Here is a 58,778-nt window from a genome sequence, read left to right as displayed (position 1 = left end):
AATCTTCTCGTACGGGCTCCAGTCGATAACGGGTCCAGACGCCTGCACCTGGCGTGGCGTGTACCGTGGTACCGACTTGACGGCGGCGAGAAGAGACGACAACGTCGCCCTTGCGCTTGTGAGGTGCTGGCGGCAGCCGGCTCAACAAAACTAGACGAGCCATCGCGAACCAGGCCACGAGCCCTTGCACACTCTGAACAAACTTGTTTGCAGCCCATCGCCCCTCGGCTGATGGTCTGCATCGTCGCTCCAGGCCCCGCTACAGACTGCAGATAGACGAAGCCACCATTGGCAATGGCCCAGCGTGCCTTGCCTGGCCCTTTGGCAGCGAGGCGACCTGATGTTTCCGATGCTCCTCTCCTCTCCCCACAGACGTGGAGACGACCTGCGTCCGGATTGTCCTCTTGCAGACCCCGCCTCTGCTAGGCCCTGCGCTTCGAGGGGCTCTCCTGCATTGTTGGCCGGCATCAACTACTCCTCTAGTAGGTACCCTGAGCTATTTTGGAGGGTTGCAGAGTCTTCAATGCTGGTTGCCTGGTCGAGACGTGTTTGGCGGTGCGTGATGCTCTCATGGCACGGGTCATACATGGCTCGGTGGAGAATACCTCGCGGGAATGGTTTCTTCCCGGCGGATCGCTGAATCATGGACCAGTGGACCGACGGTTCGTTGTCACGCCCGTCACCTTTCCGGTGGTTGGCTGCAATCTCCAGCCTACTTAGCACAAGGTGGACCGCGGATTGCTGGTGCAGATACCATTGCGAGGCTTCAGCAGATCTCCCATCCTCTAGCTCGAACACAGATGAGGGGGGCGCCGGGTGCACAGCCCTCAATCCGCCGAACGAACCAGTTGCAAATGACGAAACAAGTCGCAGTACAGGCAGGGTCCAGGCATCCTCACAAAAAGCCGAACTTGACGCGGTGCTGCTGGCTGCAGCCAGCAGCAACTTAACACGACGAACTATTCCCCACCCGCATCACGGATAATGTCTGAAGATAGCGTTGCGATATTGGAGGATTGCTGGCAATCAGGGTACATCCCAACATCGACGGACACACAGTGTCTTTTGCCTCGACGTCACGAGCGGGAGTTTCGTCTAGCCCTTCTTTGCCGCGAACGCACGTCTCCTCAATTGGCTTTGCATGCAAATAAGGCACATGGGATCTGCGCCAGTCGCCCGATCAAAGCCGCCTGTTCCCAGCTGTGGCATTGACGACGATGGCCAGTCCCTGTACACTGTGTTTTTGTGAGCAGTGAAGGCCGGGCGGGCAAAACGATGGTTGATCCGACATGCCCACTTGGAAAGGTGCTGTTCTCGATGGTGATTCGCGCCACCTGCCTTTTCTCGGCTGCCTGCATTTATGGCATAAAAAATGGCACATCATCTTGCATACTCTACTTCCGGCCATCTTGGTTCCTCTGGCCACAAGCTTCGTCGCTGGTTGGCCGCATTATGTGGTGCGACCTGACCCCACGCGTGCCGGACACTTATTGAATACCCAGATAACCAAGATAACGCGTGGTCTGAAGCAGAGACCAGCCGGAGCCGACGTTTTACGAAGCGTAAAATCCGACACCAGAGAGTCATTTGTCTCATTTTAAGGTGCGTGCCTCGTGCTCGAGTGAATCAGTTCCAAAGCCAAACTTGTCCGGCGCCGGGCGGAGCTGCAGAGGGCCAGCGAATCGTCCGGCAAGTCATGCGGGTAACAGTCGTTCTCCCCGCTAGAGTCGCCGGCAAGGGGCTGCTCAGGCACAATCGTGTCTCCCCGCCATTTCCCCCCAGGCCTCTTGGACTGCAAAAGAAACCTGCCGCAAGCCATCCCCTGGATCTAGAATGTGCGGTGTGAGATTCTTGTCTGAAAGAAAACTCCTTGTGTGCCCGCCAACCAATCACATCACCCTTCCACGACTTATTATCGGCCGTTGGCGGGATTCGTCCGAGGATTCTGGCAGTCTACTGTCTTCCTTGCATTACGTGATGCACGTAATGCAACTGGATGTCGTTTGGAAAGACAGGAGGCTAGTTGAGACTGATCGCTGCCAGGCCCAACCAAGCACTGGCTCGGTCGAGCTTGATTGGCTAAGCCCATCCAAGCCATTGATAGCGATCATGCCGAGTGGCAGCTGGAGGACATCAATTCGTCGAGTTGATAGCGAACGACTCGAGCCGCAGGAAAGGCGTATGCAGAAGGAACACGAGCAAACGATTGCTTGTGAGGCAGGTTGGCGGCTCAATGACCCCTCCTTGTGCCCCTCCTTTATGACTGCGGGGCACGGGGCTTTCTCTCAGGCCTCGTTTGACATATAGCCACGTTCATCTTTCTGCCAGTCTTCTGCTGGAGACAGGTGATGCAGCACTAGATGGTTGGGCTGAAAGTGGTTGCCGATGCTCATGGGAGGCGTCAACGGTATTTTATTTTCTATTTTTATTTTATTTTATATTTTGGCTGGCTGGGCTTGAAGCCCAACCACTGGATGGCCTCAAAACCATTACAGAGTCGGCCGGATGTAGCGAGGTACTTGGGGCTTTGAGATCTTGACCGCTTATTCCAACCAAGTGGTGTGGCCCAAGCGACGCAATCACTTTAACATCACTCAGATATGTCACCACTTCTGCCATGATCATACGAACTTGAATCCAAGCTGTTGGGTTTGATGCATTCATAGCTTCTGCGCAGTGCAGCTGAAGATGTTTTGAATGCATTTGAATCCAACGCAGGACTGTCCCTTCCTTGGTCCTGCGGGGGCACATAATGCTGCGCTGGCTCCAATGGTATCCCGAGCGAAACTGACCGCTCTCCCTTCCACCCGATTGCAATAGCGGACGAGCTTGTCTGCCACACATGTCTGCTGGTATTTCCCCGAGTCACGCCACAACTTGGCCGATTTTGATTTGGAGTCATAGGTAATGTGAAGAATTTGCATTTCCCTTTGTACCGGAGTGCGGTAGAGCCGTAGAGGAACTCCAGAAGCGGGTGTTGCGTCATATTGACGGTACCCTTGCGATAAAGCTATCAAACCCAAGGCCCAAACAGTTATCCAGTTGCCGTAGTTAATGCTCATTTGGCTTGGATGAGTTAATTTGCTGCGCAACCGGTCCCTAACTCTTTTGTTTAAATCGATTTTTAACAACTGTCTCTGGTGCGTTGGACCAGATCGGTCTGAACTAGATACGATATCTTGAAAATGAGCTGTAAGATAGACACAATAGGCAATCAAGACACCGTTCTCATAACTGTAAGAAACTCCCAGGTCACATATGTTGATGCGAGAGTAGATGTGGTCCTCGGCATCTTGGACGCTCTTCTGCTCCTGCTCCAGTCGCGTTTCCGAGTGACATTGCCTTTCTAACACAATCGCACATAAGTCTCCTGGTCGCTTGCAGAAGGCTCTATCTGTCTTGGAAAAGACTCATCGTCGCCTCCGATCTGGTGCCGCATCGTTTTCGTGGACCTTTTAGCCGGTCAAATTGACCTCGGAGTTTCCCCCTGGGTTTGACATATGTGGTACTCTGAAATATCAGATCCGGTTGCCATGTTCCTCGGCTTGACTTGCCCGCGCATCTTTTACCTTAATGTTGATTATTTAAATACCCAGCGGTCTTGTTGGTGTTGTCGCCGATCTGATGCCCGTAAAGAGAAGCTGGGAAAATGATACCCCAAATCCAGTGATATGCAGGGCACGTAGACGGAGACGGCCTGCGCGATTAGCACCATCGTCGCAGTCTTTGGCTTGGGAACAAACTTGACCACGGGGCCATTACGGGGTATCGGAGGGAGGCAGGCAGCTGCCGCCCTGTCTGTCTCGCTCCGGTGATCTTGAAATCCAAGATTTTCCCAGGCATAGGCGTGCAACTTCATTCCATTGAGGGTTTTTCTTTCTTTTCTTTCCCGCTCTCTACTGAATGTCGTCTTTGGAGGTGAAGACATATCTGCTGGTGATGTATATCAGTGAGACGTTTTACACGCTGGGTATATGGTTTCGGTAGAGTGGCGTGAAGGTGTCGGGATTGGAGCAGTTTTGGTATACATAGGGGGTGGAACAGTTCTGCGACGAGTACGCAATCGGGTTGTGTTCTCTGCTCCAACAATACTGACAATATGAATATTTATTAGAGCGGACCAGCGGCTTCTCATCTTCAACGACATGCTGCTGCGTCAATGCGTGAGCTTTGTTGGCTGGTGGGAAGTTTCTCGACACCGCCAGGTCAGGGGGAGTCTCCGTTTTGAGGGTAGGCAGTCTTGGGTAAATACATAGCTTGTGACCGTGGTAAGACAGGGTAAACAAGAGCCATTATTCTCTTCGGTTACTTTAATATGACCAGGGAGCATTAGAAGACGGAAATACTGTTGAAGGCTAGGGCCGATATGAACGCTCCTCGTGTGACTCGTATACCCCATAATGGTTTCTCTCCGCCAGAAAACGCAGGTAATTCGATGTTCAGGTTGATAAAAGATTTGCCTGGGGTAGTTGAAGCGATTTACCTGTTCGATGAATTCCGTGTCTCCTATCTTGATTGAGAAGGGCATGCCTGGCCGTGGGCAGACGGGCGTCACAGGACAATGTGATGAGAAGGAAAAGAAGCTATCATGCATACCAGGCGCTAGAAAAGACGATGAGCAGTTTTATCAATTCAACTGTCATATTCAAAATAGCAGCATTAAAAGTAGCCAGATATTTCTGTTCAGCTAGATCCTTGGGCCAAGATCGTGCGTCGTCATGGGTCGCAGTTGTGAGAGCGGTTCTCGCAACTGTCTTTGGAGCCGCTGGGTTCTCTATAGTATAGCGGTCTATCGGAAACTTATTTCGCGTTCTAATCGCCGGAAAAAGACAGTATGCAGACAAGTTTGAGCCTTCCTACATTTGTTCTGGACGACGATGGCGTTCCAGGGGAGAGTGTACACGGCTCTTATTCATGTTATGTAGTCTGTATTTTGCCGACGATGTTTTCAGGCATACATATAGTACTCGGCGCAGGCCAGTATCAATACAAGGAGGAATAATCTCCCTTACGCCACGGATTCGAACACTAACAATTTCGGTCCAACCTTTTCCCACAGATTGTAGACTTCCCAGCGAAAGATACTCGAGTTATTCACTTTCCAGAAACCTTGAGAAGGAGACGGGAAGAAAGAAACGCAAAATAAAGCGGCCTGGTAACTTGAAACATGACAACTACATCCTCGGCGTCTTTCTGCAGAAAAGGTATATAGTTGTATCCCAGGAAAGAAGAGCACCTTTATCTCGTCGCGTAGTGCGCCCACCTGCCAGATCGACGAAAGTTAAAAACCCGGCGGAAGATTTAATAGTTCCATTGACCCAAGAACCCCGATATCTAAATTGGTAATACTACGGTGGTACACAGAGCTACCGTTGTGGGTGGGGGTCTGGCCTCTTTGCGCGAGACCATGCAGTCTTAGAGTACAGCACAGCGATGAGCGAGGAATCTTCAACTACAAGCATGAGCAGCAGATCCGGCAGTGGAGATTCATCAAAAGAAACGTTATCTCTCAGTAACTGTCGAATCAAAAATGCTGCCCCTCTTTGGTTCTTATGAGAAAATGTCAGTAACATGCCCAGGTCCGTGACCAATACCATTTAGGTCTGAGAGATGAGGAATGGGTAATGTTGTGATTAAATTACTACATGTTGACATGTAGCTCTAGATATTCGGCATTAATAATCGAGTTGGAAATCAAACTATATTTCACACCTCCGACCAACTAAATTGTCGTTGTCGTTTGACCGATGCGGCGGGTAAACGCACGTCGTGATGCGTCGTCTTTTGGTGGTGAAGAGCACTGACGCCCAGGCCAAGGTGGGTCCGCATGTGCTAGCGCCGGGTCCCCTTGCAACCAATCAAAGGTGTGATAGCTCCACCTTTATGAACTTCCTTCCACGGGCACAATGGCAGGTGGGAGGGGCACATGCTGATTGACGTCTCGTCACTGCCTACTAAAGCAACAGCACTTGGGTTGGGTTCACTTGCTCGGCCTGGACGGGAATGAGTTTCTAGCAGATTCACAAGATCATGGAAGCTGAAGCCTTCACTGACTCTACAAAAGATTTGCATCGCTCTGCTCTCCCTCGTGTGAGATGAGACCCCGCATCAAACCTCTCAAACGCCGTCCCAAAGTCACCTTCATCAAGCGCGCAGCAAGCATGGCTGCATCGGCCCAGGCCGGGTCGCCGCCACGCCCGGAAAGCGACGTGGACGAAGAGTTCATCGACGAAACGAGTGACATGAGCATCCAGCCGAACGCTGTTGTGCCAGACCTATTTACGGCATCTCCACCTGTACGCGATACGCTTCCGACGGCCACATCCCAGACCCAGGATGAGACTGTGCGGGAGTGTGTCCCGCTGCTGGCCGCTACGGACGGCGATATCGATTACAACGCCCATGGCGTACCTTCGCTTCTCCGCGACAACCACATCAAGTTCCTCCACAAGCAGCTGGGGAGGTTCCCCGCCCCGTACGTGGCCGCTGATGCCAGCCGGCCGTGGTTCCTTTACTGGTCCCTCAACGCCCTAGCCCTTCTTGGATATGACACAGCAGTGTACCGAGAGGATCTGATCAAGACGGTGCAGACCATGCAAAACCCGTCTGGCGGCATCGGAGGTGGCCATGGCCAGAGTTCACACCTCGCCACGACCTATGCTGTCGTCCTCGCCCTTGCCATCGTCGGCGGCGAGGATGCATATGAGGCCGTAGACAGGAAATCCATGTGGAAATGGCTCTGCTCCCTCAAACAGCCCGGCGGAGGCATACAGATGACTCTGGGTGGAGAGGTGGATGTCAGGTGGGTGGACGGGACCAACCTTTTCTCGCCCGGCGTGCGCCATCTTCTGACAGGTCTCTAGGGGCGCCTACTGCGCAGCCGTTATTGTAACCCTCCTGAATCTCCCTCTGGACCTGTCTACCGACTCGCCGGCCTGGACGCCAGAGCGGCCCACGCTCTTCACAGGATTGGCGGATTATGTACGCAAATGTAAGTCATGCCTTAGCCCGGTTGCCTCGTCGCCGCTCACCAATAGGCCAAACATTCGAGGGTGGAATATCGGGAAAGCCGGATGGTGAAGCGCATGGGGCATACGCATTTTGTGCGTTGGGATGCCTCTCGATCCTGGACACTCCGCATCGCATCATTCCCAAGTACGTAGCCCACGAACCGTCCACTTAGGGGTTGACATGAAAGCAGCGCATACTGACTTTTTCGCCTGGTGGCAGATACCTTGACGTGCCACGACTTATCTCTTGGCTCTCGTCACGGCAGTACGCTCCGGAGGGTGGCTTCAGTGGCCGCACAAATAAGCTCGTTGACGGCTGCTACAGCCACTGGGTTGGTGGGTGTTGGCCGCTGATCGACGCCGTACTGAAGGGGGCGAGTGAGCTCGAGGATCAACCGGCCGACGGTCGATTCATTCCCCATAATGGCAGCCTGTACAGTCGAGAAGGTTTGATCCGATACATATTGTGCTGCGGTCAAGACCGGTCCAAGCGTGGCGGCCTCCGCGATAAGCCCAGCAGGTGAGAGCACAATGATGGTAAACTGCTTCCCCAGATGGTTTGTCGCTGACTCGAACTATAGGCCGTCGGATGCATACCATACCTGCTACGTCCTCTCTGGACTGAGCTCGGCGCAGCACCAGTGGGACCTCACATATGTCAACGAAGATGAGATGATCCTACCGGAGCCCAAGTGGGTGGTGTCTCCTTGTGCCGAAGGAACACAGATATTCGACGAGGAGGACCGCGTCGGGACGATCCACCCCGTCTACACCATCCCCCAAGAGAGCGTCGACGACATGAGGGCGTACTTTGCGTCCAAACAGGGATTCTGACCCGCCACCAGGCCGCCTGGAGGCGACCGCCCCCCCCTCTATGTATAAAGAGGAGGACGCGTCGGAGTCCTGTGTCACGTGGGCTGTGTTTGATGGAGGCATTTGGAATGGCTGGAGTCCCTCTGGTGATTGACTCGGTGATTAAGACGCGCCTACTGACGGCCTCGACCAGGAGGAAGGTGGGACTGCGGAACGAACACGACGGACATGCAGCTCAGACCCGGCGGCGCAAGAGATCTCGGACAGGGATCTTATGTGCAATTTTGGACAACTCATCACGGCAATATAGCGGCGCAGGGAACTTGTGGTTGTGCATGTCGAGTTCCATGCTGGGTCTCCCAAAAGGTCGAGTTGCATGCAACTTGTGCGCCCAGTTTGCAACATGCAAATCGACATACGATTACACGGGGAGTGAGAGATGTTATGGCAGGCAATACATTTTCAACAACATTTCTGGCCTTGAGGACCCAACGGGGCAGATTCAGTCGACATGTACCATCCATGGCGGGACAACGTCTCCGTCAGCGCTCAAAAGCCGGGCTGCACGTCGTCTAAACGGGAGTGTCTTTCTGCTACTCGTTCTGGCTCTCGGCGCCACGATGTGGTGGCGGCGAATGCACATCATCCCCAAGCCGGGCCAATCTGGCGGCGTGGGGCCCTGCAACACGCCACCTTGATGCTTTTGCCGTGCGGTTCTCGTGTGCCCGCCCACCCACGCCTGTATGTGCCAGTTGACGATTACGGACGACCTGGATGCTTGTTTTGGGGGCGTCCTGGCAGAGATTCAAGACACAAGGCGGCCCAGCCCAGGCCGCGGAGAGGCCAGAAACCACATGTAGATCGAAGTACCTGTGTGGGCGACAGGCCGAAAAAGATAGGACGTTTCCTGCGAGCGTGGTGGATTATCCCGGCAGACTGACCTAACCCATGACAGCCACGCAAGGTTCGATTGGCGCATCTCGCCTTACAGGAGCGCGCAGGGCCTGGGCGCAGATGACTTTGTTGTCATATATGAACAATACGCAGATGGCCCCTCTTTTTGACTCTTATTGATATCGAAAAAAGACGCGGGTGTCGTATTGTGGCCGCAAAAACCGGCCGCCTGTGTCTTAAGAAGGAATAAGTTTTCCCACTTGTTATTGGCGAGGACGCGTGGTCTTCGGCGGGTGCAGGCGACGGCGAGATGATGCCCGGATTGGATCCGTCGAGGTGGGCTCGAACGGTGGGCGTCATGCCGCTCGCGTCGCGTAGCGGAAGGGAGGCGCTGGCAGAGCATACAAAAGATGATGGCGTGGTATGGCTTCTGCAGGTGGAACGGTGGAACGGCGGTCTGATCTGTGGTGCAACGCGAGCTCCAACGAGGGTCCCAGTTTCGAGGTCCAGCGTTCACTATTCCTCTGACGAACCACCCCCTCCCACCCAAGTCATTTCTCGGGTCATTTGGTATTGTCCAATAGCATTTTGTTCAGATGTGATTCTGGAGGTGAATGACGTTGAAAGAAGGCCATGTGTGTTGTTTCATTGGGGCGGGGTATGGCAGAGGGTTTGGCGAGGAGGGGTCCCTGATGTCTCTTTCTTTTTCTTTTCTTTTTTCCCCCCTTCATTATCTTGACCCTCACACCCTCCATAGAAGCTACCCTGCCAGTGCCAGGTAAGCTCCGAACGGGGTGTAGTAGTACCTGATACACAAAAGGGACACCGGCATGATCACAAATTGGTATTCCCGAGCCACCGGATCCCGCAGGTTGCGAATGACAGAACCCGGCAGCGGAACTTGAGACTCCTTCCACGACGGAGCCCGTACGACGGAGGGGGAGGTAAGGACCGGAGAAGGATGGTGAGAGTGGCAAGAGCGAGGCCTCGGCTTGTCGCGATAAGCAGTGGGTGATAGGCGAGAAGGAGGCCGGTGGAGTTTTCTCACAGACGTTACAGGCGAGGACGAAGGGGCCTAGAAGAGAAAATGTCTCGGGAGAGATTCCGGGCGCGGTGAGGATATCCCCAGTTCAACATTCCAGCGGATGTCCACTATGTGGGCGGCCGTGCGTCTCTCGGAGGGTTTGCTGGATCACCGGGTCTTGGTTGACGGTGTAGGTAATGTACATGGTGTGTGTTGTTCACCGTTAGGTTGAGCTGAATCCATCCCAGTGTTTGTTTTTGTTAAGTTTACTTTTATTTAAGCTTCTGTTCCTTTTGAAAACAAAGGAGTCTGGCGTTGCCAACTTGTAAAATGTTTCCATTCATTTGACATAGGCCTAGCAATGTGTCAAGGTGAAAGAGACGACAATGCTTCTTCATCCGTCAAGTCACGTCACGCCAGCCTCCCCGCTAAGAGAGCCGACGGTGGGGCGGAGACGATGGCAAGGTTGAGGTGGAGGGGGAAGGTGGGGATTTGATTCAGATGGAAGGGACGCGGACAGGGTTCTGGAAAGAATGCAATTGTCGAATCAAACGGCGGGATGGCGTCTAGAGCGTGCGCTAAGGCGGGCTCTGAGGTCAGGACGGGGGAGGGGGAGGGGGGATGTTGACTTGTTCGTGGCCCTCTTTCGTGCTTCTATGGCCCCAAGTTAGTCGCTGGAATGGGAAAGAGGCAGGTAATACAATGCACACAGCGTAATTAGTCGCCCAAAGGTGTATGGGTACGGGCATCCTTATGGATACCTTTGGTCGGCCGCATCCAACACGAATTTCTGGCAGCTTCTGTTCAACCATGAGCCGTGGGCTTGTAGTCCATTCCATCGCCATGTATCCGTACTTGGCCAACCCTACCGCCTACTTGGCCAACTGCCTGCCTTGTTCTGGCCTCTTGTCTTCCTCGTTGGCGCCTTGCACGGGATTTGCTTCCAGGTTCATTGGGGAAGGAAAAGGCACGGGCGATTCGCTGACCCGATCCTTGTCTGCAGCCTGCCACTCTTTTTTTCCAACAACACCTCGAGCTACTCTGTACGGACAGACATATACATACATACGTACATACATGCACATACGTAGGGTTCGCCCGCGGCAATCTTACCTGGCTGTCACCTCGACTCGGCGCGCGCATGACCCTCCCTACCCTGCTACACCACCATACTCTACTACGCACTCAGCCTGCGTCACAGATCGCGGTTGCGAAGGGAGCAGGTACACCACCACATGGGTGAAGGGGCACGAAAGGAAGGGAGGGCACACACACGGGAAGGGAGGGCGAGGAAGAGGAACCAGAGGTCAATAATGGCCAGCCCAGCACGGTTGGTTCGTTAGAGGAGTCAATCAGAGGCAGGCCCAAGAGGAGGAAAGGCAGGCGAAGTACCTTGCCCTTGGACTGAGGTCTCGCCAACATGTTTCTTGGTTTCCATTTCGTTAAAGCAACACCGTCCAGCGGCACTGCCAGCTCATCAGTGCATGGCCTGCGTCCCAAGACCCTGCGCTTCTTTGCCTAGTCCTGCCTTCGCGCGCGCACCAGTCGTCGCGCTGCATCCATTTAGCTGCTGCTGCTGCTGCCGCTAACTAGTGTACTGATGCAGCGGCACCACCTCCCACGTCCGTCCGTCCGTCCTGCCCTGCCTGTCTCGCCTCGCCTCGGAGCCGTGAGGTGAGGTGAGGTATCCGTACCTTTCCTTGGAAGGGACGGGGCACCTACACCTGCACCTGCACCTGCACACCTATACACCTACACACCTGAGGTGGAGAAGGAGAATGGGACTGGGCGACCGAGGTCACGCCCATTGCCGTTTCCCCACGCCCACCAACAGAACAAGCCGCAGCCATTTCTCGACTCTTCCACGCCTCCTACTCATGCTCTTGCTCCTACTCTTCCTCCTTTCCTCTAGGCAGCCTTCCCGTCCTCGCAACACTTACATCTTCCGCAACACAGGTCCACGTCGCCGTCCTGCCCACCCCTCTCGGCCCTGTCGCCGTCGTTGTCCGTTTCCGGCCATCCAACGGCCTGCATTCGCGTGGCTTTTGGCTTCTTATTTTTTTTTTCGGCGCCCTCCACATCACTCGCCTGTCATGTAACCGTCCGGTTGTCACTAAACTTTTGCCTCACCGCGCAGCAGTAAAGAGGGTCCCCCCCCCCCTCCGTCTGACTAGGCACTCCACGGCATAGTGTATGTGCGCTGCTACTGTACATGGACTGCAACTCTCTCATAATATACGTAGAGAGGGGAAATGGAGATGGATATGCTTCTTGCAGATGGAGAACCGGGAGATACAATCTGCAGAGGCGATAACACCGCGCCCCCCAGCCCCAGCGAGCCCCAGCCATCGTCCCATGCCGCTCATTCCATACCAAGCTCTCTCGAATTCCCCTTGTCGATGGATCTCGCCCCCGTCGAACCCACTTCTAGTAGGCTTTCTCTCGGCGCTGGAAGTGTTCATGCACGTCGTCCACGTCCCTCACAGCAACCAGAACTGAGAGATGAGCCCTTCACCGACCTTGCAATCTCGTTCGCGGGGGACTCTGCCGCCCGCCGGGGACCCCCTTGATCCCCAGCCGTGGTTGGCCGCCGGGCGCCCGCCGTTCGTTGTTAATTTATGTGCCACCGAATTCAGTTTCCATGGGGAATGAACCGTTCGATCACCCCCTCATCCATTGTCCCAATGGTGTACGATACTTGGAAAGCGGCGGTAACGGCTGCGACGCGAACCGGCGTCTCGCCTCCATCTCTACAACACTACACCATGCCTCGTCGCTCTTCTCTCCGTTGGCCTCTATTCGACCATGGCCCCGTCGGCACCCTGGCTTACTCTTCGAGCCAACAAACGGCCAACCCCCCTTAGCAGGCGCTGATTCGCTGCTCAGTGTGGTACCCTGCTCCGTCACCACAAGGAATCTATCTTTACCGGTGTATCCGTACAGGTACCTCGCTCACCCACGGGGGCGTCTCTACATGTTCTCTGCAGCTGATTTGTCGAGCTGTCCAACGAGGATTTCGATCTTCGCCGCCTCTGACTGGGTACAGCTGCTACACTGCGCGACGAGAACAGGCCGACATGCCGTTTTGACTTCGATGATGCCGTGCGAATCGCCCGCCATCGCTGCACATCATTAGGAGCCACTGGATGATCCCAAATGTGGTCCTGGCGCCTCGTCGTGTCCCTACCCTGTCCCGGCTAGCATCGAGTGTGGCATGGCCAGGCTCTGCCTGGCATGCAGCAGACGAACCTGGGCTGGCTCCGATTCTTCGGCTTTTCTCTCCTTCTCAGTTGGTATCACAATGTCACCTTCCAAGTTGCCGGCGTTGTCGTTCCAATTCCTCATACTCGGGTCCCGCAACACAAGCGACCAAGCGACAAGCCGACCAGGGGGACTCGATCTCGACCTTGGAAGGATTTCTTCGACTGTGAGTCCGAACCCACCACATGTGTTGAACTGCCCCCACAGCAACGGTCGTCGACCGCAGTCAACAAATGCACGCAGGCCCAGCAACCAATGTACATGGCCTCAGACGTACTTAACGTACCTACTACATGACGATGTTGGCAGAATAAACTGCAAAGTGATACTCGGCCCGCGGCGGACGGAGGAACCGACAATTGGCGGTGGAAGACAACAGCAAAGTCACCGTTGAAAGAAAGGAAAGAGATAAAATTAAATTAAAAGGCGCACTTCTGACAGGCTCCTCATAAGCTGTCCACAATTGCTTACCGGCCCTTTCTTTGCCTGTTGGTGGTTTACAGGTGCATTAGTCGCCGCTAACACAAAGCTCGAAAGTTCAATTCCTCGTTACGTCCCTTTGTCTATCCCCACGCTCTCGCCGGGATAGGAGCTCCCAGCTCTGACCAGGCACATCCCTTCCCAAACAACCCCAAATACTCAAATAAGCATGCTCTGGGGGTTTGACTCGCAGCCAGCCCGAAACAATTCAACCAAAGACCAAGGAAGCCTGGACTTGACTTGAGACCGGCATATCCCGCATGCCATACTCACTTCCTGTCGAGAGTTGCTTGGTAGGCCTTTTCTGGCGAGTACAGATGCCTTGCCTGCCTGTCATCCTTCAGAATGGTCCAATTTTGCCACCGGTTTTGCATACTTGCAGCCCTCGTTAATTAGTTAGTCTTTGCCCTTTCCCACTCACCCTTTGTTGTTTCTATTTTCTTCCTCTTCTCCGTCCCAAAATTTGCCCTCTACTGTAGCCCTAGGCCAGCTAGAGCAGCCCGCTATGCGACCCGGCGGGCCAGATGGCCGGAGAGACTTTGACCCAAGGTTTTGGCCATGTACGTACGCACGCATGTACCTCCTTCACAGAGGCGCGCGCCTTTGCTTGTGACGATGATGTCGTTGGCAAACCACAGGCTGGGGCTAAAGCATGACAAAGTGTAAAGTCGGCCGATGCCCAGCGGCACGACCGGCGGCAGCACGGATTGCATTCTCATTCATGGCCGAAAGCAGAACCGGGGCCAGCAATCGCCACGAGCAAGAGCACGTCCCGAAGCTTCTGAAGCTCCGTAGACCTTGCGGTCGAGTCTCATGCCTGGCAACGCCATCGAGATACCTTTCCGATTCTCTGGTGACGGTCTCAAGGCCCCGTCTGCTGCATACAGTAGTGCACATGGACTCCCACGGACAGCCAGGCCCGACGGCGAGCGACCAGGGGACCGGACGACCAGAGACGAGCAGGGGGGCGGCCTCCTCTCAGCAGAGGCAGATCTTCACCTGGGCTGCCCTGGCCCTGGCCCAGCGATGATGCCGGTACCCCCCCTCCCCTCCTCAATGTGTCGCGGTGGGGTTGTCTAGTCTCCAGCGGTTTTTATCAACTGGCAACGAGGCGAGCCAACGCAGCAGAGCATGGGTCACACTCTTTCGAGAGCCGCATCGCCGCTTGCATCTTGAACCAAAAAAAAAATAAAAAAAAATTAAAGAGAACCACCCCATTGTGCACTTTCCGCAGTGCCCGTTTTTTTCTTCCCTGTCCATACGGCGCCTGTCTTTCCACGTCCCTCCACCAGGCCTATTCCGCGTCCCTGCCCGGACACAGACGCCCTCCTCTCCCTCTCCTCGTCCATCCCCCTCTTTCTCGCCCGGTCCCTCATTTCCTTCCGCAGCAGTTGCCGCCGCAGCTTTTATTACCACATACTGCTCCAGATAGTCTCGTTACTATACTCATGTACCTTGACTTGTTGATGTTGGACCTGGACCTGTTGCTTGACCACCCCCCCTCCCCCCCTCCCCTGCCCCCGCACTAGTTCATCAACGAGCCCAGCACAATAGAAAAAAAGAGAACGCGCCTTTTCTGCAATAAAGCAGACACATGTCTCTCCGTCCATGGCTCAGATGCTTTCCTGCAACCCAAGAAGCGGAAGCCCTGGATACGTAGCTTAACTTACAACACCACCCACCCACACCCACACACTCACACACACGCACACGCACACACACACACATACACAAGTTACAACACATCAACACCCCTTCCACCGACTTTCTTCATCTTGTCCCCCCATACCTTTTCAGGCCTTACCTCCCCAACTTGGGAACCACGAAAACAATTCGAAACTTGACCGATCCCAGATCTCGCTCTCTCTCAGTCTTGCTGAGCAACCTTACATACTTGCTTGCCCTCGACCACACCCCGGATTTCTGCCCTACGCCTTACATACAACCCCCCCCAGACATCTCTGGCGTGTGGCGCGTAGAGTGCGTGCGAACCCCGGCCGTCCTCGACCAAACTTCTCTGCCCGCCTCACTGTTGGGCTCGATTGCATCCCACGGCGTCCGGGTCTTGATCCCGTTGTCTGGCTAGGAGTTGACCCTCATCTGTTGCTTCACTTTTTTTCCCCCTTCCCGCTCTGAGACAAGTTCTCTCCCCTGCCACGGTCAACCCGTATTCGATCTTGACTTGCATTCCTGGACCACCGCCACGTCTCTTCTTGGACCGATTGGGAAATATTATCAACATGGGAGGCTTCTACATGCAGTACCTTGAGAGTAAGTGATCAATTGACTTTCCCAGGCCCCCCGCTGGAACCCCGTGCTGCCCTGGACCTCGTCATGGCCATTGTCCGTATAAGTGGAGCGGGTCGTGATGACCTGGGCAACTGGGTCAGATCGTGTGCCTACCCCTGCATTCCGTCAAGGCGGGAATGACATGCGTTTCTTTGGGGGCCCTGACGTTTCTCGACGAGTCGGGACGTGGCCTTACATCCCGCGATCGACGTAAGCTTCACGTTGCGGCTCCCCGAGGAACGGCTTGCAGGGCTCGGAAGAGGAAACCGTGAGAGTTGGGCTCGCATGCAGATGTCATCGCCTCAGTGAAAGAGGCGTGTGGGCGCTGAGCCCACTCGGCTGCGCCGTGGCCATCGAATCTGGAAGACTTGCAGAAGATCATGGGCTAATCGATCCAATCTAGGTCTTTGCCGACGACGTGGATGGAGTGACCCTTCATACGAGTGTTACCGTGACCACAGTGGCTACACCTGTTTGGTCCTGGTCAACGGACGAGAGTACCAGACAGACCTCGCCTATCAGTCCGACTCGCTGGCCCAGGAGAATGCCGCCATGCGCGCCTTCATGGTCTGCCGCAACTTTTCCGTCAACGGCGGCATGCTCGCGCGCAACGGCATCGTTCAGGGGCTCCCGGCCACTGAGACGGCTCGCCGCTCTAAGAAGAGTCGGCACACGTCGTCCAGTCACAGCTCGCGAGACAGCCACCGTCGATCCGGCCACCATTCGAGCAGCAGCTCTACGGCCTCTTTCGACTAAAGTTGGGCAGGCGGAGCCTGCGTCACTGCCCGACGTCGAGGCAGTGACCCCAAGGTGGCAGATATAAAAAGGGGCCGAACGGCTTCGCAGCTGAACGCATCCGCGGAGGAAGACACGAACATGCCAGGCTTCTGACCTGGAGACGAAGAAAAGGACGAAGAGAGATGAACGACAAAAGTGAACAAAAGCGACGCATACCCTTCATCTGCGACGACTCATCACGACTAATGACCTAGAATCATGGGTTTCGCGCGGCACATCTGAGTTTTTTTTGCGTTTTTATGACCCTCCCGGCCGGTCTCTTTCCGAATTTCAAACAAAACCAGCTATTGGTTTTCACGTTATTTCCGCCCAACCAGCTCCTTTTTTCCTCTTTTTTCCAAAAACCGTTATGATATTCCAAGACTTTTGACGACCTGGCGCTTGGCTGGGATTGTACAGTACCGGCCAAGTGCCGTCCCCTACTTTTCGAGCGGATCACCACCCAGAGGCGACTCTGGTCGACCGACTATCACTTTCTACTCTTGGGGCTTTTTTTCCTCGGTCTTTTCATATTTATTTATTTTTACTTCCGGTGCCCGGAATCGACACCGGATGGAACTGGATCCTGCTACTTCGGGCTCGAACCCTCCACAACAAAAAAGATTGCAACGAAGACGAGGATGGGGCGGCTAGACTCTTACTTGATGAGCCTCGGCATTTTGATATTTTTTATCCAATTTCGGTTCTGCTTTTGAGACTCGACAAAAAGAGGGAGGGAGAGGGGGGACGCGGAGAGGAATGGAGGAAATGATGTCCCATCGGAGAGTCCCCCGTTCATTGCCTCAAAAGCGATGCATATCTCCTTCTTTTATTCGCATTTTTTTCGACGATAGCGAGAGCAGGGTTTACTTGGAGAGGGTTGGGATCTCGCCTTTCAGCCCTGTTCTGTCCGTGGGCTTAACTTCATGAGGGGGTGGGCTGGGTTTATTCTTCCAAGTTGGCGAGATGGAGGCAGACACTTGACGCGAGCCAGATCATGATTGGGAACGGTGTGGGAGAGAGACATGAATGAGCGGGAAGAGAAGAGAAGTAGGGGCTAGGGAAGAGAAGGAACTGACAATGAGATGCGATTCCTCGGGAGAGAACTTGGTTTGGACGTGAAGGGAGGACGGATGGATGAATGGATGGATGGAATTTCACGATGGAGGCTTGTTCGCGACGCCTATGCGGCGCTTATGATGATGATAATGACGACAAAGACTTCATGATATCGATGATGCAAAATCAGAGACGAAAAAGAAATAAAACAAGCGTTCAAGCTGAATTGGGATCAAGCCAGGCGGCGCAGCCAGCTTAGCTTGTATGAGGCGATGAGCGATGAGCAATGAGCGAGCCCTCGTGTAAATATGTCAAAGGAATGTCGGTTTTGATACCACTTACACCCTCCCACCCACGCATGCATATTTCCCCTGAGAGTCAGGAACGAGATGGACTGAAATTGGAGGTGTGTGTGTGTGTGTGTGTGTAAGATGGTGTGGCCCGGGGAGGCGCCGGGTCTGCCGTGGTTCGGAGGTTGCTAGGGGTTTGGCTGTGACGGTGGGAAGGCCGGAGCCGAGTCTCGAAAGGGGGGAGGGGCTAGAAGGATGGAAGGATGGATGGGACTAGAAAGATGGATTGGATGGGACTGGAAGGGATGTGGGATGAGATGTCTCGGGGAGTTCCAGCCTTGACTTGCCGATAACACACGTGTACGTGTGCACATGCAACAGCAGCCACACATGGACACAGACGGACACACTCACACTCACACACACACACACCATTGCGTGGCCCAGGAACGTGGCCATAAGGCGGCCGGGTTTGGGATGATTTCTGGAAGGGCGGGAAAGGGGGGGAAGGAGTATCCGGCACAATCTCCGGGTGGATGAGATGTGATGTGATGTGCTGCTAGGGGGAGATCTCCCGGGTAGCATTTTATTTTTTCCAACGAGTAAAAAATTTCATTTGGAGCTAAGAACGAGTCTAAAATAAAAATTAAAATAGTCAAGATAGAGAACAAGGAGGAAAGTAAGGAAGGCAGAGAAAAAAAAGTTTCCGCGGGCTCCATTCCGGGGGGGTTACTTTGACTTTTGCTAAATTGAACGACCGGAATATTGCCATTCACCCATCTGGGAACCGGGCACGGTGGGTTGTGGGTTGTGGTAGTTGGTCTGAGGTGTTGGTGGTGAGGCTGAATGAGAGTGAGGAGGCTGAAAGTGACTGAAGCTGTTTGCTTGCTTGTTTTCCCGCATCCCACGCCTTTGGGTTCGGCTCTTTCTCCCCCTGTTTATTATTATTGCTTTATTCTTCTTATTCCCTCGTCTTGGTTCTCCGTCTTCCTTGCGGATTGCTGTCTCGGTTTCCCCATGTGCCGCCGAGTTACGTACCTCCATGATGTGCAGAGTCAAGTTCGAGAAGGGGACATTTCAGACGATTTTTTCCCGTTTTTTTTTCTTTTCTTTACTTTTTTCACAAGGGAATGGATGGGATGGGATGGGACGGACGGGAGTCCGTGTGGCGTGCTGGGATTGCGAATCTCACAATTGGGGGAGGGGACGACGACGACCAGGGGGGTCCGTTCCCCCCTTCCCCCTCTGGCGATTTGACCGGGGAGAGCTGGCTAGGCCATTGAAGAGGAAGTCAGAGGGGAGAAGGCAGAAGCCGACGAGTTTCGACTCCCCCGGGCGGTCCCGGGATGTGGACAGTGGGAATCCTTTTTTTTGTGTGGCAACTGGCATGTCACGTTGGTTTCCTTTCCTCGGGGGGGGCTCCACTCTTTCCGTGGCCTACCCTTTTAATACTGCACTAGCATAGGGCCTCCCCCCCTGAATGGGTTTGTTTGAGAGGAGTTGAACACGTACGTCACGTCGCATGTTGAGCGCGACGTTTCCACACACACCCGAACTGGGGCCCGCGGGTTGAGGGCATTCCAGCCTTTTGATACTGGGGACTACTTGACTTTTCTTTGGATACGTACGCACAGCTCACGAGAGGGCTTTGCCATGCATAGTAGCTTGTTGTTTTCCCACTTGTGGGAGTGCCACAAGTGCCCCTCAGTTTGATGGTCACAAGATGTTTTCTGCGGCGATGGGATGGGTTGAGGGGGTTCCACAGGCTGGGGCGTCGAGGGGGCCAAGAGATGGATGGCAAGAGTCAAGATATTTGAATAGAGTGCCATGAACCGTCGCCAATCAGAGGGGGGAAAGAGGCGAAAGTACGGAGAGAGATGGTAATACGGAAAAAAAGGCCCCAAGGAAGGGATGGGGCACAGGCACAGGCACAGCAGGCTCTGGTTTGGAGGATACGACATTGGGCGGCTGTCCCCTCGTAATTGCGACGAGAGGCGCATAATCACGGGCGCACCGAGAAACGCAAACACGAGGCGCGGCTGAAGAATGCCTCGCCTGACAGCAGTTGGGCCTTATGTGCGTCAGCCTTTTTGTTTTCTTTCTCGTTGTCCCTGGGACGAGGAGGGCTTCTGGCCGTCACGTCGCAAATCGTTCCGTCCTCCCCAAGAGGAGGCAAAAGTCGCGAATTTAGTACGGGGCGCGGGTCAGCTGTCGCGGGTCAGTAGGGAGGGCCCTTGCAAAGAGAGGCGGCCCTGCGGTTCTTGGGTGCGGTCGAAAGAGAGACCAGACGGGCGGGTTGCGGAATTACGGCGGTCGATGTTCGGTTCGGGTTGCGGCGGTGCTTCTTGTCCCCTCTTCCTGAGAGACTCGGGGGAGGCACAGACAGACAGTAGGTAGTACATGCTTGGACTATTACTACATGCTGTGTACATAGCACAGCAAGGGGTGGGGGTCAAGGAGGAATTAGCGATTTGCATCAATCTCGCCAGGGGAAATTGGCGGCAAGCAGTTGGCGAGTCTTGCGATGAGTTCCAAAAAGGCGCGCAATCTTGAAATTGGAACACCAGCTTCCCCCCCACCCTTGGGCCAACCTCCATCCACTCGGAGGTCGGAGAAAGGACCGAGACGCAACCGCACCATCGCCAGAGGAGAGAATGTGGCAGGCCTTCCCTCCCCCCTGACAGCTGGGCGTTGAGGCGTAGCGTCCTGGCTTGGCCGTTCCCAGGTTCCCTCTTCGTCGGATTGGATCATTGGACCACATGGGGGGGAGCGGGCCACACGAGGGGGGAGGAGGGAGATCATTGGATGGGATTTCGCATTGGCCATTCTGGGACCGGGCGGGCACAGCATGTCCAACGACTCACCTAAGTAAGACCTTGCCTTCCTTACCTTACCTCACCTCACTTCACCTCACCTCAATCAGACGTATGCGTACTACGCAAGGTATTTACACTAGTATATGTATGTCTATGCATGTATGCACGCAGCCTGGAGATACGTACCTTTGATGCTTTGGTAAGATTTGACAGTTGCAAAAGCATCACTTACTTCTCTCAACTCATTTGAGTCACTGGCAACCAACTCACTCACAGGTGCACACTCAAAGCCGTGAACAAACAACCACTTGACATGACAACCCCCCACCCCCAACCTCAGTCCAGCAGCACCATTTCAGCTCCTTACCTTAGCCATGCCCCGTAATCGCACGCGGGAGAAGGAAAAAACAAAAAAACAAAACAAACGTGGAGCTGCAAACGCCTCTTATTGGAACCAACAAGACAATAGGTCTAGATCAATGTCCTACCTAGTGTGGTCCCTGACATGTCAGACACACTCTGGAAGTCCATAGTGCGGTTAGTGCCAGCAACCCACCGTTTTAGTGTAGCCGCGCTCCTTGAACCGCCTCTCCCCATCACCCCCTTGGACCCCCCTTACCCCCCCTTGGGTGCCCTGTGCTTTGCCGTGTGCTTCCCACTCGCTGTCCCCCCGAATTAATTGCTTGCCTGGCACCTGGCCCGGCCTGGCCTTGCCTCCTTGTCGTCCCGTCCGTCCCAGTCCTGGCCCCCCGTCCCCCGTCCCCGTCGTCCTGATGGACAGCGGCAGCCAGGCCCAGGACCCAGGACAGGCCCGAAAGTGACTTGGGGAGAGAGACCAGGACCTTGGGGGGTAGAGATGTCGTGTCATTTTTGAAGGTGCCTTCTCCCTCACCACACACCCTGCGCCTCGCTCTCTCTTTCTCTCTCCACCTCCCTTTTTCTCATCCTGACTCCCTTCCTCCCTCGTTACTTTATTCACTGCGCTCGCTCCTACTCTTGCTCTTTGCAACCTTCCAGCCTGCCAACTACCCTCGCCCTGAGATTCCCATCCCCCATTGTATATCCTCTCGAGAGCAAGGCACGCCCTCTTTGTAACAAAGCTTTATAATTTTTCTGGTCGAGCAACCGACCCCCTTCAGCCAACCGCCCCTCTCCCAAAAAAGCGAAGCTTCCTTCCCCTTGTCGCCCGAACGAACCTCCCCGTCCCCGGCCGAAAGAGAAGCTGCTTCACTTCCTTCCCAATTCAATACATTCGTTTGTTCTGCGCACCTACACAGAAGCTGTCACCACCTCCCTTTCTTCGCTTCGCCCAACGATACCGATCCAATAACCACACTTAACCCCTCAACCGCAATACTACCAAGATGAAGGGTGCGTATCATCCTCCCCCCCAAACAGCTACCTACCCTGCCATGCCTCACCCGGCACTTCTGCTGCACCCCGCAGCATGGCAGGTGCATGGTGCGTTCACGACGATGCAGACATGCTAACGCGCCTGGCAGCCATTATTCTCGTCGGTGGCTTCGGCACCCGTCTTCGCCCTCTCGTACGCTCATTCCCCCCCCTACCCTTGACGCGCGGCACTCGGCAGCGCCAGAGCTGCCGCTTGGCCTGCTGCAGTCCTCTACAGAATACCTTTACTGACCTCGCCCTCGATGCGCAGACCCTCACCCTCCCCAAGCCCCTGGTCGAGTTCGCCAACAAGCCCATGATCGAGCACCAGATCGAGGCCCTCGCTGCCGCCGGTGTCACCGATGTCGTCCTCGCTGTCAACTACCGCCCCGAGGTTATGGAGAAGCACTTGGCAGAGGTGGGTCTCCCCGAGCTTTCTCACCTCCGAGCTTGTTGCACCGAGCCATACTGACAGCACACCCCCAATAACAGTACGAGAAGAGGTTTGGCCTCAAGATTACCTTCTCCGTCGAGACCGAGCCCCTCGACACCGCCGGCCCCCTTAAGCTGGCCGAGAGCGTCCTCGCCAAGGACGACACCCCCTTCTTTGTTCTCAACTCGGATGTCATCTGCGACTTCCCCTTCAAGGACCTCGCCGAGTTCCACAAGAACCACGGCGATGAGGGCACCATCGTCGTCACAAAGGTCGAGGAGCCCTCCAAATACGGTGTCGTCGTCCACAAGCCCGGCCATGCCACCAAGATCGACCGCTTCGTCGAGAAGCCCGTCGAGTTTGTCGGCAACCGCATCAACGCCGGCATGTACATCCTCAACACCAGCGTCCTCAAGCGCATCGAGCTCCGCCCCACCTCCATCGAGAAGGAGACCTTCCCCGCCATCGTCCGCGATGGTCAGCTGCACAGCTTCGACCTCCAGGGCTTCTGGATGGACGTCGGTCAGCCCAAGGACTTCCTTACCGGCACCTGCCTGTACCTCACCTCCCTCACCAAGCAGGGATCCAAGGAGCTGGCGTCCCCCTCAGAGCCCTACGTCCACGGCGGCAACGTCCTGATTGACCCCACTGCCAAGATCGGCAAGCACTGTAAGATCGGCCCCAACGTCACCATCGGCCCCAACGTCGTCATTGGCGACGGTTGCCGTCTGCAACGGTGTGTTCTGCTGCCCGGCTCCAAGGTTAAGGACCACGCGTGGGTCAAGAGCACCATCGTCGGCTGGAACAGCACCGTCGGCAAGTGGGCGCGTCTCGAGAACGTCACCGTCCTCGGCGACGATGTGACGATTGGTGACGAGATCTACGTCAACGGCGGCAGCATTCTCCCTCACAAGAGCATCAAGGCCAACGTCGACATTCCCGCCATCATCATGTAAATCAACCGAAAACCCGAACAAACTATACCTGGCTCGGGGCCTTACTACGAGGCCTGAGCTCTTCATACTTCTTGTCTGCGCGCCTGTTCTTATCGACTTTCTAATTCCAAGTTGCGATACGATTCACCACTCCACTCACGAGTCTCGAGCTTAAGAAAGGGGGGCGGAACCAAACATTCTACATTTTTGGCTGGCGTCGGCAGGGGGAATCATTTGGCGAGCACAAAAAGCACTTGGCTTTGCGATGTTACTTTTTTTTTCTGGGAAAGCTTGTCCCATTTGCTACGATTGCAGACGGCGTCGAGGGGTGTCCCTGTTTGAAGGATACTCCCTTGGTATGGCCGTGGACATGGAGAACCCGACTGGGGGTTTTCCCTGAGACAGATGACAATAAAGACTATACCTGTGGATTTGATGTGTCCCTAAAGGTGAAGGATGACCTACACCGTGTTCATGCATATTATATCTTGATAGCATCTTGGAGTCTTGCTCCTAGGCGTGACAAACCACTCACTGAGATGACATGCCCCCTCCCCAACAGCGCGAAACGAGCAAGAGAAACAGACTTGATAGGTATCCTGTCTAAAACGAACCAAACACTCCCAATGACAAACCATTCCACCCATCCCAAGAAGCGCGCGCCTGTCTTTTTCTATATATAGTAGGTAGCCCTTGCCCCCGCGCCCCAAAATTACTCCAGATTCCTTCTTTTTTTTCTTCTACTTCATCATCTTCTTGGCTTGCAAAGAAAAAAAAATTTGCCCACGTCCGGGGGGCAAACGTTTCTTCTACTCCGAGTTGTCGCGCACCCAGCCCCTCGACATGTCGACGGCCTGCTCCCACTTCTTGAACATCTTCTCGCTCTTCTCCCTCTCGAGCGAGGGCGTGAAGACCTTGCGGCCGGTCTGGTTGACGTGCTTGAGGTCCTCGAGCTCGTCCCAGACGCCGAGCGCGAGGCCGGCGGCGATGGCGGCGCCGAGGGCCGTCGTCTCGCGCATGGCGGGGCGGTCGACGCGGATGCCGCTGATGTCGGCCTGGCTCTGCATGCACAGGTCCGAGTTGGAGAGGCCGCCGTCGACGGCGAGGGACTCGAGGGCGTGGCCCGAGTCGTTGGCCATGGCGTCCAGGATCGCCTTCGTCTGGTAGCACGTCGCCTCGAGGGTCGCGCGGGCGATGTGGCCCTTTTGGGTGTGTGCTGTGATGCCGACTGCACGGCGCGCGTTTGGTTAGCTTACAATCGGCTCCCTTCGGTGAACGGAAAAGACGGCGGTGGGAGGGGGGATGGGTTGTGTGGGTGGACTTACACAGGGTTCCCTTGGCGTCGTCGATCCAGTACGGCGCAAACAGCCCGCTAAAGGCCGTTACGAAGACGACGCCGCCGTTGTCGGGGACCGTCTCGGCAAGCTCCGAGATGCGGGTCGCGTCGTCGACGAAGGCCAGGTTCTTGACCAGGAACTTGACGCCCGAGCCCGCGACGGCGATGCTGCCCTCGAGCGCGTACACGGGCTTGCGGCCCTTGCCAAAGTCGTAGGCGACCGTAGCCAGCAGGCCCGACTTGGAGATGACGGGCTCGTCGCCGACGTTGTACAGCAGGAAGCAGCCCGTGCCGTACGTGTTCTTGGCCTGGCCGGGCGAGAAGCCGCATTGGCCGACCAGGGCCGAGGACTGGTCGCCTAGGCAGCCACCGATGGAGACGCCCTTGAGCACGCCGCGGGCGACGGTACCGAAGGCGGTCGGGTCTGAGGACGGGACGATCTTGGGGAGGTGGATCTTGGACTTGTCGATGCCGAAGAAGGAGAGGAGCTCGTCGTCGTATTGCAGGGTGCGCAGGTTCATGAACATTGTGCGGCTGGCGTTGGTGGAGTCGGTAACGTGCACGGCGTCCTCGCCCTTGGCGGCGCCGCCGTTGAGGCGGTAGATGAGCCACGAGTCGACGGTGCCGAAGGCGAGGTAGCCCTCGTCGTAGGCCTTGCGGACGGCGGGGACGTTGTCGAGGAGCCAGCGCAGCTTCACACTGGACGGGTAGGTCGACAGGGGCAGGCCGCAGAGGTCCTGGAGCTTCTCGGCGCCGGGGCGGGTGCGCAGGTCGCGGACGAGGGAGGTCGTGCGGGTATCGGGCCAGACGACGGCGTGGTGGAGGGGCTCGCCGGTGCGGGAGTCCCAAAGGACGGTGGTCTCGCGCTGGTTGGTGATGCCGATACCGCGGATGTTCTTCGCCGAGTAGCCCTGCTCGGCAAACTTGGCCATGGCCTTCTCGATACACTCCTCGACCGAGGAGAGGAGCTCCATGGGGTCATGTTCGTGCCATCTGCCGGTGTTAGCGGGCTTGCAGGATCGCGGCGCACCATGGGGGGGTTCTTCTGCGGGGAGAGGGGGGAGGCGGCCAGTTCTCGGAGCGCAAATCCGAAACCCATTCGACTTACCCCGAGTGCGGGTAGTGGTTCTCGAACTCAATCTGGTGCATGGCGACCGGGTCGCCGAGGCCATTGAAGACGAGAAATCTGGTCGATGTGGTGCCCTGGTCTATGCTGCCGACGAACCAGTGCTCCTTCAATTCCTCCTGTGTCTCGGTGATGCCGGCCGGCAGGTGCTCGGCGGGGTCTGCCGCAACGCGCGGGCGTTTGGGTTCCCTATTTTCGGCCATTGTGCTTGCGAATCTGGGGTTGCTGGTTTGACTTGGTGGTAAGCAAAGAAGGAGGAAAAACTCCAGGAGGGGCAAGGGAGAAAAAAGCAGAGGGCGGGCTGGGGCTCTGATGGAGAAGGGGTATCACGCGGGGACCAAATCGACGATGGGCGCCCGTGGCAGAGGCCGTAGGAGCCGGGAGGGTGGCGGGGCGACGGGGACAAGTCGGGATCGTGAAGACATGAAATTGCGATGGGGACCGGGAGGTTTTGGATGACTACCTAGCTAAATATACCGTTCGCCGAGGCCGGCTAGTGGCAGGTTGAGAGGTATTATCGGGACGTCTGGCCCGCGTCGTCCCGCAGCCCAGGGTATCACGAGCGCACCTAACTCGTGGAGCTGGTGCAGTTGCCAACGCCGCGTCTACTACAGCCGCACCCGTGTCCCTCTCCAGGGTCTGCTGCTGCTGCGCCAAATTTCGGGCGGACATGTGCGGCGGTCCCAGCTTCGCGCCGGCGCTCGGGATGATGTCAGAAGCGGGCGTGGGGCGCTGATTGGAGGAAGAATTGAGGGGTTTTGGCGTCTCGCAAAGCTGTGTGCGACCAGCGGACGGCTTGGGGCAAGGTCGGACGTGGATGCAGCGCCGCCATGGCGGTGGCTTCGGTGAGGGGCGCCGTCTCACCGGGGCCAGCTCGCTGGGATTGGGGACGAAGGGGAACAGGAAAGGGGAAATCCTGGGGAGTGATTGGGGAGCATTGGGGAGCATTCGTGGACGCATTGGGGGTCGGAATCGAGCATTCGAAGGATCGATAGGTTTTGCGGATGTCGTGGAAGGCGTCTGCGGTGCAATTCCGAGCTGCATTGGATGGGGATATGGGGCGCTCGGGCATGTCGGTGTTCTGATACCGAGGCCCCATCATCAATCATCATGGGTCCCGAGGTCGGGTCGTGGGTCCACGACCTCGTCTGCCACACCGGGGTGAGCTCGGTGTGGGCAAGTCACCGACAACAGTCCCTCTGCGCTTTTGTTGGCGGGCATCGTGCAAGTAAAGCTCGGTGAAATGAGCTGATTTCATGTTATACCGTGATTAGCTCTAGCCCTGTGCTGTGTGTGTATCGGTTTATGGTACACTGGTAACGGCAGGATATGCGTCCACAGGCGTGCACCTCGCTACCTGAAGACTTGCCTCTGAGGGGAAGCATGCGATGTTTTAAGATGCCTCTTTTCCATGGGCCGCTGAGTCAAACGACATATATACAATTTTCATCCGATGAACATTTCCGGCAATGGTTAAGGCTGAAAATTGAGATGGAGCTTTGAAGGCGAGTGACTCCGACATGCTTGCTGGTAGTCTTTGAGTTGCAGCAGGTGCTTCCCACCTTCCCAAACATGGTTGAATCGGGAAGGTACCATCGTCATCGGTCGCATAATGTGAACCTGTCCTTCATTCATTGTTCCTTCCCTGGCCCAGACCTCCCTTCAGAGACAGCAAATAAAATCGCCCTGCGCTTGCCCAGGTAAGACAAACGTGGTCGGGGAAAGCCACCAGGCAAACATTCCGTCTCAACCTCATAACCACCAACATAATTTCGCCAATACCGTCATCAAAAGCATTGCCTTACTCTCGCACTAACAGACTCAAGCAATCGGGTGTAGTCTTAGGCCCTAACGACAGCTCACGATAACCATAGCTTCACCGTGCTAGCTATGGACCTTCATTCCCTGCAACTACCTCCGAAACGGAGGCAGCAACATCGCAATGCTCAACCGGTGATCCCACAAGGGGACCCTAAGAAAGTCATGGCTATCACTATCAAAACACCGGACGCGGGAATACCAGTGTTCATGTCCCAGGCCCTCTCACCGTTTACTTCACTTCCTTTACAATCCACCCCGAGGACCCCTGCTTCACAGGCCCAAAACGCACCTCCAGACTTGTCGGCTGAACCTACCCGCATTCTCTCAACCTCAACTAAGTCTCGTGATACTGCTGTTACCATGTCTTCTGGGACCACCCCAGCTGCCACCAAAACCAGCCTTGCGCAAACGCAACGCTCACTGCCGCCTCCGGGTTCTACAGCCAAACCGAGTACGCCAACCATGAAGTCGCCCACCAAGCCAACCATGGCCACCCTCTTAAATGCCACGAAGTACCAGTCAATGTCGATGCCTGAGTCTGCTATACCTTCAGATTCGGTATCCGCGCCAGTCTCTTCCACCGTGTTGCCAGCCCAGCTCACAACACACCTCAGAGAGGTCAATCGGGACCACCAGAAGGCAAATGGTTTGAATGCCATCACAGGCGTGTCATCCGATTTGGTTTCTGGCCAAGTCACCGTCAATGCTGGTAAACATTCCTACGTCTTCCCTTCCGCCAAGACCCTCGACTACTGGACCATTCTGAGCGCCACTGGTACAATCAAGGAAGTCCCAAAGCTGGCGGGGTGCGGCTCCTGGGAAATACCTTTACCCCCAAATATGGCGATCGTTTCTCACATCGAGCCTCATATCGGCCGTCTCAGACAGCTCCTTGGTGTTCACGTTGTCCCGAGAAAGTTCCCCCCTGCGATCAAGGTTGATATCTCACAGTCTCAACGCGCGAAGGAAGCTGCTTTCTCGCATCTCATCGAAGAGCATACGGCCCTGAGATGGAAGGCTTGGATTATCCTCTTCTCATGGATTGAACATTTGGAGAGGCGCGGTAAGGCACCAGCCAATCCACCTCTTGATGTAGTGACATTTGTAAGGAACCGACTCATGTCAGAGGGGCGCAACGCGAGAGAGCAGGCGATTATGAAGATCCAAGAGCGGCAAGGTGGCGCCGTGTTCCCAAACTCACCCGAACGATGGCAAATGCCAGCAGTGACTCGTCCCACTGTGCTACAAAACAACTCGGATGCCCAACCACCCGGCTTACAGCCGACAAAAAAACCACCTGCGGAGAAAGCTTTGGTAGGTGAGAAGCATGAACTGGAAAACAGTTCGAGCTCGGACGGTGAGTGTGAGAAGGACTTGGTGGATGAGCCATTGAAGAAGCGCCTTCGCCAAACATTTTAGTAGGACTCTGATGGTGAACCCATGCTCCCAGACCGTATCATCGTCAGGGTTCATATGGAAACATGAGGATGGGTTTGGATGTAAACTACAGGATATGGCGAAGTCAGGGTCAAATGGAATCAAAGTGGATTGCTGGGGTTGATTAGAGGCGGATAGTTCTTTCTAGCATCATGTTGGGGCGCGGAGTCAGTACACCTAGAATAATGAATTGCGTTTTCCATAATACAATTCTGGAGCAGACATTTCGTGAAGGTAGGAAACGAACGACCTTTACTTCCCTCCGGGACGCTGAGAACCGAGATTGATGGTTGGCACTTTTCATGAGCCTCTAAGCCTCTAGTGATTGGACCTGGCGAGAAAAGAAATTACGACCACACCAAGAATAAGTGAGGATCTGGGGTTGACAGCCGATTCATTGCATGCCGAGGAATCGATGTCACAGCAGCTTGTAGCTTCTAATTGGCCACACGCCGAACACCCATGCGACCGAGCTCCAGGTCCCCACCAACCCCTCCATTCCAGCTACCTACCTACCACCGGTACCGAGCGCAGATCACAGAGCCTCCTTCCAACGTCCCGTCATCTTTCAACCACCACCACACCGCGCAAATGGCGACGACATCCCCCTTCCCGTTCCCGCGGGAATACTCCTTCCCGCCCTTCTTCACCCGCCAGACGAACCTCACAACCCACCACGCCCAGCTCGTCAAGTGGTCCGACCTGATCCTCGCCTACTGCCGCCACCACCGCATCTTCAAGCTCTCGCTCGGCGCCGCGATCCCGACGGCGCCCTCGTCCCTCCCGCACCCGCTGCCCGGCAACGCCAGCTCCTCGTCCCCGGCGAACGACGCCACCACCTTCTCGCCGGCGACGGCGGCGTCCTCCGCCGCGGCCGCGCCCGAGGAGCTCTTCCACAACAAGGCGCTGAACAAGCGCCTCTCGCTCGCCGACGCGCGCGAGGTGCTCGAGTTCATGCGCAAGGACGGCCGCGCGGAGCCGCTCCCCGCCTCGACCGACCTGTTCTGGGTGTACTGGCGCACGCCCGACGAGTGGGCGGCCGCCATCGAGGGGTGGATCGACGAGACGGCGCAAAAGGGCGTCGTGCTGACGCTGTACGAGCTCACCGAGGGCGAGGGCACGAGGGGCACAGGTGAGCCAATACCCTTGACGTTCCGCACACACACATACACACACACTCCTCCCCCCCCCTGACAGGCGTGTCACGGACGGGACAGCTGAACTAACGATGGGAAACTCCCCGCAGACTTCCACGGCCTGGACCCGGACCTCCTGCAAAAGGCGCTACAGATCCTGGTCAAGCGCAGCAAGGCCCAGATCTTTGGACAAGAGGACTCGCAGGGTGTCAAGTTCTTTTGATTGTTTTGACGATGACGAGACATGATTCTGCGAATCTCTAACTGGACATGACCACGTTCACACATTAACCCTCAAGCGGTCGTCGTAACGATACTGGGCCGCGGGGCAACTCTTTTCCCTCCGTTTGCCCTCTGATACACCCCTCAACTCCAAGCCAGTGCGCATATATGTACAAGTAAAGCCACGAAGTCACGAAGCCACGGTTCTTTCCCTTTGTCAACGACTTCTACGCGCCCGTCTTGTCGAAAAAGTTCTTGGCCAGGTACTTCTCCTCGAAAGAAACCTGCTGCCTCATGGCAACATCCAGAAGCCAGTCGGCCGCCACGATGCGTGGTTCCATGTGGCCTTTGCGCGCCATTTCTTCGAACTTGGGCCAGAGAGCCCGCTCGTCGGCGCTGTTGGAGCTGAGGAGATAGACGGGCTCCGGCGGCGCTCCGCCATCCTCCTCCTCCGTTGTCGGCTTGATGGTTGTGCCACTGCGCGCGCGGTACAGTTTGAACATGGCCCCGTTTGCCTCGGCAATGGCCTTGTAGCTGTCGGGGCCGTTGCAGATATTGGCCGTGCAGTAGATGGGGACAGTCCACAAAAGTTTGCCGAGGTTGGCCCTCGCTCTGGACACGGCCGTCTGAACCTTGACGCCAAACTTCTTCTCATTTTCCTTATCCTTCAAGAGGAAGTCTTCGGGGTCTGGGACCTCGCCCTTGTCGAGGGCCTCGTCGATGAAGCTGGATGAGAGAATGGTTGCGCCCTTGGCCAATGTCTTGAGAAACTTGACCGTCCGCACCATTTGGGGTGCGGCGAGGTAGTCGCATGGTTGGTTGTCCTGGACAATTAGAATTCCCATGTCGCGGAGTTTTCTCTGCTAGTTGTTAGCATGGCAAATAGACGCAGCGAGGATGACCTACCCTTTCCGAATCCTCTTTAGACTTGGTGTTGACCCATCTTGTGAAACCAGTCAACACGACCCTCATTTCCACCTCTGGGCGTGAAGACCTCCGCTTCTTGGCCGGGCGTTTTTCCTCGTCCTCGTCCTCGTCCTCGTCGTCTTCTACGGCTGCTTGCGCCGGACTAGATGTCCGACCTCGCTCCCTGTCAATCTGATCGGCAGCACGTTTACCGCCCCATGGACCATGGCCGTCCTTGCCCCGCTTCTTTTCCTTCTCGTACAGCGCAATGTCGGGAGCAATGCGCTGGAGGTTGGTGAGAGCCTTGCTCTTCGCGCTCCGGCTTCCGGTCGACACAACGGAGGGGGTATCATTCTCCTTGCCGCGACCCCCTCTTTTCGGACGAACGGGCGTCATAAAGCTATCATCGATGGCTTCCTCGTCCTTTCTCTCCTCCTGTCTGCCAATGACAACGCCCTCGGCAGGTCCATGGTTGTACGAGTTCTCCTGTGCGGCTTCGAGGATCTTGCGCTTCCTCTTGGCTCGTGGCGACAGGTGCTCCTCTCCGCCTGGGTAGTACGTCTCTCGTAATCGACATTCATCGAAAAATGTCTGGCCAATGACCTCGCCGAGATTCGTACGAACCGGAAAGTGGGAATACTTGGGAACGGTGATCCTCTGCATCTCACACTTGGCGTAGCTCTCCTCAATCCAGAGGTGGTTGATGGTTTCGATGTTCCAATCCTTAGCCGCCTCGTATTTTTCACTGCTGCTACGTGCTGTGATGAGATGCGTGTTCTCGGCCTTCATCGTCTTGGTGTAGGTTGCGCCCGTAGCTCTGATCAGGTTTTCGAGATATATGCGAGCATCGCCACCGTAGTTGGAAATGCAGATCTTGAAGCCTTCAAAGCCGGGGATACCGTCCCGGGGAATGGGGTAATGAAGTAGGCGACGTAGCGGCGATGTCCATTCGTTGTGGGTGATCAGGTGGTAGAGCCATGAAAGATTTCCAACGTCCTTTCCAGACTGTGCAGCCTTGACATACTGCTCGCCGTCACGGTATTGGCAGATGAAATAGTCGCAGTCGTCCACATCCTGGACTACCCTTCCACCACCGCTTATAACGAGTTGCTTGACAATGTCCAGCGACCGTGGTGTGATGTTGAGATCCCACGAGAACATGACGTTCTTGCCTTGAAATATGGTGGCGGCTTTGCGGGTGCTCTCGGCAAGGTAATTCGGCGTGGTGGATGTCGCACCTCGGAGGCTTTCGTACTGCGGAACCGGGATCTCCCCTTGGTTCTCCGGTCTGCGAAGAATCTCAGGGTCGGGAAGTTCGTAAGGGGTTTCGTCGATTCGTTTGCCGAGCTTGAAGCAGTCTTCGAACCTGGGACACGTCAGGGGCGATTCATAGCTTGAAGTCACCAAGCTTACCAGTGAGGCAGAACAATCCTGCATTTAAGCCCCTTCTCCTTAGCAGTGACACATTTGGGATGTTCCATCGATAGAGCGCAGATATGAGTGGTTTGTCGCGTGACGTCGACGCTTTCCATGCCGCCCATGGCCAGGGTTGCGCCGATAATGGTTTCCTTGTCGATCTCAGGCAGGTCGGCACAGGTGAGAGTGACCTTGGAGAAGAACATGCGCGGGTCGGGGGAGTAAGGTCGGACCTGGGCCTGTTTATTTCTCTGGATCGAAGCCTTGAGCCAACTGGGGTTAACAACCGGGATCATGTAGGCCTGGGTCTCGGTGAACTGAGGGAAGTCGATGGTGCTGGAGATGACGTGAGAGACCTCCTCAAGTCTGATCGAACCATCGCGTCGGGGGTCAAGGACCGTTCCGCCACGGCCTGTCACGATGTCTGCTAGGTCGCTGATCTCTTTAGGGGCGAGGTAGGCGCTCGGTACGAAGGCGAAAACGCACTCCGAGAACAAGCCTTTAGCCTGGTCAGCCATGATTTGTGGTTAAATGAGGCATGCAACTGGAAGCTATAGGGCCGGAAGGCTTCAAGGTGAGGTCAAGGCATGCGCTGCACGGGGCGAGATCTGGGGGTAGGATTTGTTTGTGGAAACAGCAAGTGTGAGTGTAGATGGCGATTTTGACGCGAAATTGTTAGCGAGACGCGGCCGGGTGGAGGACGCGAGCTGAGCTCGCAGTCACATGATGTGTAGGTACATACAAATTGGCGACGCGCGCACGTTAAAAAACGTACCGGTACTTTGTCCATTTAATTACAACGGGACGCGTCTCCAAGCTACCGCCAAACAGCGTTGCACAGACGCTGCCACCCGTGGGCCTTAAGGTGAAGACAACCTTAATGGAACTACGGATGACGTCTAGTCTATCAGATGGAGAAACGTAAGCAGTGTTTCTTCTCCAGCAGCTTTTGGACCGTATCCTTGCACGCCTGCATCTCCTTCGCCAATGTCTGTATTTTCGGTCCTTTGGGATCATTGAACATCAAATTGAGCCATGATAATTACGGTTTATACACTCCGGCGTTCATCCTCTAACTGCGACCGACAGTCGCAATGTTGTCCATGGAATCATCTCCCCCGCTTCTGAACGGCGGTTGACTTGGTATAAAAAAAATAAAAAAATTGATTAATCATCTATTCTTCACGCCAGGCTGGCACGTTACTATTACTACCTCCCTGTTCAGCTGGGCAGCGTCGGCGGCTTCCGCACACCGCGTCATCACAGCGACCCATTTCACCTCGCAGTGCTCAAAGACTCGACTTGATCAGGTCGGCGGCCCGTTCTGCGATGGCATACACGGTTGCCTGCGGGTTGGCACGTACCGTAATGGGGATGATGCTCGCGTCGGAGATTCGCAAGTTGGAAATTCCATGGACGCGGAGCTTCTCATCGACTACTCCACCGAGCTCGCGGGGCATCATCGAGCAGGTGCCCGTGAAGTGATGGGCACCAACCGCAGTACGGCGGACGAACTCTTTGGCCTGCTCGAGGTCGGTCAGACTGCCGGCCGGGTTACGCTTGCCGGCCGGCTTCAGCTGGCTGCGAAGCGGCTCGCTAGCGGCAATCTTCTCCAAGAGCTGTACGTGTCGGGCCAAGACTTCGACGTCGAAAGGATGCGACAAATAGGCGGGGTCAATAGCGACTGCGGACGACTCCAGGGACGCAGAGGTAATGTGGCTTGAACCATGCGAGAGAGGGTGGGCAAGGAGCAACGCTATCGTGAAGTACTTGTCATCGCCGGGTGGCGGCGCCGCCATGGTTCCATCCCCGCTGAACAGGGCGTACCCAGGGAACGTGAGGTAGTAGCCGGAGGGCTCTGTAGAAGACGTGAGGACGGATCGTACATACGTCTTAAGAGCATTCGTGAAAGCCGGGGTTGCAGTTGTTTTGGGGGCGCTCGATTCGTCGAGTAGCTGGGTCACATCCTCGGTGGCCAGCAGAGGGAGCTGGGCCGTCGCCGAGGTGCCGCTTCTGGAAAATGGGCCAGTGCCCTTGCCGTAGGCTTCCATAGCCGCTCCAACAGCAGCGGGATCTTGGCGGACGATGCCATCCAAGGTGTCGTGCTCTTGGAGCGCCTCGAAGCTTGCCCCGACCATGACATGGTTTTGTAGGTTCTCGCCAATGTGCGGGTTGTCAAGCACAACGTCAATGCCGAGTCCACGAAGAAGCTCTGCGTTTCCAACACCGGACAGCTCTAGAAGTCGCGATGAGTTGAGAGTACCAGCAGTGAGTACAACCTCTTTGTCTGCCTTTACGGTCTTCGTCTCTCCATCCTTGGAGTACTGAACGCCTTCGGCGAGGATCTCGCCAGCCTCTGATCGGAAGATTATCTTCTCGACCTGTGCACCGGTGACCACGGTCAGGTTGGGCCTAGACCTGGCGGGTTGCAGATATGCGCTAGCGGCGTAACTTCTTTGCTTTGTCTCTGGGTCTACAGTGTCGGGTGTGATACTGCTGCCGACTCCTTGGCCGCTCAAGGGGTCACACGATTCTGGAAAGCCTAACCCGCGGATGGTGTCCTGCCAGATCTTGGGCCAAAAAGACTCTGCGTTGTCTGGAAGGGACAGCTTAAGAGGCCCTTGGCCCTCGCCAGAGGAGGTGGAGTAGGTTTTCTTGGATGCCTCACTGAACGTGGGCCAGTCCCAGCCGGGGTTGCCCAAACTGGACCACGCTTCAACATTGGAACGCGTGGTGACTGTGAAGGAGAGACCGTTGAGGGCGCCTGAACCACCAAGAACGCGGCCCTGAGGAACGACAATCTCTCGACCACCTAAGCCATCCTTCAAGTGGTTTACTGTCAGCAAACCCCGATCTTTCAGAGGGTAGCGATTCCCAGGGGTGGGGGATACTCACTTGCGGCACCGTCCGGAACTGCCAGTCGGAGGGCGTTTTGACAAGACTAGGGCCCAGTGCAGGAATATTGACTCGAGGATCAGCCGTCTGATCTTCGCCCGCCTCGAGGACTAGGACCCGGATGTCCGGGATCTCAGAGAGACGTGCCGCTACTACTAAGCCGGCAACGCCTCCGCCCACAATAACAAAATCGTAACTAGCAGACATTTCGAAAGGATGTGCAATTTGGAGTAACGCAAGCAATTCTGGTTTTACTAGAACAGAGGAGTTGGCTGGAATTGTGGCCACTGTTAAATCATGACAAGTCCCCGATTCCGAGACACGTATGATTGCGGCAAAGCATTAGTCGCCGTTGCGCCGAGAGGTGCAATAAGATGACAAGGGGAGCAGGGAGGATGTACTTCTGACACCTACCCCGCGGCGGCCGTATTGCGCCAACATACAATGCTGCGCCAACCAACCGTTTTGGATACCGTCAAGGCATGTTCCACTGCAGAGTTGCATCTCAGCATCTGTACGACTGCGTTTCTGCAGCAAGAGCCTGCCGTTTTGGACGTAGGCCCACCCGCTTCCCTGGCTACCCCGGTCAGCGACTGACAGGGGGGCCGGAAGGTCTCCGGATATCAAGGTTTTCGGGATGACCCATGATCACCACGTCGGGATGCAAGTATGTACTTCACATCAGTCAGTACGGCCACCGCGATGGTATGATGGAGGTTGCGAATCGTGTTGATTTGCATTTCAGTCATTGGACGCTAGTCAGTATGCGTGGGTTCTTGTTACCCCTCAGGTAGCTCACGACAGATTGTCGAGTGGAGGAGCTAGACCCAGACGTGGCACTAGGAGATATGGCGTTCTCGTTGTTGCTTGAATGGCAGGTGTAAGCCGGTTCCCAGGCTCGAGCCCGAGATTGGAGAAAAGACTTGAAGACGGCGGCTGTTGCGCTTCGAACTTGCACGATTCCATCAAGTTCACCACACAAACCTTACGATGGCTACACTCTTCGACACCAGCTACCAAGGCGTCCTCGTCTGTGGCTTAGGGCTCCTTTGCGGCTTTGCGGTCCATTGGGGACTCTTTATCCACGGTGAATGGCATGTACAGGCACCTCATATCGTGCTGGGCCACTTGTGGTTCTTCTTCTGCTTCGCTGCTTCAAGCATTTACTACAAGGGCACCGCGGTTGGAGAGCTCGGCCACTCGCTTCTCATTCTATATGCTGGCTACCTGCCTGGCCTCTTAGCCAGTATCACTTTGTACCGGTTCTTTTTCCACCGTCTTACGACTGCTGGGTTCAAGGGCCCGTGGTACGCTCGCGTCACCAAGCTATGGCACGTCTGGGCCAGCAGAAACTGCAAAAACCACCTGGTGTTGGAGAAACTGCACGAACAATATGGAGATTTCGTGAGGACTGGTAAGTTATCCCTACGCCAAAGTTGTCTCTTGACTCCTCGTTGACTGTTGGGAAAGGACCCAGCGAGATCACTGTCTTCCACCCCGGAGTGTTCATGGCGGTAGATGGCCCCCGGTCGGAATGCATCAAGGCAGAATGGTATGACATTCTGCACCCTGATCGAGCGCTCGTTACAACACGCGTCAAGCCTATACACGCCGCCAGGCGCCGTGAATGGAACCGTGGCTTCTCGGCACAAGGTATGACCCACAGATCTTCGGAATCATGAGCCTATCTCTGACGAGCCGTGCCGCCCAACAGCTCTGGTACAGCACGAGTCAAAGATTCTCAAGTATATTGAGCAGCTGGACCTGTGCATAGAGCAACACGCCAAAGCGGAGGTCCCTTCGGATGTTCGGGAGCTCTTCTTCTGGTTTGGGTTTGATGTCATGGGCGACTTCGTGTTTAGCAAGTCGTTTGATATGCTGCACCAGCAGCAGTGGCATCACATCATTGTGAGACTGCAGCGCGCCTTGTCCCTGCTGGGGCCCTTCAGCCCAACCCCATGGCTCATCCAGGTCGGCTTTAAGCTTGCCCCACGAGTCAACGTCCTCAAGGACTGGTTCGACATGGTCGCCTGGTGCGAGCGGCAGATGCGTGTCAGGCTGGATAACGGAACCCCCAAGCCTTCTGTTCCCGATCTTGCCTACTACTTGATGGAGCTGGACGACGGCCAGACAGAGCAGAAGGACCGCTTGACATGGCTTTACGGCGATAGTCTGCTTGCTATTGTGGCTGGAAGGTAAGCAAAAACATATGCCTTTGTTAGCGCCCAGATGTTAACCGACACAGCGAGCCTACTGCTGCCGCTCTAATCGGAATCTTTTGCGAGATGGCGAAACACCCCGAGCATATCGAAAAGGTCTACGAGGAGCTGGCCGGCGTTGACGTGTCCGACTTGAAGGCCCTCACCAGGCTCCCACATCTGAATGCCGTCATAAACGAAGGTGTTCGCATGTACCCGGCACTGCTCACCGGCGGGGCCAGGAAGACCACAGAGAACGGGGCGACGATCGGTGGGACATTCATCCCGCCGCACACGACCGTGATCGCCCCCCGTCATGTCATAGGAAAGAGTAAGGTTTCGAATGCGGGGGTTATCAGACATCAACTGACTGTAATCTGCAGGAGAGGACTGTTTCGAGCGGGCCAAAGAGTTCATCCCCGAAAGATGGAGCACTCGACCGGAGATGGTCCGCAATGCAGCAGCCTTTGCGCCATTCGGCACAGGTATGTCGAACCCCTCGTTATCATTCCCCAGTCCAGCGACTAAATCGCCGCCTGCAGGTCATCACAGCTGTCTGGGTCGTTTCCTTGCCCTGGACACCATGAGGTTTGTCGTCGCCAGGCTGGTCAAGAAGTACCGCTTCCGCCTCGCACCGGGCGAGACGGGCAACCGGGTTTTCGACGACGTCAGGGACCAGTTCACATCCAACCCAGGGCCCTTGTCACTGTGTTTCGAGTTGAGGAGAACGGACTATGATTAGACACGAACGCGGATTTAATCTGGGTTGGCGTAATTCCCGCAAAGGAAATCTTGCTTAGAAAGACAGTCTTATTCTCCATTCTGCATTTGTGACATTTGCATCTTGAGTACATGGGTAATTTAGGCTACTGTCATGCAGTCGGTACACGACTCGTGTCAATATCAAGCCAGGCTTGTGTAAGGCCAACCGTTAATCCCGCTCGTCAGCAGCTGACCAGATTGGATGGCTTGGGCACCCTTCTTGAGCTCTTCGACGTCCCAGTTCGCCCAAACCGTACGGCCGGTCAGGAAGGCCGCCTCAGGGCTGGACAGCCAGACCGCGAAGTGGGCGGGGAGCTGGACTATAGGACGGATGTCAGCACCTTGTCGGTCCACTATAGCTGCAACAGGAAGGGGAGACTAGTTATGATCGGGGATGATGGACAGGGGGCGTTACGCACCTTTATCCATTGGGAGAGCCTCGGCCTTGGCACCGCTCTTGGTGAAGATGTCGGTTTCGACCATGCCCGGGTGCATGGTGACTGCAAAGACGTTCGGGTTCTCCGCCGCTAGGAACTCGATGATTTTGGTCTGCGCCAGCTTGGAGGCCACATACGCGGACAAGCCAGGCAGAGCGACTGCTGGCAACGCCGTGGGCCCAGATGTAACGGCAATGACAGCGGCATGAGAGGGGTTAGCCGTCGGGAGAAACAACTTGGTGGCAAGGTATGTGCCCTTGGTGTTGGTCTGTCATGTGTAAGTGGTCAGGCCCGCTGGCTGTGGAGGCCCATGGGTGTTGGATCTACCTCGAAGTTCTGCCACCATTCATCGCTGGCGGATCCCGCGATAGTCGATGGGCTGGACACAAAACCGGCGGCCAGGACAAGAATGTCCCACGTGCCGATCTCCGCTGCCACCTTGACCAAGGTCTGTTCATTCGTGATATCAACGACCTTAACGTCGCCCTGCACTGATGGCGGCAAGGAGGCTGCCGTGGCGGATAGGGCGGACTCTGTGCGGCCGAGGAGAATGACTCGAGCGGCCCCGGCGGAGGCGAAGGCCAGGGCAGTCTCTCGGCCGATTCCACTCCCCTTCAGGAAAAGGTCAATTACAATCCATGTACTCCAGCACTATAATCAGCCGTGAGAGGCAAAACCCCCAGCCTCCGATATGGTAACGAGAGGCAAGAGGCCACACCTATCATGCGGGCTGCGCCGGGAGAGAGGGGGGTCCGGACGTACCGCACCGGCGACGATGACAGTCTTCCCTTCTGCACTCAGCTCAGGGCGCGAGGGCGCGATGGCATCGTAGGTATCATTGTGCCATGTCGGCGTAACGGAAGGCAGAGGGGGTTGCATCTTGAGTATCGAGCTCCCGAGATAGGTAGGTCTCTTCAGTCTTGGAAGTGGCGGGATCCGATTCGGGCAAGGAGCGATATATTGAAAAGCGTGGGGTATGGCCGATTGCGTTGACTACCACGAACCGGGCCGCCTGTCTTTTATTCCTCCCCTCCCCTCCAAGCGCGCTAAACTCTGAAGCCTAGGCGTCGTGCTTATTACAAAGCCATCGGGACTGCTGGTGCGGCGCAGTTGGCATACGCATACACTGACTGGCCGACGGCGGCGGTATTGCTCTATCGATGCAAGCGCTGGCCTGTCTACAGCAGCAAAGTCCCCACCGGCACCTCTGGGCGCAGTGAAACTGGTGATAAGTGACACCTGTGCCTTGCATAATTACCGGAGAGTCGCCGCAGGCCTCACTGCAACATCGCCGTCACATTACCGGTAGAAGTGTGTCCTTTGATTAGAAAGGTCCGCCAGGGTTAATCCGATTTGGGACCGTCGAAATAGGCCGGCGGATGCGCTGCAGTGCTGCGGTGCCTCTGAAGACACTCACATGGCTCCTCCGTTGGTGTGGGACGTGGGACTTCGGTCTGTATGACCATGGCAGATTGCAAGGGTGCCAAAGTTTGATATACCAAACTTGCAGAGACTCCACACCAAGACCTTCCCCACCTTGAGCTGGGAGACAGACTTGGGGAACGGCCGGCCCCTGCAATCATTTAGCAGAGCGGAGACACCGTTGACGAAGAGCCATGGGCCGCAGATACAACCCTCGAGGGGGTTGAAGGCTGTGGAGTCTATCACGTACATGCTTGTTCCGATCACATCTGAGGAAAATAGCACGCGGTGGGAGTTCACTGTCCCTTGCATCGATATTATCCACACGTGCAGCAACACCAGGCGGGTGGTTGGCCTGAAAGCACAAAGCCAGTGCCCTTTTCTCTCCAAGTTCGACTGATGTGTGTGGGTGGGGAGGCGGCGATGCAGCGTCATGCAAGTGCAGACCCCTACTGAATCATGCCATCCCATCTTCAGTGTTCCGATCAGATGAGCTGCCGGATTAATGACGCGGGAATCATGGCACGGCAATGTACACCATTTGGCTCAACCAGCAAGGCTTGCGAGCTAGGAAACCACGGCGACCAGCGTCACATTGACTTGTGTCTCATCGTCTAGTCTAGTCTCGTCCACTCTTTTCTGGTGGGTGGTTCCTTAATGTGGTTGATAGTCTCGGAACCGTGTTTCGAAGATGGCACGGCGGATTCTTGATTGTAATGTGCCGTATTGGCGTCGTTTCCGCGCCTCCCATAAGAGTCGGAGGAATCCCCTGCATCCAAGGCTGTGCCGCGGCGGTTGTCGGCAGGTACCCGGACTACTCTGCGATTTGGGTTTAGAATTAAGCAGCCATCCAACGCATCACAAGCGCCCTTCCTTGGTGTTTTAGCCCCGAGCCTTTCGAAAACCTTCACGAAGATGCCTGGAGCCGGCTCGAGGGGCATTGGGCTCCTGGTATGGATCGTCGTCTTTACCACCGTTGACGCCGGAGTCCTCAGCTTACGCTGGTGGGCTTCGAGGGTCATGAGGAGGTCGTTCTACTGGGATGACGGAATGATCCTTTTTGCCTTTGTAAGTCTTGGTCTCGTTTCAGCTTGCAAGCTCGAGTTAACCTGGATAGGCCAACATTGTTGCGTTGGAAGGCGTGGTTATATGGGCCATCTACAACGGTCTGGGCAAGCATACCGACGAGTTGACTTTAGAAGAGTATGCTGTGCAGTTCAAGGTTCGTTGTTCCGATTCTCCCATTCATGGTTCTTCTTCTTAACACATACACCGCACAGCTTATCCTCGCCAGTGGCGTCACCTGGCTTCTGGGGACCATCTTCATCAAGCTCGCCATCTTGTGGCTGTACACGAGGATCTTTTCCACCGCCCAGTTCAAGCGCTGGTCTCGTATTCTCATGGGCGTGACGGGCGCCTACGGCGTTGCATTCCTCATTCTGTTCATGAGTAGATGCACGCCCATGTCACAGCAATGGGCACCGGTTCCTGGCGGCCATTGCCGCGATATTACCATTGACCAGATCGTCTCGGTGACGATCAACATCATCCTTGACATCGCCATGACCATCATGCCGATGCCGATGCTCTGGGGTCTTCAGATGCCCCTGAAGAACAAGGTTGCCGTCAGTGCCATGTTCGGCATGGGGTTTGCGTAAGTTCTCCCGTCATCGCTTCGGGAAAGAAAACCAGCCGACTAACATGGACAGAACCATCGCCATCATGATCTGGCGTCTTGTGAACACCGTCACGACCATCGGAGACCTAGACTTTGTCTACAACCTCCACGACATTGGTCTCGTTAGTCTTCTTGAGCTGTGGATCGGCATCATCATCGCCTGCCTCCCTACACTCGGGCCCTTGTTCAAGACATACGTCAAGCCGGCAGTCTCCAAGTTCGGCTCCAAACTGACGAATCCCTCAACCGACAGAGGCCAGATTCACCTCAAGAACCTTTCCAACAGTAGCCAGAGCGGTCGCCATCCCCGCAGGGCCTATGACAAGCTGGGCGACAACGTCTCTTACGTGGATATCGAGCAGGCAAAACTCGCCAGCGAGGGTGCGGTCACGACAAGGTGCCAGTACTCCCCAGGAGCCGAGCCGCCACGGGATAGTCGGCCTGTAATCTACGTTCATCAGGACATTGCGTCGCGGGAAACATGGAGGCGGGAAACATAGGTCTGGGCCGGGCCAAGCTCAGGAACCACGATGATGGATGATGTTTTTGGATACACGAGGCATGCACTTCTTTTTTTTGTCTAACTAGCAACCGTTTCAGAATCCCTAGCAGGTTCCTTCCTTTGTCAATTGAAAAAAATTAAAGTATAAAGTAAAGTAAGCCTTTTTATCCCATGCTTGGCAGCCAGGATCTCATGGGCGCATCTGCATTTCTCGTATCATGATGATGATACTTCCGGGAGATTTGCACATACAACGGCCTTGGAATTACTTGCAGGCAACCCTCTGGGAGATGCGTCGATCACCGCTCGGAGTGCGGCATCCTCGAACCTCGCCCGCCAGACAGGTTCTCATCCCCAGATGAACGACGACATGGAATCCCATGCCAGTGAAGCCCGGGGCCGCCCAAGCCGGTGGGTGGGGACACCTGTCTACCGGAAACTAGCCCGACCATGACGGGGCAGATGGAGTCAAAGATGGACACCTTTTTAGTAAAAGAGCCCGCTTAAGCTATGGTCACACCTTGGAGCCCACATGCATTCTAAGTAATGGATAAGGTACAAGGGCCACACTCGGGTTCGCTACCTGTCTGTGAGCACCTTGCGAGAACGGCGGCCACCGGGCCCGTCTCCACAGTGAAGTGTACCTAACTCTTTAATATAGTTTGGATATATGGACCTCTCACTCATACACCATCGTCTAACGACATGCAAGTGTTAAACCAGCAATGGGGGGTCATGAGCAATTAAGTCCACTACGACGTCAAGTAGCATCACCTGTTCGATCTCCGCGGTTACAGGTCTGGGCCGAGCTATCGCCTGCTAGTTGACCAAGGAAACCAAGAATTGAGTTTGGATTCTGTGGCATCGGGGGTGCACCCGTCGGCTACCGGTTCAAACTTACAGTTGCGCGTACACGACAAACCCTCAAACGGAAACCGCTTCAAGGAACGGTTCCCAAAGGGGTCCCTCCCTCTCCGTACGGCGCGAGGTATTTTGTCTCGCTGCTTCGGGTATGATCGTTCAGGGGTTGATGCCAAATTGCATATGCATCGCCTGCGGCCAACGTCACAGTACGATATCGTTGTGAGGCCCTCAAAGGTGGCGAGTTGACAGGCCCGGGACGCAGATGTACCGTCTAACAATTTGACTTCTGGTCTGGCGATGAGGGAATCAAGCTGTTTGGGCATGTGCTGGAGCCCGACGGGTGAAGCGGTGTATGCTTCTGTCACAAGACCCCGTCCTCCCCATGAGAGCCGACGATGTCTGTATCTCGGCGGGCCTTTATCTATGGGCCATGAGCGCTCCTCGATATCAGGAGATGCACAGAGGGTCCCTCTTTGTGCTCATCCGAACTGTCAAACCAGACTACCGGGACACTCTCCAGAGAACCATCATCATCCGCCCGAACGACAGAACGACAAACCCCAGCAACGGGATATCATGTCGCAGCCAAGTATCGGAGAGCGCTCTCCCCTCACCTTCAAACATTCCTCGTTTGAAGGCGACGCAAGCCCTAGCAGAAAGTCCTCCAGCTTCATGAATATCCTTCGCATACCTCGCCTGATCTGGGACTTTACCGAGAGCAACTTCGCCACTTTCGTGGTGCCCAACACTGCTTTCGGCCTCCTGGGCGGGCTCACCGGACTCCCCCTGACCTCAGGCCATGCAACAACGCTTGCCGTGCTGGGGCGCCTCCCTCTGGTGGTCGCCTTCAACTGGTACAGCGTCCTCGTCTTCGACCTTGCCAACCAGAGGGCCCCTGAATCTGTGTCCGAGGACCTCGCAAACAAGCCTTGGCGTCCCATACCTGCCGGCAAAGTTACGCCGGAGCAGACTCGCAAGGCGATGCTCGTGGCCATCCCTACGGTCCTGGCGCTCAACTACGTGTTGGGCGTCTGGAGGGAGGGCGTCTTCATCCTCGTCCTGACATGGCTGTACAACGACCTGCGGGGCGGGGATGAGCTCGTCCGAGATGTCATCATTGCCGTGGCCTACGGACTCTTCAACACGGCGTCTTTGAAGATTGCAATCAGCGGGAATGCAGACGCAAGCATCACCTGCGAGGGGTACGCGTGGGCTGCCATTATCAGCGCCGTAATCTTGACGACGATGCAGGTCCAGGACCTCAAGGACCAAGCGGGAGACCGCGGCCGCGGCCGCGCCACCATACCCCTCTTCTTCGGTGACAGGGCCTCACGCCTGTCGCTGGCGATGCTCGTCCCGTTCTGGTCCTGCGTATGCGTCTACGTCTGGCACATCCGCTCGTGGCCGGTCCTCTTGCCCACGTTGTCTGGTGCCCTGGTTGTTGCCGGAGTGCTCCGGACCCGTAGTCCGCAAACAGACGCTCGCGCGTGGAAGTTGTGGTGCCTGTGGACGGTGTGCCTGTACTCCCTGCCGCTCGTTGGGGACGGTTTCGTGTCGTTGACGGCACACGTGTGAAAAGGGGGCATTGCCTACCGCATGGAGTGGGAGAAGTTGGTTAGGAAGTTGGAAACCCTTGGAGGTGTACGAGTCATGAGAAGATAAGTGACAGAGGCCGGGAAAGCGTCGGTAAATGATGTCGGAGGGGGGCTGTCGTTGCGTCCTTGATGTGCGTGATCCAAACCGACAAGGGTCACGAGTCAAGCGTTGGTAGGGAGCGGGCCGCGGGAGCCGGGATTCTAAGCGCGGCGCCGGGGGAGTTACTTGACTTGTTTGCGTGCTAGTCCAACGGTGGAGATGCACCAATTAGATAGGAATTGATTCGATCCAGGAACTAATGCTCCGTGCAGACGGGAGGATCAAGTTGCCTCCCTCTCCTACTTTCTAGCGCCGGTATTTCTGAAAGGTGGCGTCGCACGATGTCTTCTTTGGCCGGTCCATCGGGTTACCTCGGACTCGGGCACCGTCCATCAACCCGGAGGGCCGGGGGTCAACATTTACATGCGGGGGACACCGATAGCCTGCTGCGTCGCCCTCGCCGCAACCATGCAAGCACACGTTTTGGGATGAACCGCTGGCGAGAATTCCGCCGTTGGTGGCCATCCAGCGGCCGACCGTGGTAGTGTAGCACTGCCGCCCAGAAAAGGTCCCACGAGTCCCCCTGCCGAGAAGTGTTAGTGCACTTGTTGTCAACTCGGCCGATGACGACGCCATCCTTGCTTCCAAAGAGTGCGTGTCAGGGACGCTCCCAGGAGCGGCACCGCGATACTACCTGCCTATATTAGCTCATACGCACTGTTGGGTAGACTCTTCAAGACCATCCGGAGAGCCCCTGCGACTGGAGACTGGAGAGGAGGCCTGCAATGGTTTTGGTGTTGCGAAGGTTGGACTTCCCCTCGTTGGCATGCATTAGGAGGCCACGCAGCAAACCAGTCCCATTTTGTCCAATATTTCCCCAGTGCTCGCAGGGAGAAGAGTCAGGACAATGCTGGTTTCGTCCTATCTTTCCAATAGCTTAAAAGTTTCTCACCACAAACATCGCGTGGAAGCCCAGCATTCGTGGGCCATTGCAGTCAATATTAACATGGGTGCTAATCAAACCATCGTCAGTCTCATTTCGTCTTGTTGATGCTCTAGTTTGTGACTGCCTCATAAATATGTAGCGTGGGAAGCCTGGTGTTGCATCGTGAAAGTCCTTCTCTCCGCACCTCCATCCCCTCGAGCCCTTCCCCCCCTCCCTCCCTTCTCGGCAAGCGATCGTGGCGGCCTCCCCCTCTTTCAAAATGGTGTCTCTGTTCAACCTCCTCGCCATCGCCCCTGCGGTGGTGTCGGCTTTTTCCATTGGTAGACCGGGAAAACCCCCCTTCGGCCACGGCATCTCTCAGAGGGACTCGACATGCCGATGCTTCCCAGGGGAGGACTGTTGGCCGACGACGGCGGAATGGGCTGCCTTTAACAAGACGGTCGGCGGACGGCTTATTGCGACTGTTCCCATCGGCGCCGTCTGCCACGACAGCTCGTTTGGCGCGTACGACGAGGCTAAATGCACGGCGTTGCAGAACGGCTGGGCCAGCGCGGAGACGCACATCCAGACCTCCTCGTCGGTCATGGCCGCCTTCGCCGCCAACCAGAGCTGCGACCCCTTCCTCGACCGGACTGACCGCTGCATCATCGGCACCTACGTCCAGTACGCCGTCAAGGCTGCCAGCTCTGACGACTACGTCAAGACGATCAAGTTCGCCCAGGACAACAACATCCGCCTCACCATCCGCAACACCGGACACGACTACCTCGGCAAGTCCACCGGCGCCGGTGCTCTGGCGCTCTGGACGCACCACCTCAAGAGCATTAGCGTCCTGAACTACAAGTCCACGGGCTACACCGGAAAGGCGCTCAAGCTCGGTGCCGGAGTGCAAGCCGGCGAGGCCCAGGACGCAGCACATGCCCAGGGACTCGTCGTTGTGGGCGGTAACAGCCCGACTGTCGGCATCGCGGGAGGCTACACCCAGGGCGGCGGCCACGGACCCCTTGTTTCCAAGTACGGTCTCGCCGCCGACCAGGTTCTGGAGTGGGAGGTTGTCACTTCCTCTGGCCTGAAGCTCGTCGCGACCCCTACCCAGAACTCCGACCTCTACTGGGCCCTCTCTGGCGGCGGCGGCGGCACGTACGCCGCTGTTCTGTCCATGACTGTCAAGGCCTACGCCGACACGATTGTTTCGTCTGCCAACCTGACTTTCACCAGTGCCGGTGTCACCGAAGACGTCTTCTACGGCGCCGTCACCACTTACCTGAAGAACCTGCCCGCCATCGTCGACGCCGGAGCCGTCAGCATCTGGCTGATGGCCTCTGGCTTCTTCCAGGTGCAGCCGACTACGCTCCCGAACAAGACCAAGGAGGAGCTCCAGGCCCTGCTCCAGCCGTCTCTCGACGCCCTTGATGCCGCTGGCATTACCTACGGTAAGCTAGCCTTGTGAACCGAGATGCGACGACTTACTAACACACGCGTAGACTACCATATTGGCCAGTACAGCACGTTCCTGGACAGCTACAACGACATGAACCCGGAGCCTGCCGTCACCGAGTACAACATTGGCGGCCGGCTCATGCCCCGCAGCCTGGTCGCCGACGACGCCTCTGCCTCGGCCCTCACGGAGGCGCTGAAGTCCATCATCAACAGCGGCGGCATCATCTCCGGCCTCACCATCAACGTTGCCCGTGCCGCGAACGCTGTTGCCAACGCTGTGCACCCCGCCTGGCGCACCGCCCTGTTCTCCGCCGTTGTCGGAACGTGAGTCTCCCAGACATGATTCCCCCAACATTTCCGAATTGATCGGTCGCTAACCCCCTTTTGCAGCCCTTACAGCCGTACCGACTTTTCCACCATCGTCTCCGGCCAGGCCACGGTCACAAACACCCTGATCCCCGCGCTGGAGGCCCTCACCCCCGGTGGCGGAGCGTACCTGAACGAGGCGGACCGCAACGCGGCCAACTTCCAGTCCGTATTCTACGGCACCAACTACGCCAAGCTCAAGGCGATCAAGAAGCTGTACGACCCTACCAGCACCTTTTACGCGCTCACGGCCGTGGGCAGCGACGACTGGGAGCTGAGGAGCGACGGCCGCCTGTGCAAGGCTACGTAAGGAGGGCTACGGAGGCATTATTTGACCTGTAGCGTATTCTCCCTAATTATAATACAATTACTCTTCGTTCATTGCCCTACGACGCTGAGATGTCTGCTGCGTTGAAAAGTGACGTGTTTGACGGGGGGGTAACTCGCCAGCCAATCAGGCAACACCCCTTTGACAAATCGAGCAATGAAATGAAAGGCCCTGCGTTTGGGTTATTCTAGCTATTGATTGAAGCAAACGGACCCAGATCCGGCAGTGTAAGCGAGCCGAATCAACCACATCGCATTTGGGTCTGACCCGATTCATCCGGGTTGATTGATTGATTGATTGACCTGAATTTGGCTGTCCGCGTCAGCCAAGCAGGCACAAGCAACAACACCATGCCAGGTCTTGCTCGTGATCGGGTTGTAGAGGGATAGATTGGGAATGTAGGGATTGAGACTAATAAAGGCTTCTGCCAGTTTAGGCTTCCAAGCTCAATATACAAGGACGGCATACCCCTTCTCACCGCTCCCATCTCTTCCGAAGGTGCCGCCTCTTGATCAGTTCAGCTCGTCATGCCCCTACCGCTATTTCGCCGCATCTTGAAATGAACGTTGCTCAACAAGAGCACACAAGTTCTCTCTGCTGTTGCCTTGCGTGCCTTTTCGGATCCGTATTCGGGTTCCCTGGTGCAGCTGAGACGATGAATGGCTAATGGTGGTTGCCATCGATCGACATGCAGGTAATCCGACAGGCCCCTAATTCGCTGGGAAATCCAAAGTCCCCTGGAAATCCAAAGTTCCCTGGGATAAGCCGCATACGGCTGCTCGCTCAAGTACCAAAAAAAGAGCTCCAGCCAACTATGACACGATCCGGGACACGTCGTGCCGGCCTTGTCGAAGCGAAGCCCTCGTCATTGGCATCCTCGACATCGACGCTGCGCCCCCCTCGAACGATGTTTAATTGACAAAAGTCCGGCATCCGGTGGGCACGTGCGTGTCGGCGCGCCCCAACAGCGGAGGTTTCCGCGGACCCGCATGAGACACGGGGCGCCGTTACGCGGTTACTTACCGTCGCCCAAAGGGGCAGTGACCTATCAAGCTTTCCCTCTCTAATATAACCCCCCTTTGAAATTTGAATAAGACAAGCCTCACCGCCGAACATCCCACGACGCCGCGCTCTCCCGCCCCTCGACCTCGTCGGCTTTCCTTTCTCACGGCATCCCCGCACCTTTATTCCACCTGTTCCCAATCAATTGGCCACACACAATGATCGCAGCGCCTTGGGACAAGGTGTCACCCCGCGAGCAGCTCTTCGTGCTGGTCACCGGCGCAAACAGGTAAATCCTTTCCGCCCAGCCCCTCCCTTGCCCCAAGGCTTGACCACACCCGGCTGACGACCGCCCGCCCGCCCCCAGCGGAGTCGGCCTCGGCATCTGCGAACGCCTCATCGACGACTTCCTCGCGACCCGCTCCCTCTCCTCCCACCTGATCCTCATCCCCACAACCCGCTCCGTGCGCAAGTCCCGCGAGACCATCGCCTCCCTCCGCCTACACCTCCACCGCACCGCGACCACCTCCCCGGCCCTCGGCTCCCGCGCCGGCACCTCCTACAACCCCGACGACACCCTCGCCCGGGTCCACCTCCTCTCCACCCAGCTCGACCTCTGCGACCTCCCCTCCGTCTACGCCTGCGCCGCGAACCTCGTCCGCGGCACCATCACCGACCCGACCGACCCGGACGCCCGCCTCTACAAGATCCCCCGCCTCGACTCCGTCATCTTCAATGCCGGCTTCGGCGGCTGGACGGGGCTCGACTGGGCCGGGCTCTTCACCGACCTCTTCACAAAGGGCCTCCTCGCCGTGGTGACCTGGCCCGCGTTCAAGATTGCCCCTTCCGGCGCCGTCGTCAAGCAGCAATCCGTCCGCTCCGATCTGGTACGCATTAGCCCCCCCCCCTCCTTCTTCTTCCCTTCCCTCCCTCGCATCCGCTAACGGATACCAAGCCCTCGCCCCCCGTCCTCGGCGAGGTCTTCTGCGCAAACGTCTTCGGGCACTACGTCCTCGCGCACGAGCTGCTGCCCCTGCTGAGCAGGGCCGGGCCGGGCGAGACGCCGGGCCGCGTGGTGTGGACGAGCAGCGTCGAGCCGCAGGCCCGCCACCTGCGCCTCGACGACTTGCAGGGCGTCGAGACGGACAGCCCCTACGAGAGCTCGAAGCGCCTGACGGACGTGCTGTCCCTGACGTCGCACCTGCCCGCCGCCCGCGCGCCCTCGGCCGCCTACTTCACGCCCGACGACCCGGACGCCGCGCGCGCCCTGCCCGCGCGCCCGTCCTTCTACCTCACGCACCCGGGCGTCGTCGCGTCGAGCCTCTTCCCCGTGCCGTTCCCCATCGTCCTCTTCTGGGTCTACAAGTTCGTCCTCTACGTCGCCCGCTGGGCCGGCTCGCCCTGGCACCCCGTCACGGGCTACAACGGCGCCGCCGCCCCCGTCTGGGTCGCCCTGCAGGACGACGAGACGCTCGCCGAGCTCGACGCCAAGAGGATCAAGTGGGGCTCCGCCACCACCCGCTCCGGCCGCCAGGACGTCAAGAAGACCGAGGTCGAGGGCTGGGGCTGGGAGGGCGCCGTCGAGGACCGCGACTCCCTGGCGCGCGACCCGGCCACCGGCGTGCTGCGCAAGGCTGTCGGCCGCAACCCGGGCGCCAAGGACCTGACCAAGGAGCAGCTGGCCGAGTTCGAGGAGCTGGGGGCGCGGGCTTGGACCGAGATGGAGCGGCTGAGGCGGCAGTGGGACGAGATCCTCGGCGTCCGCGGGCAGGGCGTCAACGGCAACGGCAACGGCAACGGTAATGGCAACGATCACGGCAATGGCAACGGCAAAATCTAGCCGACTAGGGCGGGTCACGATATCAGAGACAAAAATCATGTGTTACACAAAAAAACAAAGGGTATCCAAAAATTAACTACATAGCAGATAATACCTAATTACATCCCTTCCTTCTCCCACCCCTTCCCCCAAACCCGGCACACCTACACAGACCCCCGCGCTACATCACACATATACGCGTTTTACCTACCTGCGCGCGCTCACGCGCAGCAAGAGGCTCATCTACGGATTCGTCTGCTGCGTCGTCCCCTGCTCGTCGGACCTGATGCGTCTCAGGCTGACGCGGTCGCTGCGGCCAAACATGCCGAGGAACAGTGGCAGCGGCACGATGACGACGGCCACGACGGCCTGGAAAATCAGGGCGTTCTTCATGTGGCGCGGCGGGTTCGCGTCGGCGCCGGCCTGCAGGGCGTCAGAGATGATGACGAAGAGGGCGCCGAGCAGCTGGCCGCCGGCCCAAGCGATGGTGCTTGTGACCTCGGGGCTGACGGGATGGCTGAGCTCGATGAGCAGCTCCAGGGCGACGGGCACGAGGGCGAAGGACGAGGCGCCCAGGACGGCGAGGATGACGTAGGGGCCGGCGATGTTGCGGGTCTCTGGCATCCAGATGAAGGCGAGGTAGCACAGGCCGATGATGGGGACGGCAACCTTGATGGCCAGCAGGAACTTCTTGGTGCGGTCGAGGATGGGCGACGTGATTGCCGAGGCGACGAGGCCGACCACGATGAGCAGGGCGCCGGCGATGCCGGCCTCCTCGTCGGAGAAGCCGTAGGGGTTCATCATCTGGTTCAGCAGCGACGAGATGGAGTTGAAGAAGCCGACGTAGAAGGCGTAGGGGATGAGAATGAGCCAGAGCTCGAGGGAGCGCGAGACGATGCCGAAGGACTCGCGGATGCCGAGCTTCAGAGTCTGGGAGGAGGGAGCGACGGGGGTCGGGGGCCGGGCGGGGATGAAGAAGGCCGGGAGCGAGGCGACGGTCGAGATGACGGCGACGTAGAGCACGCCGGGGGACATGTCGCCGGGGGATGTGACCCAGAAAGGCACGATAAGCTGGCCGAGGGCGGCGCCGAGGGGGTTCGCGAGGGACGTGAGGGCGGTGGCGGCGACGCGGCCGCGGTTGGTGAACCAGAGGTCCGAGTAGCGCGTCGGGGCGGCGAGGACGAAGGGCTGGGCCAGGCCGGTGAGGATCTGGCCGAACATAACGACGCCGTAGTTGCCGCCGGACCTTGAGTGGGAGCCGGCGTAACGGACCCAGTTGCCGATCAGGATCAGGGCGGCGGCGGTCATGAAGGATGGCTTGGGGCCCCAGTGGAGGATGCGGATTGCGACGGGGAAGATTGCGACGAAGGAGAAGAGGAAGGCCGTCGAGAGCCAGTTGATCGTCGACTCGGAGACGTTGTAATAGGCCGCGGCGTTGGAGGCTACGGGAGCGAATGTGAGCCACTAGTAAATCATGGTCAGCGTTTTTGGTCCCCCCTCCAAGGCTGGTGGTCAGAATCGCAATCGTTCACTCGTCGCCTTGCCATTTCATTTGCGTGGTTGTGGCTTGCTCAGCCTGCAGGTACCCGACAATGATGCAAGTCACGAACCAACCGCTGGCAAGACGTCATGATTTTTGTGTTTCCCAACTCGTCTCCCCCTCCCTCTGTATCACCCTGGGCGGCGGGGGCAAAAGTGCAATTTCTTGTTTCCACTTACATCCCATGACACGACGATGTTGAGCAGCGTCAGCTGCGCCAGTCCAAACCAGCGGCGCTTATAAGTGCGGTACTCCGTCGTCGTTCCCTCGAGGACACTATTGTTGTCGGCGGCACCATTGCCGCCGCCGCGGGGCACGCCTGCGTCGTCTCGCGAGCCCGAGTCCACATCGCGCAGCTCGTACTCCTCGTCGCCAAGCTTGCCAAAGCCGGAGCCGGGAGGGGCGTGGTTCGGCATCGGCGCGTCGGTGTCGAGAGAGGGCACGGCCTTCTTTTCGGCGTTGCTGCTGTCGTCGTCGTGGGCGTCGCGGGCTGCTGCCGCGGTGGTGATGTTACTGCGGTCGTCGGCCGAGACCTCTGAGGCCTTGGGACGGCGGGAGAAGGGCATTTTTGAAGGACGGTGCGGCGCGCAGGCGCCTGGCGAGCCGGGGGGGGGGAGGGGGGTATGCGGGCGCCCTTCTGAGACGGGGGTTTAGGGAGTTTATGGCCTAGCGGTCCGCGGGAGATTGGCCTAGGCGTGCCTTGGCAAGGGCTCCTGGGCTGCTATAGCTGGTCTCGTCCTTTGTTCGTCTCAAATTTCTGAAGTGTCAGATGAAATTTGTAGAAGGGGTGGGGGGGAGGACACAGGACAAAGGGTTTCCCAACGATGGGGTATCCCGGTTAAGAACGACGACGGAACACCAACAGTCGGAGGGGAGCCAAGAAGAAGGGGAAAGGGACCGAAGAAGAGCAGATAAGAAGGGAAAGCGGGAGGGCGAGTTCAAAAGGGAAGGGGGAGAACGACCGGGGGGGATACAGGGCCCTGCATGAGGGATGGTTCTGCGCATCACATCCGGACGAATTGTACTGAATATGGGATAGAACGGCTCTGTTGCAGCCGAGACGCAGAAATCCCACCCATGGGACGAGGAAAACTTACATCGCTTGCACCATGCAGCGAAGGCAAGGGGGGAAAACCAGAGAGACGAGGCCTGGAACCAGCTGACGGAACTGGATATTGAGTGATGACCCCTCCCGTCCAGTTCCACTGTCAACCACTCCGGCAGAGTTCCCCGGCCTGCGCGTGTTGGTAGATGGTTTGCGGCGCGCATCACACGAGGGGGGAGGGGACTAGCGTCGAGCTCTCCACATTTGGTTGGCCCCCCATTTGGTCTTCTAAAGGAAGTAGACAAAAACCCCCAGCACTAACAGCCTACCGCCTGTCAGCGCGCAGAAAGGCGTTAAAAAAGGCTGCGAAATGGAGGAACGGGGCCGCGGAAGCGAGATGAACCGGTAAACGCTGCGAGGGCCAACCATGACGGTTTTACTTCTCTTGTCCGAATCGAACCATTGCCTGAGAAGCTTGTAATTATAGCAAAAAACCGCCCCCCCCCCCCCCCCCCCCCCCAAAAAAAGTGCCTATCTTGGAATGCTGCCACTGGGACAGCCCCCTCACCCTTCCTTCTGCCGCAAAGATAAGGTGGAGGACATGTTCACATGTCGTGCCGAATGCCCCCGCCAGAGTCGTCTTCTCGAGGGCCCGAGAGGACCAGAGGTGCGCCATGGCAGAAAAGATGGTGCTGCTGGAGAAGAGACTGTTGGCCGAAACTGACAGCTCTTGCAGCAGTTGTCCACAACGAGCCCAAACGGCGAAAGCAGCTGCGGAAAGTGGATTTTGTGTCCGGCGTCGCCATTGGCCTGCGTCTCGGCCGATTGCTCGCATTGGGCCTCCCACTCCGGGCCGGTCTTTGTATCCACTACATGACCACAGGGAACGGCAACCCTCCGAGGCTGGCTGGTCCTAGGATCATCGTTCTCGACCTTTTTTTCTCACCTTGGTGTGTGCCGTGCCACCTTGGGAAGCATGGCCGCAGGTGCTGTTCTGGTTCGTGCGGTGGCCCCTGGCTTGTATCACAACAGATCTCTGGCTCTGCTGGCAGAACGCCAACATGACTGCATATTTCGGATCCGACGCAAAATCAAAATGAAAGCCTCTCTCTCTCTTCCCCCCTCTCTTGTTCTTACTTTCTATCTCTCACTCCCTGGTTGCGACGAACCGTCAACAAACTTCGACCCGGCGAAAGTTGCCGTTCCCTTTTAGCCGGTTGCCTTTCCCGGAGAGTAGCGTTTCATTGCTTTGCCACACAGGAGCAGATTTACTGCATCCCAGCTCCATTCCTTGCTTCCTTCGTCGGGCCATTCTGCTCTGTTTTTAGTCTGTCCGCTGCGCATGAATTTGTTCAACTCGCCCCGTAGCCACACCAGCCGTGTTACCCGTTACATGCCGATGGCACTTGGGCCTTGTATCTTCAGGGCCCGGGTGGTCTTGCAGCGGACCGGACCCTAAGCCCTAGATGCGGTCAGTCTTTAAAAATGTTGGCTTGCAATAGCTTGCTGTCAACTTGCTCGGCAGCACAAAGTTTCGGGCAAGGTCAAAAGACGGCACACTGCGGCATTCAGCTGTGGGCAAATCATTCGGACAACGGTTGGGGTTGAATCGTAGAGGAATCTATTGCGGGCGATGCCTATGGTACAAAAGACAAAGTATCGATGCCGCAAGCCAGACGGCGCCCATTGCTGAGCAACCCGGCTTGACAGGCATCTTGCAGTACAGGTTTGGTCCCAACGGACCGGTGCTAGACGACGTCTCGTCTCGGCATCACGTCTCTCACGGCCACCTTCTAAACTACCTGCGCCGATGCCGCTGTGATGGTCTTGAAGTCCGTCGACGCCGTTATTCGTGTCGTGTAGCTTACTTGAGCTTGGCCCAGAGCTTGGGGGCAGCGCACTGAGTGGCGCAGTGGGCGAGGTGGAAGACTGCAACATATCAGCGTTCGTGCTCGGGATCGACGACAAGTCATGCCCGCCGTATGCACGGCGGCGAAGCTCTCTCTCGCAGCTCCGGACAAACTTACACTCCTCAACGCAGTCCTCCTTGGCACCCTCGTCGCTGTCGGCGGCAGCCGTGACACGCTCGACGCACTCGTCGTAGTGGTGCTTGGCCGGTGCACAAGCCTTGGACTCCTTGCATTCTGTAACCGAAGCTGTCAGCATATGTTCTGGCGTGCTGCGATGTCGTGGTTTCGCGGCAGGCGGGCAAGATCGACATCCGGCCGGACGGATGCAAAATTGCTCATGTGCATGTCATCAAACGCCGCCAGCGCCGGGTATCGCGTATGCATCGGATTCGGGGTGACCGACCTTCCTCGAGCTGGTCCTTGGGGTCGACGACCTCCTCCTCCTCTTCCTCCTCCTCTTCCTCCTCTTCCTCTTCCTCCTCCTCGGCCTCGGGCTCCTCCTTGGCCTCCTCCTCGGCGGGGGTTTCCTCCTCCTGTCACGTCGTCAGCGGGTGCTTCGAGCTTCGCGGTCGTCGGAAAGTGTCAAGATGTTCACTGAGGTCCGTGCGAAAGTCCATTGGGCGTCGCGGTGAGCGGTTTCCACGACTCTCGCCGAGCCTCAGGTCATCCGCAACAAATTGCGCAGGCTCACCTTCTCCTCAGCGGCAGGAGCCTCGGCCTCGACGGTGGCCCACGGCATGGCGGCCTCAGCGAGGTCCGTGATGGTATCCCAGAAACCCATTGTGGCAGAGGTGTGTGCTCTCAATGGCTTGACGTGGTGTCGTGAATGGTGATGGGGGAAGTCGGGAGCTTTCGGCAGGTTGAAGACGAAAACTGGGTGTCTGAATCGGTCGTAAGTTATTCCCAATTGGTCGATTTTGATTGGCTGTGGTGGAATGGCTGGGTGACTAAGCATCGTCGAACGTGACCCGGGAGCGCCAAGGATTGGCCGTCCCGGATCAGATCGTTGGAAAGCTCAAGCTCTTCGTCACCGTCACATGGAAACGCATTGCAACAGAAGGCAAAAGTTACTCGCATGGTTGCGTACAGGCCCCCAGCGTCGAATTTGACACAATTCATGCTAAGTGGCGGCCAACCAACATTGTTCCCACACAAGCCGGCATACGTACAGCAACGCAACTGCGCCCTATCTTCCGGGTGCGCGCACCCCTTCCAAGACCTGCCCGTTCTTCTCTACTCTGGATGTTCGTTAAGAAACGCAGGACCCGCCAACCGCTAGTGTAGATGCTATCAAAAAGTACAATTGTAGGGAGTGAAATGCAGCAAGGTATCGATGCAAGGAGCCGGTCATGAGCCGTGACGAGCCGCCGGGGGGGCTGCTATGTTCTATCAGACTCCTCGCGGACATGATCTTCGAGCCGCATGCTGAGCGTCTGGGCCTGCGCCTCGTCATAATCTGGTGGCGGCTCGTCCGGGCGTCGGTTCTGACTCCCAGAACTAGCCGACCGGGTGACCGGCTCCTGCGGAGCGAGAGTGGCCGAGGCGGCGCCGTCACCTTCGGTTGCCTCGTATGCCGGTAGAGGCTCATCGGGGATGTTGACATTTTGCCCTGTCTCCTGCTGCAGGCGCCTGACGTGCTCGAGCCGTTCCTTCAGTTCCTCGAACCTTTGCCTATACTCGCTGTGGCCGCCCTCCTTGAAGCTCATCTTGACTTCAACTCTCGGTATGTCGGCGGGCACGCCGCCCCCGGCAACCGGCACGACGGTGGCAGACCAGAACCATGCGCCGAAAAACGGCGAACCCACATACGAGTCGGCGCAGTTCAGGATTGGGGCATGAAACGACTTGAACTCGGGGGTTGGTTTTGCGGGAATGTAGATGACCTGCAAGAGAGTTGTCAGCCAGTGTTCCGGCGGCATGTCTCGGGACAAGCATGCGCTGCGTACCCGTTGTGTTGTGATGTATGCGGTGCCATTGTCGCTCTTGCGCGAAAATGGCGTCCTCCCTTGCTGTAACGACTTGGGCACGGACAGCTCGAGGCTGACTTTGGCATTGGATCTGTGTCTAATGTGCTCGTGAGGCAAGGGGTTGATATCCCCCGTCTGGGTGATCATGACCCAACTGTCGCCATGGTCAGAATCTAGGCGGGCCTGCGCAAGCTGTCGTTCTCTCTGGACGGTGCGGGCAATGGTGAGGGCATGCTGCTCTTGCAGATACTGGTCCGTCATGTTGGACGGGGGGGAGTGTGGGGTGGGAGCAGAGAGGAGAGAGAAGGTCAAGGTTGGCGGGGTACCACGGACTCTGACCGGGATAGCTCACTCCGTGGTGATGGGGGCTTAAGCGACGTGTGATGTCGGGAAGATGAAGGGGGAAGCAGAGGCAGAGCATCGAAAGAAATCGGACATGGAGGGACGTACTTTATTGACATTTTGAACGGAACGGCGAGCAGCTGCAGCGCAGAGCTTCCTAGTTCGTCTCAGCGAGTTGAGGGTTGCGTGGGAGTGGGCGTGGTCGGTAGCGGCAGGGCTTGCAGAGAAGCTTCGGAGATCTGGATGCTTGTGGTGGGGTGGATCCCTGGCACTGGCACAGGCACAGGGGAGGTACTTTGTGGGAAGGGCGTCGCGTTCTGGGCAGCGGCGGCGGCGGCGGCGGCGGCGTAGGAGGAGGTAGAGGAGGAGGTGGTGGTAGTGGTGGTGAGGGCGCGGCTGCTGCTGTCTGATACAGGTTGAGACGACAAGAGGAGAGAGGCACCGAAGGGGGGGAGAATGGATGTAGAGCCGGATAGCGTCAGGTAGCTGCGCGGACAAGTAGGGTAAGGCAAGGCACAAGGCAAGCAAGGTCAGGTATGCTAAGGTAGGGTAGGGAGGGTTAGGCCAAAGGTACCCTGTGCTTGAATAAGGTGCGGCAATGCCAGGCAATGTCGTAGAAGGCAGAGAAAAGGGAGCGGCCGGACAGAAGAGACGTCAACCAAAACGCAATAGGCAAATAAACTAGGGCCAGGCTGCGGCAGCTGCTTTGGCTAGTAAGACGACGGTGGCTGGGGAAGTTCGGATGCGTAGGTAATAGAGGTGGGGGAGGGGGTTTTTCGTGGCAGACAGACGGGCAGACAGGCAAGC

General features: G+C 56.8%; 16 protein-coding genes across 16 annotated transcripts; 9 read left to right on the top strand and 7 right to left on the bottom strand.

The window, feature by feature from the left end:
* Positions 1-6,095: 6,095 nt before the first annotated feature.
* EsH8_II_001415 (protein farnesyltransferase) lies at positions 6,096-7,844 on the top strand (the record flags this gene model as incomplete). The annotated part of the gene is made up of 5 exons (XM_083264713.1): positions 6,096-6,802; positions 6,864-6,991; positions 7,038-7,155; positions 7,231-7,530; positions 7,592-7,844. The coding sequence occupies 5 exons, from the start codon at positions 6,096-6,098 to the stop codon at positions 7,842-7,844; spliced, it is 1,506 nt and encodes a 501-aa protein (XP_083122035.1).
* Positions 7,845-15,722: 7,878 nt separating this feature from the next.
* EsH8_II_001414 (double-stranded RNA binding motif domain-containing protein) lies at positions 15,723-16,527 on the top strand (the record flags this gene model as incomplete). Its single annotated transcript, XM_083264712.1, has 2 exons — positions 15,723-15,753; positions 16,175-16,527. 2 exons carry the CDS (start codon positions 15,723-15,725, stop codon positions 16,525-16,527), a joined length of 384 nt encoding a protein of 127 aa, XP_083122034.1.
* Positions 16,528-22,077: 5,550 nt separating this feature from the next.
* On the top strand, positions 22,078-23,494 carry EsH8_II_001413 (mannose-1-phosphate guanylyltransferase; the record flags this gene model as incomplete). The annotated part of the gene is made up of 4 exons (XM_083264711.1): positions 22,078-22,084; positions 22,216-22,259; positions 22,377-22,523; positions 22,598-23,494. 4 exons carry the CDS (start codon positions 22,078-22,080, stop codon positions 23,492-23,494), a joined length of 1,095 nt encoding a protein of 364 aa, XP_083122033.1.
* Positions 23,495-24,282: 788 nt separating this feature from the next.
* EsH8_II_001412 (glycerol kinase) lies at positions 24,283-26,138 on the bottom strand (the record flags this gene model as incomplete). The annotated part of the gene is made up of 3 exons (XM_083264710.1): positions 24,283-24,701; positions 24,799-25,802; positions 25,918-26,138. 3 exons carry the CDS (start codon positions 26,136-26,138, stop codon positions 24,283-24,285), a joined length of 1,644 nt encoding a protein of 547 aa, XP_083122032.1.
* A 3,646-nt stretch (positions 26,139-29,784) lies between these two features.
* On the top strand, positions 29,785-30,552 carry EsH8_II_001411 (ESCRT-II subunit protein VPS25; the record flags this gene model as incomplete). Its single annotated transcript, XM_083264709.1, has 2 exons — positions 29,785-30,325; positions 30,440-30,552. The coding sequence occupies 2 exons, from the start codon at positions 29,785-29,787 to the stop codon at positions 30,550-30,552; spliced, it is 654 nt and encodes a 217-aa protein (XP_083122031.1).
* A 226-nt stretch (positions 30,553-30,778) lies between these two features.
* Positions 30,779-33,391, bottom strand: EsH8_II_001410 (BRCT domain-containing protein; the record flags this gene model as incomplete). The annotated part of the gene is made up of 3 exons (XM_083264708.1): positions 30,779-31,411; positions 31,458-32,823; positions 32,871-33,391. 3 exons carry the CDS (start codon positions 33,389-33,391, stop codon positions 30,779-30,781), a joined length of 2,520 nt encoding a protein of 839 aa, XP_083122030.1.
* A 771-nt stretch (positions 33,392-34,162) lies between these two features.
* On the bottom strand, positions 34,163-35,975 carry EsH8_II_001409 (GMC family oxidoreductase; the record flags this gene model as incomplete). Its single annotated transcript, XM_083264707.1, has 2 exons — positions 34,163-35,695; positions 35,769-35,975. 2 exons carry the CDS (start codon positions 35,973-35,975, stop codon positions 34,163-34,165), a joined length of 1,740 nt encoding a protein of 579 aa, XP_083122029.1.
* A 783-nt stretch (positions 35,976-36,758) lies between these two features.
* On the top strand, positions 36,759-38,708 carry EsH8_II_001408 (cytochrome P450; the record flags this gene model as incomplete). The annotated part of the gene is made up of 6 exons (XM_083264706.1): positions 36,759-37,182; positions 37,239-37,421; positions 37,483-37,963; positions 38,014-38,297; positions 38,350-38,451; positions 38,509-38,708. The coding sequence occupies 6 exons, from the start codon at positions 36,759-36,761 to the stop codon at positions 38,706-38,708; spliced, it is 1,674 nt and encodes a 557-aa protein (XP_083122028.1).
* Positions 38,709-38,869: 161 nt separating this feature from the next.
* Positions 38,870-40,044, bottom strand: EsH8_II_001407 (SDR family NAD(P)-dependent oxidoreductase; the record flags this gene model as incomplete). The annotated part of the gene is made up of 4 exons (XM_083264705.1): positions 38,870-39,048; positions 39,148-39,433; positions 39,493-39,777; positions 39,928-40,044. The coding sequence occupies 4 exons, from the start codon at positions 40,042-40,044 to the stop codon at positions 38,870-38,872; spliced, it is 867 nt and encodes a 288-aa protein (XP_083122027.1).
* A 1,458-nt stretch (positions 40,045-41,502) lies between these two features.
* On the top strand, positions 41,503-42,765 carry EsH8_II_001406 (uncharacterized protein; the record flags this gene model as incomplete). The annotated part of the gene is made up of 4 exons (XM_083264704.1): positions 41,503-41,655; positions 41,705-41,809; positions 41,868-42,241; positions 42,297-42,765. 4 exons carry the CDS (start codon positions 41,503-41,505, stop codon positions 42,763-42,765), a joined length of 1,101 nt encoding a protein of 366 aa, XP_083122026.1.
* A 1,442-nt stretch (positions 42,766-44,207) lies between these two features.
* EsH8_II_001405 (UbiA prenyltransferase family-domain-containing protein) lies at positions 44,208-45,206 on the top strand (the record flags this gene model as incomplete). The annotated part of the gene is made up of 1 exon (XM_083264703.1): positions 44,208-45,206. The coding sequence occupies one exon, from the start codon at positions 44,208-44,210 to the stop codon at positions 45,204-45,206; it is 999 nt and encodes a 332-aa protein (XP_083122025.1).
* Positions 45,207-46,471: 1,265 nt separating this feature from the next.
* Positions 46,472-48,328, top strand: EsH8_II_001404 (uncharacterized protein; the record flags this gene model as incomplete). The annotated part of the gene is made up of 3 exons (XM_083264702.1): positions 46,472-47,645; positions 47,697-47,976; positions 48,043-48,328. The coding sequence occupies 3 exons, from the start codon at positions 46,472-46,474 to the stop codon at positions 48,326-48,328; spliced, it is 1,740 nt and encodes a 579-aa protein (XP_083122024.1).
* A 1,238-nt stretch (positions 48,329-49,566) lies between these two features.
* Positions 49,567-51,188, top strand: EsH8_II_001403 (uncharacterized protein; the record flags this gene model as incomplete). Its single annotated transcript, XM_083264701.1, has 3 exons — positions 49,567-49,637; positions 49,716-50,235; positions 50,304-51,188. 3 exons carry the CDS (start codon positions 49,567-49,569, stop codon positions 51,186-51,188), a joined length of 1,476 nt encoding a protein of 491 aa, XP_083122023.1.
* Positions 51,189-51,410: 222 nt separating this feature from the next.
* EsH8_II_001402 (major facilitator superfamily domain-containing protein) lies at positions 51,411-53,273 on the bottom strand (the record flags this gene model as incomplete). The annotated part of the gene is made up of 2 exons (XM_083264700.1): positions 51,411-52,631; positions 52,887-53,273. The coding sequence occupies 2 exons, from the start codon at positions 53,271-53,273 to the stop codon at positions 51,411-51,413; spliced, it is 1,608 nt and encodes a 535-aa protein (XP_083122022.1).
* A 2,343-nt stretch (positions 53,274-55,616) lies between these two features.
* Positions 55,617-56,443, bottom strand: EsH8_II_001401 (ubiquionol cytochrome C reductase hinge protein; the record flags this gene model as incomplete). Its single annotated transcript, XM_083264699.1, has 4 exons — positions 55,617-55,681; positions 55,780-55,896; positions 56,066-56,195; positions 56,354-56,443. The coding sequence occupies 4 exons, from the start codon at positions 56,441-56,443 to the stop codon at positions 55,617-55,619; spliced, it is 402 nt and encodes a 133-aa protein (XP_083122021.1).
* A 598-nt stretch (positions 56,444-57,041) lies between these two features.
* Positions 57,042-58,090, bottom strand: EsH8_II_001400 (GRAM domain-containing protein; the record flags this gene model as incomplete). The annotated part of the gene is made up of 3 exons (XM_083264698.1): positions 57,042-57,545; positions 57,609-57,783; positions 58,080-58,090. The coding sequence occupies 3 exons, from the start codon at positions 58,088-58,090 to the stop codon at positions 57,042-57,044; spliced, it is 690 nt and encodes a 229-aa protein (XP_083122020.1).
* Positions 58,091-58,778: the final 688 nt, after the last annotated feature.

The sequence above is a fragment of the Colletotrichum jinshuiense genome, chromosome 2 (genome assembly GCF_051148585.1).
Source record: "Colletotrichum jinshuiense chromosome 2, complete sequence".
NCBI lineage: Eukaryota > Fungi > Ascomycota > Sordariomycetes > Glomerellales > Glomerellaceae > Colletotrichum > Colletotrichum jinshuiense.
Note: the sequence above shows the minus strand (reverse complement) of the source record. Positions and strands in the feature narration are given on the sequence as shown.